Here is a 60948-nt window from a genome sequence, read left to right on the forward strand (position 1 = left end):
GTCTAGATGTGGCACTTCAGGGCATGCTCTAGTGACAGAGATTGCAGGTTGTTTGGTTGGACTTGATGATCTTAAGGGTCCTTTCCAACCATGAAGATTCTGTGATTCTGTGAAAGACTTTATGTTCTACAACTGTGAAAAGTGATAAATAGGTTTGCTATTATCTGCCTCCTTTAGCAGCTCTTTTTTTACAATTTCTATTTAATTTAACAGTCTTAACAGTTTTCAGTGTATGTTAAACCCCAACAATACAGGCGGTCTGCGATGATGCTATTAATATAACCGTTCTTATTAGTACACTTTTACCACAGGAAACAAGATGTTACTGTTTCTAATCTGTAATGTATTGGATAATATTTTCAATAAGACAATTCCAAACACGTTTCCTCTTGTAGCTGCTTTATTACATTTCCTGCAGATAATGCTTATAAAATTATCATCTCACTTATTGTTATTATTATAGCCTCTGGTTCAGAAGCCAAACTCTAATAAAAAGAAAAATTCTGTTTTACATTTCTTAGTCCTAACAGGGATAAAACCTTCCTGTGTTTAGCCTCTATTATCAAAGCTCACAGAGGAAAGTGACCATAAATCCATAAATTAGTCCAACTTCTAAAAAAATCCCCAAACCTCCAAGCATCAATCACCCCTAGCCTATCAAAGGGGACAAAATACCTTCAGCATTGCTTCTAAAGAAGTTATAATTATTCTGTTTCATGTGTTTGAAAGATTAGGAGGCTCGAGCCATATTTTAGGGAAAAAAGGAAAAATAAATTGAATAATCACTTGTTAATGACAGGCTTTCACACCAAGATAGGAAACCCAATGTTTCTGCACTATGGTGCATCTGAAGCTATGGATTGATAAGGGAAAAAAGGGAACTAACGTAAGCTGTTCTGTTTATGGTACTCACCAAAAAGAAAATTTAATCCTGTTTTCTAGATGAAAAAGCTTTTCTTTTTAGCTTTGCACAAGAATAGCTGGTCAAGCAAGCAGTTCTAGGAGATAGCAACTGACTGTAAGAAAATACAAATTTCCCAGAAAACCATTTGGTAGTCTTCTGTATGGTAACTGGAGAGTTAAAAATGAGTACCTATTATTCTTTCATTAAGACTGTCATCTGATAAGCACTCATTTCTCAAGAGACCAAGAATGCTGGTTAGGAACCAAGGCTTCATGTTTTGACAGACAGACTGCTGTATTTACTCAGCTTGGATAAAATCTTAATGGTGATTAATTTGACATAGATCAAGTAAAGTTTTCAGCGAGCTCAGATTTTCATTAACATATATATCACTAACAATAGCCAATAGCTATTGAAGAACACCATCCTGATTTTCTTCTATCTGCATAGATTCAGATCCTAAAAAAATATTCCCCAAAAAAACCCAACAGGGTAAGTTCTGTTCTTTTATTTGATAAAGTTGGAGAATTTTTCTACCTGTTTTCTCAGAGTCTTTCTAATTTCCATCTGAATCATTGGGAAATTTGCCTTCATGTCTGCAGAAACCAAATAAGATCTTGAATTGCTGAGAGCCTTGAATACCTTGCACAGCACATACTTCAGGCTCTAAGAGAGCTGGGAAATGTCTCTTACTAGTGGATGGGCCAAGAAGAATGCTACTGCCTTCACTGCTTGTTTAATTTAGACTGAAAACAGACCTGAAAAGAGATACCTCAGTTGTAGCTCCTTATTTGTCTTCCTCATGCCCTAAATGCTTTTTATTTGAACAAAGATACTCACTTCTCTCCTTGGAGAATTCCTGCTCTGTTCTGATGTACGATTTTGTTACCCACTGGGGCACCTTTTTCTCATTAAATAGTATGTCTGAATGACTTATTTTAATCACTTTTCTTCGTGTTGGGAAGCTGTCAGAGCTAAAATCAAAACGAGTGAACACATCAGCAATAGCTAATTACTATATATCCAAGCATTGCTGAGATTTGATAGCCCTGTTTCATGCACAGAGTATTGTTGGGTCTACCCTGCTCCTACTCGGGTAACAAACGAAACTGTTCTTGACTTTAATAGGAATCATTCCAACTTGGCATTAGCCTTACTGGAGTGCTGAATTAAGATTGCTGGCCTATTACGACAGAGCTCAGAGATAAAGGAGAAAGATACTGTGCCACCCAGCCTGCCCATGCCCCTCCTGTCCTCCGTGAGGATCACACTCGGTGGCTTTTCCTCCTGTGTCCCTCCCGTGCTCTTGCAGGACAGAGGGCAGGGAGAAGGCGGAAATAGGCTTCATGCCCTTGCTCTTTTCAGTGTGTATCTTGGCTTTTTCGGTTCATACAGCTTCACCATCAACATACTGTTGGATCATAAAGCCGCTTGCTCACCAGTACGTAATTCTCTTCATGTCCAGGATCACATTTTCATCTGCTTCAGTGACATCTCCTCCTTGGCCTTTCATTCTCCTCTCAATTGCAGCATCCAGAGCAGGAGCTCTTAATTTTTCTTCCTGTCTTCTCTACAAAGCCCTCATCATTTTGATAATAGAGTCATCTTCCCTTACGCTTTAGCCCACAGCTTGAGATTTATTTATTCTTTGTCCAATGAATAACAAGTAGTTGAGAAATTACCTCTCCTCAAGTAACCACAGTCCTGCTGTTCTTCCTCGGGCTGTTGTAAAAAGGATAATGCGTTTCCAATGGGCCTAAAGCTTTGACTAGCTTTATTTTCCTGTCTTTCACGAGCAACACAACTAAAGCCATTGATAGCCTTTACAGTTTACTATAGAAACATTTCCGTTCATATGAATTGGTACAACAATTTTTGTTTATGCCTTGTGGAAGCTGCTTTACATGAAACTGCCATGCTACTTCATTAAGACAAATTCCTTCGGGGTTGAAGATGCCTATTGTCATAAGGACGTATAAGAACAATTGGTCTCTATTGATTCTAACTGATAATCCTTGTCTCTTCCTGGGAAATGTTAGACAGTCATTTCGGAGACATTTTCCTTCTATTCAGAGATGCTTTTTCTCAGGTGTTGGTTAGCTTTTTTCTGTTATTTTATCCCTCCATGTTCATCAGCTACCTTTTGGCAATACCTGACATGCCTATAAAGCCTGCGTGGCAGAACCTCTGTCCATATTACAACCTTTGAGTGGTCTCCAATTCAGAGATCTGCTGCAATACACCCTGTAGCAGGCGAGCTTTGACAAGGCACTGAAAGAGTCAATAAAGAAGAAAAATATTGTCCCCTAAGCTTTATTTTTAACCACAGATGTGGCGTTTTAATATTTAATGAAAACTGGCCACATGGACATCACTTCTTGTTCCATCAAATAGCATGAATATCAGAACATGCTTGAAATGCAGAATTACTGCACCATTACAGAATCATAGAATAATTTAGGTTGGAAGGCATGTCTGAAGGTTGTGCAGTGCAACTCTGTCCGTAGCTGGGCAGCTTGGATCCTGAAGACTGAAGTGGCAGATGACAGGTGGAATCTTGACCTCCCTGAAATGAGTAGCAAAGCTCCTGTGTGCTTTTGTTCAGCAGGGCACTTCACCAAAATGAATCTTATCACAGGACCTCAGTATTTGTGGCGTGGTTTCGCTCGTGATACAGAGTGAGAAAATAACATGCGATTCCTAGTGATGACTTTTTTGCGTGTCACCAACCCAAGCTGTCATTTTGCATGCAGACTAGTGATGCCAAGTGGCCCACGCTCTCAGGCAACCGAGAGAAAAACAGCCACCTGCAACTGGTGCAGGGGCACGACATCTCTGCGAGAATAACCATGTCTTTCACCCGCTGAAATCTGTAACTTTCCTTCCACAGCTGAAACATTTCTTCCCCCAACTCCCAGATTGTCCCATTGTCTGTTGTTCTAAGAGATTCAGAGAGCACTCATAAAATAAATTTACACTTCTTTTTTCCATCTCTTCTGAAAAATGTTACATGTACAAAAGGAAAAATGATGCACTGAGTGAATGACACCTCTTTAAAATGCAAATCAATAATCACGTCTGACATCAAAACACTGGAGTTCTGCCAAATCTCTTATAAAGGTGTGAATTGCTAATCTAACTTAGTACAGGACTAGATGTTTTGACAATGATGTTAACAAAACCAGAAGTTGTATAAAGCAGAGAGACAAATGAGTTTTGCTAAAACATATGGTAATCACAAGCTAAAAGACCACAAAATCATTTATTTAGTCTCATGAACTTTTTTTTTTTTCCTTTAGGATGGGGCGTGGGTGGAGGAACAGACACCACGTTGTGTCCATGGCATTGAGTCCCTGTCACAAAAGTTGTGATGCAGGAGCCTTCCAGACTGTATTTTCAAAAGCAGAACATACACCTGCAGGCTTTTGCCTACAGTAAAATATGTAAATATAGGACCAAATTAGCAGTGAAGTTAATTTATATTTTCTTATTGGTGAATATACCATATATATTTGGGGCTGAATTCCCTTCAGGTACAATACCATCATTTATAAAGGAAATAGTTTTAATTACATTAAATTAGGCCCAGCAGTGCTTCTGATTGCTGTCTGGTATTTTCCATAGCGGCAGAGAAACGACCAGTCAATGGAGTCAAATACTTTACTGATACTCAGACATTCAAGAATCTGGCTTCTACTAACATGATGATACATCTGCATGAGATTTATGTTAGTCTTCTAGGTGCTTTGCTGTTGAGGAAGTCCGCATTAATACTGCATAATCTATCTAGATGTATTTTTGTGAATAAAAGCAGACTGATTTATTTTTCATAGAATCTTCATGGTTGGAAAGGACCTTTGAGATCATCGAGTCCAACCATACACACACAAAAATAACCCCTACAATCTCTGTCACTAGAGCATGCCCTCAAGTGCCAAATCTAGACGTTTCTTAAACACCTCTAGGGATGGTGACTCAACCACCTCCCTGGGCAGGCTGTTCCAGTGCCTGACCACTCCTTCAGTAAAGTCATTCTTCCTAATATCTAATCTAAACCTCCCCTGCTGCAGCTTCAGACCATTTCCTCTGGTCCTGTCATTATTCACCTGGGAGAAGAGGCCAACACCCACCTCTCCACAACCTCCTTTCAGGTAGTTGTAGAGGGCAATGAGGTCTCCCCTCAGCCTCCTCTTCTCCAAGTTAACATGATTATTGTAGTAGTGATTTATCTAAACTCAAGCTTATTCAAGTATAAGCTCAAAGATATGCCATCAATATTTTCATACCCGGATTAAGAGCTTTGAGGAAAATGTTCTCTATGACAATTCCGGAGAACTAGTTCATACTGGTTTTAAGAATACCTAATTGTTGCTTGGTTGAACACGGCCTAGAGCCTTTGTTACAGGAGCTCAAGCGATTGTATAACTTGATACAGAATGGTGGGAATATTCATGATAATTAATTGCCATTTAGTTTGATTATCATCGTAAGTAGAATATCACCCTCTTTTATAGTACCAAAATGTGTCATACTTTCTGTGGAATTATATTTGGTTGAACCATCATAAACTATTTGTACTTCTTGTTTTTTCTAAAAAGTAATGGGAAAAGGTCCTGGGTTTGTCTATTTATAAAGGCAGGGCCTTGACTTCATATCATATACTTTTATAATCACAATGCACCTCTTCTGTAGTCAAAATTAGACCATTCTAATGGGTTACTGAAACTAATTTTTACATGGACATTTATTTATTCACCCAAGTGTTCTGATTTAAAATTTTCTGAACACTAAGATGACTATCCTTCTAAAGTTATGACCTTAATTTTTCTGTTGTTTTGTAAAGATAGATTTGCCTAACTTGCCATTAAAAGGTAGTTTAAAAGTTTTGAATAAATTTCCATTCCTTGTTTGATACTCCCTTTTTTTTGAGATTGAACTAGAGGGGATGTTCCTTTAGCAGCCTCCCATTTAATATCGTGATGATTTTGCTGAAAACCTCAATTGATTTGGTTCAGCTTCATTATTGAAGTGGAGTTTTTTAAAGAGTAAAGAGTAGAGTACAGCACCGAAATCCTTCCTGGAGAATAAGAACATTTAGTTGACTTTTCATTATAATCCAAGAGAGCACAACCTCACTCTCCACTTTCAGTACATACAATTTTCTTTGAAAGTCTGTGAAAATGAAAAAGAACTCTAAGCTGAAAGGGACAGGACCATTAAAGTAGAATAAGTATAGTCTAGCTAAAGGGGTCATAGGGAACTTCAGGATTCAACGCGTGCACTGCGTAAGTGTTTCATAGTCTCCTGAGTGGATGAAAGTAATAGAAGAACAATCTAGATCATTGTATGCAAGACACTTCTCAAAATTAAAACATCTTTAGCAATAACAAAAAATAATCCTTTATAAGTGTTTAAATTTACTACTAACAAAAATAATAACAAAAGGCATTATATGTTCTTAGTGTTTAACTAGGTTCAAATATGGTTCCTGGGTTTATGTGAAATGTTAATAGTCCTAACATAGTCAGTATTTAAGGAGCTAATATCATGTCTTCTTTCAAAATTACAGTGAAATGTATAAGCTATCTAAAAGCATGATTAATGTATGGCATACATCAGTATTCTGAAGACAAATTTGTATCATCTCCTTTTCCATCCTAGAAGACAAATTGTCTTTGGGGGTCCTCTTGTGGTAAGATTTAATAATTGCACTTAAAATCTTTCTGGTGTCCAGGCAATCTTTAAACTGATCTGTCTTCAAACATTATTTTCTGCGGTTTGTGAAGCTACAGAAAATGCAAGTTAATATTAAGTGATTTTTGAAACCCACAGGAAAAAAAAAAGAAGTATAGCTATGCCAAATATGTCCAGGATATAAACCTATAAATGGTATGTCAAAGACTTTTTCAGACTAGCAAAGGATAAAACGTTAGCTATTGAAAGAAAAATGTCAGCTGTTAGCTGAAAAAAAAAAGGAAACCAGAAAGCAGGACTAAAAGAAAAAATTTCAGGATGATTTCTTTCTTTGCTTTTTGTTTTTTTCGCACTATTCACCCGTTGCCACAGTATAAGATTACAGCATTGTTTTCTATAACAATTTAGTGGCAAATATAAATCTTTTCAGTTCTATATGCTTGTAATAGGAAGTTAAATATCACAGTCTGTCAGGATTGTGACATTTTACATAGTACTTCCACAGCACTCCCCATCAGGGTCAATACAAATAATGTTAAAGCCATATAAATGTACTAGCATATATAGCCTTTGAAATATAGACCTATTGCTGCCCAACATCACTGGGAATTCTGCTATGGATTGGGAAGAATCATGTGATATTCTCAGATTAACCTCAGCAAAACCTGCCGTATGTTCAAACGAGGCAGTAATCAACCTCCGTAAGTCTCTGTACTGGCTCCAGTGTTGCAGCATCCTGCTCATACGCACACCAAAACGAACGCACTGCTAAAATCACTGCCTGGCGACTGCTCAGTTGAGTTACCATGGGGGCTAGAAAAACATGCTTGCATTCTGTGTTAGAGAATTAGATGTGAAATATTCTAGAAATTTCTTATTTATTGTACAAATAACTTTATGTTCCAGATTGAGTGGAGAAGCACACCTTATAAGCTCATGAGTTCTACCTTTGGCATTGATGCTGATGAATACTGCCCAATATGCAGGAACTGGCTGAAACCTCAATAAAAGCTCATAATGTGGAATTCATCTAAGTGTAGATGTCTACAGTGTCTTCATCTGAATTGTTATCTAAAGTTCTGCTGGCCACTGGAATGTAGGGCTGTACTTGCCCCACTCTCAAGATGGTCAAGTGAATCACAGCCATTTTGACGCCAGTAACTTTTGGATGTGATTCTTAATCCTATGAACAAAAGCCACCCCTGGAGAGTTAACTCCTAATGCACCAATCTTTTCTTTTCTAAATGTCAACATTAATGCCCGTACTCATGAAGATCATGGAATATCAAGGTTTACATCTTCTGTAGATATAAACTATTATTTAAGAAGTGCTCTACGTTCATACTAAAACTCACTCACCTGAAATGAGGACGACTGTATGGATTACCACACAGTATTCATACACAGCCACCCAGCATGCACACTGTAGGGGAGCATCTCTATGTTTATGGTTACGAATGCTGCCCGACCACATGAAAAGAATAGAGCATTTCTCTCTGGTTGCATTCTAAACAGTTGTACTCCAAGTTTTCTGTAGCTTTTTTCTGTTTGAATTCATTCATTTTCAAGACTCACATAATTCAGGGAAATTTTTCACTTTGCACAAATGCAATTTGGTTAATGATTAATAAAAAAAATTAGCTAAATAAACTAATGTGCAGTTTTACACATGAATGCAAGTGTCACCTGTTACATGCACTGTTTACAATACCAATATACTTCTGCAGACGAAACAACACATGCAGGCTTAATATACTAATAAATGCATTTCTGGGGTTACAAGAGAAATGGATAAAAACTCATGAGTGGGAGATGAAACTGAATAATTAAGCAGCAAAACACTACATGGTGTGTTTTCAAATTCACTACTGATATTCAAAAAGAAAAAAGGCAACGTGTTAGTGAGAGTTGTAGACCAACAACAACAGGATATACGGATATTGCTCTAGAGGAATGCAGAAATTACTATTAATTTTAAATGAGAACCATTATTCCAACAAATAACATAACATGGAGCAAATAAGAAAGAGATCACCCACAAAGACATTTATTTCACAGGTGAGTTGAATGACAACAACAGTTTTTGGATGACCAAACTGAGCTAGAGCTTGATAGTTAGCAGACAGTATTTTAAAAATACATATTTTTAGAAGACTGTATTTTTGTAAGTTATATAGTTTAATAACCTTCTGAAGTTTAGATTCCAGTGTTTACTTCTTTGGCTCTTCTCTGTGAAACTGCGAAGCTTCTGTACTGCAGGCGCAAAGTAGACTTAAGTCCCTCAGGCCTCCTTCCATATTCAGGTCAGGAAGATACAGTATACTGTAGAAACTGAAAACCACGAGTGAAAACATATATCTGCACTAAAGTATAATCTGTGGCAAAACGAACCGTGGATGCCTACCTATTCTGAACTTACTATACAGAAAACTATACATCCAGAGGAGGAGAAGGTGGAGTAATGACTTATAAAGGGAACAGAGAAACAGTCAAGTTAATCAAAGGTCATCTTAAGTAATTATGATAGAAAATCAATAGAGGTTAGTTGGCTGTTCTCACTAATATAGTTTTACAAGATCAAAGTAGATTACCCACCAGTCTAATACACGTAATGAAGGATTTTTGGTTTTAATCATTTTACAATATTTGGGTTTGTCTTTTTGTAATAGTTATACTTTCATTGCCTCTCCATGTGAACATTACCTTTTAGAATATTTTATTGGGACTCCCAGATAAAGTTCACATGAATGAACAGGGACAGCATAATGTGATTCCTTGTACGCACAGAGTAACACTTGCAAATCTTCCCTGGTTTAGTTCAGCTTCTCTTCCCAAGTTCTGGAAATAGCTGCTGGTCCACACCCTGATTCGGATATACGTCATTTCTGGGTATCACTTTAGTCAAGGACAAGCTAATAAAACTGCAATACTTTGGTTATACTCAACCTTCAGCTATTATTGATTAATCATAAAGCAACCTTGTCTAAGAAGTTTTTCATCTTTATATCTCTATTGATTGTAACTGCTTCTTCCCATTGCTGATCTGGTTATTATAACATCACCATTTCAGTTAGATCACTGAAAGGCACTTTATTGAGACTACATTGTAAACAAACAAGAAAAGAGCATCTGACCACCTTTAAACTAGTGTGATAGTCTCTTGCCCTCTGAATCTTTTGGCTACAGCTATAAACTGACAAGACAACAGTCTGAACTGTTCAGTGTAACTGAAATAACTCAAAATCCTATGCATCTCAGACGAACGCAAAGTCTTTTTTTTATCAGTATCAAATACAGTGTCATAAATAAGATACATATATTGCGACTACCAGGCTTAGATGGAAATACAGAGTCTAAATATCCCCTGCGTGGCATACTGAAAACCATAACTTAGCGGAAAAGAAGTCATCCAGGAGAGGCTCCTGTCTGAAGTGATGCACAAGGAAAACCAGCAGATAAAAATTTGAACAGTTGAATTAAACTCTCCATGAACCTCAGCAAGACTAAGCTGAAGCCCAAAATGGATGTGTAAATAAGAACTGTATAAAATTCCATTAAGAGACTTTGGCAGTTAATCGGATTACCATCTTTTAAACAGAATGTTTCATGAGTAACTCTTCTTTGTAGTCCCTAACCAAGCCTTAAGGTAAATAGCACAAGGTGGGAAAAATACTCAGTTGTTCCTGTCACTCTTATCCCAGTGTCTATACGAAGGGTCTCTCACAAATCAATTAATGAGCAATTCATGATGCTGGGAAAGTCTCCGATTGTTTGATTGTTGCTATTTTTCTGAAACGCTGGTGTTGATGGCTACATTTTAAATGCCTAACTCCTCCAATGTACTGAATCAAAGCCAGCATTTTGTGGTGAAGATCAATAGACAAAGAACTGTAACACCTAAAACACACATCCAAGGGATCATTAGCTAAACTGGTACCAATGCTCAAGGATCCAGGATTCTGATATGCCCTGCGGAGTGCCATTTACCATAGCTTTCTGTCCTTCAGCTTTCCTAAGGAAGACAAGATGGGAGGAGATCTTTTTCTTATATCCTCTACAAACATTCAAGAAAGCATTTGAGTAAATCTGCTAGTGAATAAAAGTCGAAGTTGTTTGTCTTTTAAATTATTTTGAAGATGAAAAGAGGTATTCCAAATGCAGAGTGCCTGAAATACCTTCCAGTTAGCAGATCAGCCTGCAAACACCAAATAATGTAGATCTGAGTAAGAAACAGATGCACTGAGCATCCATAGGACTAAACCCAAGACTCAGAACAGGTGAGTTGAGATTGTTGGGGAATATGAAAGAATTCAGGGGGAGTTGAGGGGTGGGGAATTGTGGTTGAATTATAATCCCACAGCCACTGCATAGTGTAACCGAACACTGGGATTATATATAAGTGAAGCCTAACATTTGAATGAAGCAATATTTTACCTTTAATATTAAAAGACTTTAATGGAATTTCTGAGATCTATTTTTATAGTGTCACTGCATTCAAAATATAGATATATTTAAAATTATCTAAGTCTACATAAGAACTAGTTACTTAATTAGTGAATACATTTCAGAATGGATAGACAGTTCAGTCTGAAGATAGTTCAAAGTAAAATAGAAAAAACAATATGTAATTTGGAAAATAAGAGGAAAGGTTATGAGTCAATCAGCAGAAAAACTAGAGTGCACTCTAGAAATATATAAATTCTCTCATTAAGTAGGCAAGGATTAGAACATTCACTAGTCGGGACAAAATAAAAAGTGTTGAATTTAAGCAATGGCAAGGAAAAATTAAGTTAAGCATTAGGGAAGATTATACAGTACAGCAGCTTTTAGCTTTGGGGAAGTGGTGAAATCATCACTGGAACTGAGAGCTAAATTACACACCTTTATATTCTGTCTGCTCAGACATAATCTGGCTGCGTGACACTAGCCTGTCTTATTAACAAGTGAATAATAAACAATGAATAAAAAAAAAAAACAACCCAACCCTTCATCTAACTTTGTTTTAGAGCTGGCCATCATCTCTCCTGGCAGACTGTTGACATTTTGAGTTGAACCATTTGTATGGTTTCTAGTTTTTAAAAACGTATTTCTAACATGAACAAATCACAAGAGAGGTCTATTTTACCTAGATTTCTTTATGGAGACTTTGTAGGATATAATCTCTGGTGTGTTTTTATTCACACACAACTCTTGTGTCATTGCTCCTCGTCTTTAAATTTTTCCTCTTTCAGTGCTCTTGGACCCTCTGCCACCCCCAAGCAAGTCAGTCCGTGACTGCCTGTTTGAGGAGCACAGCAGGCTGTTTAACTGAATCACTAAATTGAATTGACCCTTCACCGTACTCAAGAATTTGCTGAAAAGAGTATCCAAATATGATGAAAAGAGAATCAAACACCTTCCCTTCAAGGTACATTGCATAGCAATCATACTATCAAATTTTACTTCAACGCTGTGAATGCGTACCATAAACACCACAATAAACAGGTGAACAGACAGTATACAGGGATTGCTACAGGCAACTCTCAGTGCCCCGCGTTAAAAAAATAAACAGAGAGGAAAAGTTTTGGGGGCTAACAAGAAATACCATGCACCCTTTCACAGCTTAAATGGTAAATGCTGTATACTGCAAAACACTTAATTTGCAAGGTTTGAAACACAATAATGTTTAAAAAAAAAAAAAGAGGAAAGATAAAATCATAGTTGAAGAGTTTGAAAATTCATCCGTAGATGCAGAATTTCAACCCATGACCTATGTAAGGAGAGCATCACACACTCAAGAGAAATCACAGCCATGGTAATGCATTATAAGTGTGATTTTTGAGGGTAACAGAACTATTTTATTTCTTCTCTTATTCTTTGTAGTTAGTAGCAAAAAAAAACCCACATGGGAAGATCATGTTAATGTTTGTGCAGGTCAAACGAAAGGCTGAACAAGCAGCTTTTGTGCCAGCATTATTTTCAGTTGCAAATGCTCCATCAGGCACACAACAGCTTTTAAAATATTCACCACCAGGTTCTATGGTGAACTGTATGCAGCGTTACACTTTGCTGACAGAAAAACTGAGTTGAAATGTCCGTGAGTATTTAAACTCAGCTAAAACAACAGTATGTGTTACGCGGTGGACTTGTTAGTTTGCTGAATGAAGCTTAACTGTCCCATGTTAGAGGGAACAGCACCTCAACCTTCCAGGCCGACAGGTCTGTTCATGCTAAAGCGTTTAGGTCTCTGGCATAACAACAGCCAGGCCGCTCGCGAGTGCACAGCGCGGTAAAACCTGCCACAATTCACGTTTTATCCTTCACTCTTGACCATAACAGTGGTGGTGGGGGCAGAGCCCACTACCATAATTGGGCCCGCTCCCCCCCGGGGCAGCAGCCATCTCTGTCAGCGTCCCCGCAGGCCCGGGCCTCCCCCTCCCGCCCCTCCCCATCCCCGAAGACCCCGCGATGGCTCGGCGCCATCACTCCCGCCACCCCTCCCGGGGCCCCTGCGACATCACAGCTCCCGACAGCCGTGACCAGCCCTGTTTAACCCCCTCCCCTCAGCCCGGTGAGGCCGCCATAAGGACATGAAAACCCCCGCGGCCCCCCCGAGCAGACCGCGCGCCCCGAGCTCCGCCCCCCCCGCGCAGGTCACACCGCGCGGCGCGCAATCTGATTGGCCAGCGGGGCAGTCAGTCAAGGCGCGCGCCGGAGGAAGCGGGGAGGAGGTGAGGCGGGACCTCGGTCTCAACTGCCGGGTTCCGTTGCCCGGCTGCGGCCTCGCGCACGCGCGCGCGCACCCCGGCCGGTAGGCGGAGGTGCGAGCGAGCGAGCGGCGCGCGTGCCGGCCGCGGCCCGTCACGTGACCGCGGGCTTAGCGTTTACATTCGAAACGGGCGCGCGCCCTCCCCCCCCCGCTTCTTGTTCCGCGCGTGCGCCGCCCGGCGGTGACCGTTTCGCTTTCATTTCCGGGAGGGCCGAGCGCGCGGAGCGAAGCCTCACGCGCAGCGCCCCCCCCCACGCGCCGCGTCCCGCCCCTCCGCCCCCGGCGCCGCCCCACCCCCGCGGGCTCGGCCTGAACCGAGATCCCCCTTCCCCTCCCCCGCCCCGGCACACACACACAGACACACACACCCTCCTCCGCCACCGCCGCTTCCCCCGCCTGCGCCGAGAGAGAGAAAGGGAAGGGAGGAGGCGCCGGGCCTGGGTCTCCCGCACCGAGCCGCCGCCGCACAACATGGAGGAGCTGGTGGTGGAGGTGCGGGGCTCCAACGGGGCCTTCTACAAGGTACCGGGTGCTGGCGGCTGGGTCGGGCTGGGCCTCAGGGGAGGGAGTGGGGTCTGGGACGGGAGGAGGAGGAGGCGGCGGCGGTGGCGGCTCCTCCTCCCCGCGCTGAGGGAAAGCGGAGGCCCCGGGGCAGGAAGGAGAGGAGGAGGAGGGAGAGCGGGGCAGGGTGGGAAGCCTCGGCGGGTGCCCCTCGGTGTGTGGGGAGAGGGAGCCGGGCCCTCGGGGTAAGGGGAGCCGCTCCGGGGCTGAATGGACTGCAGGCCTGTGGAGGAGGGCGAGAGGGAAGACGAGAGAGGGCCCCGGCGCCCGAGGAGGCCTTGGGCCTTCCCCCTATTGTGGGAAGGGGAGGCCCTCGGCGTGCGGGAGGCGGCGGGGAGAGCCCCGGGCCGCCGTCTCCCGGGCGCTGAGGCGAGGATCAGGGCTGGGGATGGGGCATTAATTGCTAAATCCTCAGCTTTTGTCGCTACTTAAGGAAAGTCTTTCTCGCTCTCTAGGTTTCCAGGAGAGCTGCACTGCTAGTGCACGGCGTTCAAGGCGGGGGAGGAGGAGGGGGGGAGCTCGTTAAATACACGGTCATGATAAAATGCTGTCGTGGATTCCTGCTCTTAATGCCATGGCAGGAGGCACTGCCTGCTGATATTAAGGAGAGCATTGCTTGACCAAATATATATATGCTGAGTTGCTAAATACGTTTAATTATCAAATGTATGTCTTACTGAAACTACTTAATGGCATTCCATGTTTGTTTCTAAGCCCTTGTGCTGGTGCTGAATAAAGCCATCACTGAGCCTTGAACATATATGCTGAGTACTTAATATTTTTATTAGTACTGTGTAGTATTGCTTTGGCTTTACGAGAGTTAGGCAGTATTAATCAGCATATTAATAGGGTGTAATTTGTGGGTTTACTCTATTCCCAGAAAAATAAAATTTGGACACAGTGGGTTTGGGCCTACTATCATTGATGTGTTATCAGCATACCGGAAACAGTGATGGATCAGTTTCTGCAAGTCTACCATCATTTAAATGTTCCTAGTACTTTAAAAATTGGGCCTAGTTATTGTGCGACATCCAATATTTATGTTAGCAATGAAGGAACAGGTAGAATTTCACACTCTGATGGTAGTGTGGTAGGGCAGGTTGATATCCAAATGATACAGTTCCAACAGCTCTGAGTGTTTCTAAGAAAAAAAGACCTCTTAAAAGCTTATTTTTAAAATACATGTGGTAGTATCTTATTCTGAAAATAATACCTTTTTTTAAAAAAAGTATGTATGAAACAAGTCTGTAAATGTGGTAAGTAAGCATCCTGTGGGTTTGTAGTGTTGCAGCCAAAGTCCTAGATCTTTATATTGCTTCCTGGAATTAAATTATTTGGCACTTCCAAAAATCAGTTTTACATTTTTTAAAGATACATTATTCCCTCAGAAAGAAACAGAAGGCATAAACATTTTGCATAAGAGAACTTTTAAAGAGGTTTTCATTAAATTATATGAGAGTATTTACACAATCATGCAAAACAGATGATGATAAAAATGACATTGTGTGTTCTTTAGTGACAAATATTATCAAGAAATCTGGGAGAATCGAAAGCTTCTGTAACTTTTTTTTTTCAATTTTGACATGATGTCCTGTTCCTCTTCTGTCCATAACATAACGACATTGGTGGTTGTAGTTTAGGTGAAAATTTCATTTGAGCATATGTTCATGGGAGCTCATTCGTGAAGCATGATTTAGTCTACCTGAGTTACAGCACAGACATTGCCTCCAAGTTGCATATTATTTTTGCCTTTTAAGTTTTAGAAATTTAACGTAGAAAATTTTTTCTCTTCTTAATCTCTTATCAAGAGGACTTGGTTAAATTTTCTAAGGGAACAAATGGGGCACACAGATTATTGGTCTTCACTTGTATTACCTGTCTAGATGGAGCATCACACTTAAGATAAATGCAACAACTTCTTTTAACTAAAAAGAAACCACAACCCCCATGCAATAATGTTCACTAAATCAGCAGTTTTCCTCTACCCTGAATTACTTGAATTATAGGTACCATTTTTTATTTAATCGTGAAGTCTGAGTATCACTCAGTTATTAAGTAATTTATCTAAATGTTTCCTTGTGAGTTTTATGCCCGTTTTGCAGATGGGGAATTTGCTTATAAAATGAATTGGTTGACCCAGCATAACAAGAAGTGTGTGATGATGTCAAGTGCAGATTTAATTGCAAGGTGATTTTATTTTTTTCATTCAAAAAGTTTCTTTAAGCAGCCTCCTGAGAGATATTTTACAACAGTAACACTGCAAACAAATCAAAAGCAAAACAATTCTTTTATTCAATCTCACGGTTTACTGATAACTTGTGATCATTTCTTTGGCTTTGAATTGTTCTGAAGATCTTCATCAGAATATGTAAATGTTTTGGAAAAATACACCTGTATCTTGATATTAAGACATAGAGGAGAGGAATATGAGGCTGCTAGAGCATGAAGGCACTAAGTGGCACAAGTAGGCGCCTTATTGCCACTTCGGGTTTTCATAGACTCCTTGTAGCAGTCTTTGAACACCTTATGTGTTCAACTATGTGTGAAACTAAGTCCTGAAGCACTTAGTTTCATTTCTGAGTGTACCCAGCAGCATCTTGATCTTGACAGTACAAAACTGGTGCCTAATTGTCACCTAAGCCCTACTGAGAGTAACGAACCAGTTTCTCTGCTTGTATTACCTATGAGAGACTTGATCCAGAACGCATTCTGAGATACATCTGGAGGGATCATGTTCCGCACAAAACATGGGAGGTGGTTTGAGGAGGCATTCATACTCAAATGGAAGATTTGAATTAAAATTTCATACTGGTCAGGTGCACTACGTTTCACAGAGTGCTGGAGTGTGTTGATGTGATCGCTGTAGTGGAGGCTAGTTCTGTCTGAATGAAATTAAAATACCACTTGGTGAATGCTTCATACTTTCATGATTTTTTTTCTCCTTGGTTAAGATGAATTATTCCATGGAAAGTGCAGTGCAATCAATGAGCATGATTCAGGGATAATTGACAACCTAGTACGTAGAAGATGCTTAGTCATGACTTGGTATGTTGCTGGGCCCAGAATCCTTGGAAAGAAAATATTAGATTCACTGATTTATTTTAAGAAGACTGGTCCAACAAACCACCAGGACTGTGAATTCTAAGAGGAGGGAACTGCCTTTTTGCAGCTCACAGCTAAGTAACTAAATCTTGAAGATGTATGCTATTAGGGCATATCTTTTCATGTCCTTTCATGTATAGGTGTAGTAAACTGGGTTTTGAAGTTCTTACCTCATTCTCAGAGGACTACTAGACAGTCCTTTGTCTAATTTTTCTGGGACTAGCTTTACGTATTATTTCCTTCTAAAAGAGGATGTGCTGGATGCCGTTTCAGCATGGGATTGATTTTTCTTTTCTAGTTGGGGGAGTGATTCTGTCTTGTATCATCTGCTAAAGATGGAAAGCATCCTGTTTACAAGGCAGATAGTTTTGGAATGATGTTTGCTGTTAACATCTATATGTTGCCTGTAACCTATTTTTGCCACTTCTTGCTCTAAAGCCTTGTTAAAAATCTTCCACTTTTTATCCCAGTACTTTCAGCACTTTGCCATTGTTTCCTTGGCTTTATAGATATTTCACGTTTTTTTGTTGAAGCTACAATTGACAAAATCATGCGTCTCTTTTTAGTTCTTTATTATTTCAGGTCTCATTATTAACAACTGTTTCTTTGGCCTCCTATTGCATTCTGTATCAAATTTTTTTTTCTTTCAGTGTCCCATACAGACATACCCTCAGCAGATATCTCCAATCTCTTTGTCTAATTTGTTCACAAGCCTGTATACTCAGTCCTTCTGAGGATGATAGCCCATACCCTTTTCCCTTGTTCGCTTACCATTTCTGTGACTTCTTCTTTCCCTATTCTGTTTCTTTGTATGGCCTGCATTTCTCAGACTTGATTAGTCACGTGAGTTCCCTTTTGACTTTCTCCTTCCAACAGGTATGAAATGTTACAGAACTGTTAGGCAGACAATAGATGCACATTTGTATCAACATAGCATTTTTTTTAATCTTAAAAAGCGTATTTTCCCTACTTTAACTCTTTACAGTTAATTATCCTCATTTATTAAAATGGTTGACAATGCCAACTTCTGATGATGTGAGCAGACTTTTAAAAAAAGCAACAAAACTTCATGGCAGCTAGAGCCTCTGTTTGTTCCTTTGAAGTGTCTGTCATACCATTTAGCACAAAAATAACAAATACATTGATGTTTCAAATAATTCTTATTTTGTATCAAATAATTTGTAAGATTTAGACCATATCTTCAGCATATCACCCTTCTTAGAATGTGAACGGTCATGAGTTTGAGAAATGCCATGACATGTCAATGTTGGATTGTAAACTTTTACTTAATTATGTCTGAAACGTGGAGAGAAATGTTAATGGTTTATGTGACTGAAAGTCAAATTTGGTGTAGAAAACTTACAGTTGATTTTTTTTTTTCCCCATATTAGGGAAGAATAATTAACCTTAGCTGTTGTAAAATGTGCTTCTGTTCACAGAAGTGAAAGTAAACCTTTTTCACCAATTCTGGTTTCTTTTCATGTACTCTTATTTGGTATCACTGCTATTAGTGATAGTGATATCCCAGATACTGTACTCTTTCACTGTCCTCTTCCCTCATTTCCATCTAGTTTCACTATATTTTTAATGCTTTTCATTTATGTGTTCACATTCATAGTAGCCAATGTTCTGTCCCATCTTGGGTGTGCATTTCAAACTCATGTATATGCACCTTTATGTTTGAATTTCCATGCCTGACTTACAGTCTTTATTTGAAAAAAGACTGATGAATGCTTATTGTACTTTCATGATACTTTGTGTGAAATCAGTACCTCTTCTCTGCCTTTACTCACATCTGGGGCTGACTTGTCTTGTATCTGTGAACTTGGCTTTTGATGTTAAAGGTCTTGTTTCTCTTTAGCATTGTATATAATTTTACACGTATCTCAGAATAAAGAAAACCAATCAGTTCTGATAAGCTTTAACTTTGGTTTTCCAAAGGTGTTAATGGTTAAGTATTAATTATTTTTAGGGAAACTTAGAAATGTTTCAAAACATTTCTATTTGTACTTAGAAGTGTACAAATATATAGTGCTGTAGCATCCAAATACATTTTACTTAGTACATATATGTTTAAATATTTATATCAGAGGGAAATTGTCATAATGCTATGATACAGACTATGAAAAACAGGTGTGATAAGTAGATTTGGTATTTTTCTGTGTCACAAGAAACTCAAGAACAAGGAAAACCACCTTCCTATGGGTAGCTGGGATTAAACAACCAAATATTTAAGCTATTAATATATTTTTGTCTGGTTAATTGTTTGGGGTTTTTTTAAGCATAAATCTCACATGGAGGTAGGCAGAAGTGTACATATTGCATATTTGAAAACAGAGGTTTGGCAAGGCATCATTCACTTTGTAATTAATTAAAAATTCATTACAATTAATTTTTGTAATGTTGCAAGGCTGGAAATTAAAAGGCAAACTATTATGACATCAACTTTTTTGACCATGCTGGAGTGAAAACTATGTATTCCATATGTTTCTGTGGTTGAGTCTTCTGAAATTGGTATAAACTAAAGACATTCTCAATTTTATAATTTTCAATAGCAATGTCTGTGTTCATGCTACCTGTGTATGGTCAACAGTTATCCTCAGTGTTCCTGGTTTGTGACCAAAGCAATGTTGAAGACCTGTTTAAGGAGAGCTTAAACAGGAGAGCATATTCTAATACTCTAGAATGATGTAGGTGACTAGGGTTCTACTCAAGATGACTTGGATGTTATAAGCTATCAGATCTGAATATGAGATGTAGTCTTGCTCTTTACTGCTCTGCTTGGGTATTTTTCTGTCATTTCCTGTAATTTTACAGAGTGCTATTTAGAGCATATTTTGGTGTTTTCATCACTAGAGAGATGAGTTCTCCAAAAGTGTCTTTCATAGCAGGAGAAGTGATTTTCTGCTGTTTTATGAATTTAAGAAAATAAAATATCAACAAATCCTTTCTGAGGGCATTGACTTGTGTTATTCTTACCTGTTTTCCCCAAGGCTATTAAGTGTTCTTGGTGTCATTTCTGCTGGATTTGCTTTATAAAATCTCTGCTGTTGCATACTCAAGTGTTACTAATAATACTAAGTCCTATCCTTTTCCAGTCTGTGATGTGTAGGAGTCATACCAAATACTTGGTAGGGATTACAGTATTTTTCAGGTATTAAAGGCACCCATTTCTCCTGTGTCTATAAGAATAGGTGCTTCAGAGCTGCACGTGACAAACATTGGAAGAAATGTGGGTGGAGCCTTTAAAGGTGATGCATGTAATGTTGTGGAATGAGTCAGGACTACCATAGTATTTGTCGAATACGTACCCAGTTCTGGAATTTTCTTAGAGAAGAAACAGCAATAAGAAACATCAGATCAATGTTCAGTATCCATAATGATCAACAGGGAGTTCTGTTGCCTCTTTATGTAAATAGCACTTCTGTACTACTGTCAACGTGATACTGAGATGTGGTCTTAAATCTGTTTTGTATCATGTCATTAAAATGTATCAGCTATGCTTGTAATCCCGTTGGAAGGAAAATCTTGGAATTCTGAGATATGCAATTATGTAAATACTATTAGAGACTCTTTTAAATCTCCTTTGGTTGCCAGCAATAATAAACTTTTTCTGGTAACCTTATTCTTATAGTATTGAGACGTGAGCAAAGTATAAAACCATATTTTGCTATTGTCATTGTGGCTTTGCTTTGACTTCTATTCAAGGTGGCATTAGTTATTTTCAGATTATTAACTAGCATTGCACTTCTTTCTTGCACAGAATGTCTCTGAGTAATGACACTTGCGCGCATCTACTGCTTAATTTTAATCGATTTTTGGAGCTATGTATCAATCAGATATTGCTGTTCTTTGATACTGAGGTACTGCTGCAACTCATGAAATAATTTGGAATACTTTGTAAAGGAAAAATATCAGAAGAATTTTTTTAAACCATTTAGATTCCATATGAGAAAGAAACTCTTACCTTCTCATAAGAGATATGAGATGTTCTTGTCTTGGAAACTTAAAATGCAAGGAGAATGAAAAGTTCCACAGTTCATTAACTAATTCTTCTTCAGAAGCGGTAGTTCCTGCTGAATTATTTTCAATTTACTGCAAATTTTTTGATCTACTAAGACGGATCTCAATTGGTAGAACAAACTCTTACATTCAGTCTTGCTCATGGGCTTTTAGGTATGTACCTTGCAAGGATATACTATATATGGATAAATGTTAGTGGAATGCTCAGCAGTTCACCAATGTTCATCTGTTTCAGAAGTTCTTAGAGATATTTTTGAAAGAAAGAAACAAAAAAACCCAAAACCCCAGTGTTTTCATCCCTGGTTTCCCTGTAACCTCCATCCATTATTTGAGGCTATGAAAAATATTTTCATTGGTAAATCCTGAAGTTCTTTGAGTATTGATCTTGCTGTTCTGTAGATGGGGGAGCATGTTTGGGCTTTAAGTTGAAAATTGATGAAAGGTCAGTCAGTTGATTAGCATAAGGCAGGAAAAGCCATCTCAGTGCGGAATCTTAGTTCTGTATCTGCTTGGTTGTTGCGTGGGAAACTTAGCAGAACTGCTCTCCATCCCTCAGAAGAAAACTGAAGGAAGGCTGCAGGGCATTTATCTTAAGTTTGTGCGCTACATAAATTAAGTGTGATGAAGTGAATAAGAGAAAAACTGCTGAAATGGATATAGATGAGTTTTGCTAGTGCAATAGTCAAACTTAGCTTGAGGTAAAAGAGAAGAGACAAGATTTATATCTTTTTTTAAGGTGTATTGACATGATTTCATTTCTATACCTGTCAAAATACACAATATGTGATTCTAAAATCAAGCAATTCAAACTTTATTTATAAAACTGTTCCTAATGATCTTCTGATTTGTTAATAACCTCTCCCATTACTTATAAAAAGTAGGAAGAGTCCATGTATAGCTCGGGCATTCTGTCTGTATCAGTATGCTAGCAGTCATGAACCCAAGGAGGTTATCAGCTTTCAGTATGCATTTTATATAAGTCTGTTGCAAAATTAAAAAGGCTGACTTGAAAGTATACTTAAATTTTGTGTTTCATCAATATCCGTGAAAGGAAGGTGTTGTACGGGCTTAAAATTATTTTTTAAAATATCCATAAGCAGTCCATAATCATACCTTTTTTTCCTACTCAGGCATTTGTAAAGGATGTGCATGAAGATTCTATAACAGTTGCGTTTGAAAACAAGTAAGTTTATTGCTGATGTTACAAATGACAGAGTATCAACCTTGCATTTGATTAACCTAAATATAACTTAAAAGATGCTACTCTATATTATTAGATATTTTTAAGCTTGCTGCTAGCATGTTTTACAATTGTTTGATATTTACTCTGTTGTGACATTTCTGTATAAACACTTTTAATTGTTTAAATATTTTTAAGTACAAAACTGTAGTAATATGGGTTTTGTTGGGAAGATAAACATGTTGTTACTGAATTTATGTGATGACAGCCCATTTTTGAATAAGACAGCAGTGGTACCATGACTGCTTCTTTCTCAGGTGAATGGCTTATTTTAGATTTAGCAGGTTACGTTACTACAAAATTTGTTTTATAGATAAGTGATAAATACCAGTTTTCTAAGCTAGAAATGAAACGATGTTTGTTTCCCATCATTTAAGGGCATAAAAAGTGAAACTTCCATTATGCCATTTAATTTATGTTCCGTTTCTTTCCGGAAAGAAATAACACTGCTGTATGCTTTTTCCTGTGAATCTTTGTTATGGCATCATTTGTTGTATTTTGGAAATTGTTTTCTAGTTTCTTTAAAAATAATCTCTTCTTGTCATGCTCATTTCATCCAGTCTGTGTTAAAGAAACTGAAAATTAAAACTGTATGTAGACTGAATCCTGATCAAGTTTTCATAATGAATAGCAGAACCAAAGAAAAAGAAGAAACAGGCTTATTTTGAAGCAAGTGTCCGAACATGTTATGAAACATTTTATAACCTCTGTTTTTAGTGTTGGAGTTAAAACATACAACTGTAGGTAGAGTAAAAACCTCTGCTGGAAGATTTCAAAACAGCACAGGTAGTATCAGGGATTCATTTAAGATGCCTGATGGCCATCTGGGTGTGTTTCTTATTACAGATTCATTGGATTACATTACCTTTAATACATATATGCACAAAAAAGCTTCACAAAACTTAAAAATGTAAAATTAATGGATTGAAAAAGTTTCTGACTTCTATTTACAAAGAAGATGAATATGTTTAGGCCATTCATTGTGTTTTTATTTGTAGCTGGCAACCAGAGAGACAAATACCATTCCACGATGTGAGGTTTCCACCACCCGCAGGCTATAATAAAGATATAAACGAAAGTGATGAAGTAGAGGTATGTATGCTCCATTAACAACATTTTGTTTTGAGAAGTGAGAGAACTCAGGGTGAAAAATGTCAGCCAAGCCAGTGGAAGGAACCTTTTTTGGTTCCAGGTACTATATAAAATGCAATGTCAAGCATGTCATCGAAAAGCTATTTTGACAGTTGTAAACCATACAGCTATTTTGGAATTCCATGTTCCATGACCTCCATGCTGATTTACCAACATCGTCAGTGTTTCTTTGATTATAGATCAGTTCTTTATCAGAACTGAATTAATCTAGAAATAGATAACTGGACTGTAGTTATTCAGCTGTAAGTTAATAATGTCTATATTACCAAAACTTGAAGATGAATGATATAATTTGCATTAATGTGTGCGTACATAAAATATGGAAAATATATATGCATCTGTAAATTCTTATGTATATGTATAGAGGCTGGCTTTAATATAGCACATTCCTAAAACTTCCTTATTTTATAAAATTGATTTGTATAATTACTTTTTAAAAAGAGACCTTTATTTTGCTTCTGTGCTATTTAAGTTTATTTTGATTTGAAAGATAAGAAAACAGCAAAACTTCTTTGGTGTGGATGTGGCTGATATCAGATATGTGCTAAAGAAGTGTAGATATGTGTACTCTCCTTTCCACCCACCACCTGGTAGGACCCCATCGACTTACACACAATTGGAAATATTGTTGACTAAGTATTAACAGATGTAGAAGGCTGAATTGTCTCTCTTTTGACTGTATGCAAGACTGAACAGCTAATGCCAGTAGATTGGGTACAATTTTATATATCTGTATGGTCTTACATACATAATTTTGTCCTACCTGTATTTGCAGTAGACGTTTCGGCAGTTACATGCTTGCTATGTAGTGCTTAGATTAGACGCTTGATGTACCAATGTATTTTGCTGGATTTTGTTCTTACAGCAGAGTTTCTGATCCTATTAGTTACTGTTAGCTTTTGTGATGTCTTTTAAGAATGCTACAGCTATGTAACGTATGTATTTTGTTTAGGTTTATTCCAGGGCAAATGAAAAAGAACCCTGCTGTTGGTGGTTGGCTAAAGTGAGAATGATAAAGGGTGAGGTAGGAATATGCATATATACATATATATTTTTTAAATATTTATTTATACTTTATTTTTCTTATGTTGTTTTTTTATATTGATGTGGACATTGTTTTTAACCTCTCCCTCTTCATTTTCCAAGAATTCCTTGATTAGGGCTGTTGCAATTACTGTTAACCTCAATCTGAAAAGTTCAAATGTGACTTGAACAGTTAATAAAAGTGCCTTTCACTTAATAGTGTAATGCTCACTCTTGTCATAAAATGTGTGGCTTGGATGATTTTATTATTTTTATATCAGTTCTACGTAATAGAATATGCAGCCTGTGATGCTACATACAACGAAATTGTCACAATTGAGCGTTTGAGATCTGTGAACCCCAATAAACCCGCAACAAAAGATACGTTTCATAAAATCAAACTGGCAGTTCCAGAAGATTTAAGGCAAATGTAAGTACAAGTGTTGCTTTATATCTTGTTTCAAAATGTGGGTGACTTCTTGAGCCTGACACAAGGAATAAAGATGCTTCTTCTACTCTGATTTTTAAAATTTTCATGTAAGAATGTAGAAAATCCAGATGTGGACATGCTCATACTTAAGAAATACAAAAAACTATTTTTGAAACGCAGTTTAGTCCCGCAGGAGAAAATACTTTCTTCAGGGTTTTAAGGTTTGTGTGCAGTATACATTTAAGATTTTTATTCTTACAGCTGTTCAGTTATGTGCAGAAATTAATCTGAATCCATTCTTTGTCAATTTTATTGATCACTTTCTAGGGGTCACTCCTTCATTGGTAGGGTATCTGGCAATCTATGCAAGTTGGTATTTCATGACAAAAGAAAACTGTGCCTTACCTTGAAGGGCATAAGGTTTTTTGATGATGGCTGTGGGAATATTTGTGCGATAATCAAGCCTCCCATAATATGATACAGAAACAGCTATTTTTCACCTAGAACACGGACATGTCATTCTCATGTAAATATAGCTCTCAAACTCAGATGAATACTGACTCCCCTTTTCTAGCTTCAGATTACTTTCTGCTTTTTTGAGGTGCATGTTGTTGCCCTGGTGTGGAATAAATTATAAATTCAGGTTAAACTAAGAATTTCTGAAGTTAGTGTTAAAGTACACAAGTTCACCAAGTAGGAAGCGGACAGAAGAAGCCCGGAGAAGCAAAATACAGTGTGAGATGAGTATAAGTCATTAGAATGTTGCAGTGGTTTCAGTGAAGTCGCACATCATACTGATTCATGGTGTGTTTGAAAGTTGAACTTGCTGATTGTAACAATGATAGCTTTTTAATGTACTTTTGCTTAACTGGTTTGCCATTTCGTAAATGTAGATACAGAAAATTTCTGAAATATTTCTAATCCTAGTTATGTGAAAACAAATGAAAGAAAAATGAGTATAATAAAGGATGATAACAGAATAAAATAACACCTGTATTAAAAGGGAGGAGTTGGATGCATTTATTTAGATTCTTTGTATTAAGAAATTAATCTTTTTGGTTGTGAACCATAAATGCAGCAGTTATTATTTTTGACTTTGTAGTGTTTGTATTCCTAGGTGTGCCAAAGAATCTGCACATAAGGACTTCAAAAAAGCAGTTGGAGCTTTTTCTGTAACATATGATTCTGAAAACCACCAGCTTATTATTTTGGTAAGTACAAATGTCTAACCATACCATTGGCAGTGGCTTGTTTCAAAAGTTCATCTGTAAACCACTGTGTTTTCTTATTAATAGTCAATCAATGATGTAACAACAAAGCGGGCAAACATGCTGATTGATATGCACTTTCGAAGTCTTCGTACCAAGTTATCCCTGATACTGAGAAATGAAGAAGCTAGCAAACAGCTGGAGGTATGTTGTTTGTTTTCCCTGAGTAAAAAATACTTTTGCATTTCTTAACTGGTAGGACTTGCATTGGGGCAAAAGTAATTATTATGCACTGATACTATTCTGGTGTTAAGAAGAGGCAGATGGAGATGTAACCCAATAAAGTTAGTTTGTGGTTAAAGGGCCTGTTCTTGCAAAAACTCAATTTTATCCAATCCCATTTTATTCAGCAGGATTTTGTGTGGGATTAAATACAAATATATATATATATGCACATATTTTTTTATAGTTTGAAGCATAAAATAACTTGCCATTGTTGCACAAATAGTGCCACATATTCGATAGCTTTGAATTACTGTTTTTAAAAATAGACGGGAGTTAATATGGCATGATGGTGAGATGGACTAGAATTGGATCTTGCAAAAAAACACAGTGAAAATGAGAGATGGAAGGGGTCAGACTGATGTTGGTAGGATGTACGAAGGGATGGGTTTGTAGATAAAATACTAGGAAATCATCTTAAAGCAGATAGAGCTTCTGATATTCTTGTGACTGGAGAGTGGGTGTTGACTGGCAAGAAGCTTGACTCATCCTTGTCCATGGGAAAAAGAAGAGAGAGTAGCCTAGGTAATAAGGGGATCTTTAGACAGTGGAATTAACATTTCTTCATGGTTTTTCTCCTATCTACAAATCAGAGAAAATAGCAACACTTCTGAAAACTTCTGTTTAGATGTCAGGAACTAGAAGTACCACTCGAATGACTGTAATTCAGTTTTACATAGGTGTGTACCAGCTCTGTTACTTTAGAGCCAGTTTCATACCCCTACCCCAAGGGTTACATAGATTTGGTTTTGGCTTGAAGTGGGCTGTGGTGTTAGTAGTTCAGGCCTCTCGTATCCAGTAGGTGTACTCACTGTCACAAGAAGTTCTTCTATTCTCTTTTTAGTCTTTTGATTTCTATATTTCAGAGCTGTAACCCAAGTTTGTTTGGGTCTTGATTTTTCCCAAGACCAAGAAAGGACAGGTTTCTTCTCATTGGTGTTCCTTCTTGAGCACCCCACTGTAGCTTTTCAGTAATCCATTCTTCTCTGTCTTCCTCCAGAACTGACAATTGTGTGGGCAGTTTACCTCTTGAAGTGCAAAGTATTATTTTGGAGGTGGGAAAAACAACAACCTCTTTAGAGCTAATTCTCTTTACATGCCCCCACAAATGCATGTAGCAGCAGCTGTTGTCATTGATTCCTTTGCCAATCTAAGTCTTGTATTCTTGCTGTCATTGTAAGGCTGAACCTTTTTGCTGCTGGGAAGGATTTAAGAATTGGTTCTCACTAGAAAACTGTTACTGGGCTTTAGTTTCTACCTGACCAGTACTGAAGTGAAGGTTTTGAGATAAATATATATGGTTATAATGTGCTTGACAAAAGTTGGCTCTTATTTTTCATGTTGGCATTTGTGTTTCCTGTACTTACAATACATATAAAATCAAGTTCAACCAAATGTGAAAAGAAAAGCTTCAGTTAGCAATAATGAGTATGATTTTTAGTTTTATTGTTGAGACGCTGACATACAAACAGACTGCACATGTCCATCTGCAGAAGAAATATTTAGTGAACACTTCGGGCTCTACTACATTATTATTAATAGTTCATTTTTTCCATCAAATAAACTCTTTTTTGTGTCTTACTTTCTGAACTCTAAATGTCTGCCACTTTTTTCTTCTACATGTTTTACCTTTATTGCTTTCTGAGCCATAATTAGGAGAGCAGCTTCTTTTTTGTTGCTGTGCTTTTCTTTCCGTTTGTTATATCTTGTGCCTTCTTTTCTGCATATTAGCTTCTTGACTTGCATGGCTCTACTTCTCAAATGTGGCTTTTAGAGCATCAATAAAATAACCAATTTTTTTTTGTTTGTGTTCTCTTTCCCAGTAGATGTGGCTTAGTTATTATTTTGACATACTAAAAAGCCTGAATTTACAAGTGTGTTTTTGCATTCTGGTTTGTATTTTATTCTAAGTGCAATTCAGTGATGGCCTTTTACGTAGGTATTAATACATTATTTGCATAGTTGTTTCTTACTCATTTATTGAAGGGAAGTAGCATACAGAATTCCCTATGTTTAAATAAAATACATCTTGTAATACATAATTTACATAAAAGCCAATGATATTTTAGTATGAGAAATGGCTGTCATAGCCAAGGTCCCCAGTGATGATGTAGCTTCATGTTTCCTGCATAGCATAGATGGCTGTGTTAACAGCCGTTGATCATTGACTTGATCATGCTGTTCTCTACTCTCATGTGGCAGTCTATAACAATGCCAACTAGTAAATCAGCATTTGGATTATCTGTTAGAATGTAAATCTATGAGTATTTAAAAGAATGTTTGCTTCCTGAGTTGTCTGTAATCTAGTTAATAAAGTACTTGATAGAGGTCCCTGAGTATATGAAGTATTTAATGACACTTGGACGCTTACCCCACTATCTACAGCCAATTCTCTGTGACAGTGATTTAGCACAGGATATTTATCAACAGCTTTAAGCAGGAGTGGGTCAGATAGATAACAGTAGCAGTTTAGCTGGGATGAAGTAGGGCTTACAATGGACACTTTCTTGATGTTTTCTCAACCTCTGTAGGGTCTCATGTTGCTGAGGTTAAACTGCTAATTTAAAATGTGCTTGTATATGTCTTCACAGTAGTTACAGCTTTGATTGCAATGCAGAAACACGTATAGGGTTATATATCTTGGCTCTGAAAAGATAATATATAGCTTTATCTTTTCTTTTCCTTGCAAATACTCTTTCCATTTCACTTCATAGATTATCACAGTTGGAAATTCTCTGTCTTCCCTTAATGTATTAAACTATTGTTGCTTTCCTGTGTTCTGTTATGCTCAGACTCTTGTGGATAGCATCCACATTTTTATGTACGAATTTTACTTACTATGGTAGATGACTTTTTTACACATTCTGTGTCTGCTCTTCTATGTGGATTTAAGTACTATAACTTCCTTTAAATGTACGACAACTTCATTGTCATTAAACAATATATATTTTGTTCTGTATGTTTATACCTTACTAATTTCTCTCCGTATGTTTCTTTTAGTTCTCAGGGTGACCAAACTTAGTGATATTCCTGTTTCATATATAGCACAAGCATCCTATAAGAAAACTATCTGTTTTTTGAAAGTATGAAGAGGCTGTGTAGGAGAAACTTACCAGTCATTGTTTTAGTCTTTTTAAATGTGTGTTTGAAAAAAAGCAGCTAGTTATCTTTAACAGTTTCCCCACTTGCTTGACAGGTTGTGGACTGCATGCAATTCAGCATTTCCCAGGTGTTTGTCCTTGCACTCATGAGGCCTGTTCATGCTAATAATCTGAGCCACCTGGGATTGGCTGTTCATACTAATACAGGATTGTATGGTTGTTGACAAAGTCTAGGTTTTCTGCATGTTTGAGTATTTTCAGCACCATCGAACTCCACAGCGTACTACAAGATACTTTCAAAATCTTCCTTCTGTTCCCAGCTCTCTTCTGCATGCTTGTGGTGTAGTGGAAGCTTTATACAACTAAGAAAATACTGAAATTGTATTTTACGTATGGGCATGTGTGTGTATACTTGTGGATCAAATCAGAGCTCGCTAACGCAGTACTCTTGGAAGCTCAGGACTGCTTTAGGAAATTTACTTTGGTCATTGGGGTTATAGTTTGTTTGGGGTTTTTGTCCCTGTTCTGTGTATTTTTTGCAAGTTTTATGCAGGTTTTCAGTGCTACTTTTTCAGTTACTTTGAAAATCCTCTTCCAGATCCAAAAGTTGGTTAGGGTTTTTTTGTTTTTCTTTTTATTCTTGGTATTTTATTTCATATAGAATATCCTCATTAAGATTCTGTAAGCCATTTTGTATTGTTTGGTTGCACCATAGAAGTTGCATGCGAAGGTGATGAGTTGCAAAACAGTCACCAGGTGTTCAATTTGAGAGTAACTGCGCCTTAAACATGTGATTGAAAGTTGTTTTAATAGTATAGTCTTTAGTCATTGTTATTTCTATGTAACTTTTGTGTCCGGTGCTTGAGTTGGTGCTGTTTCCCAGTACCTGTTGATTGGGTGCAGTTTTTTTCTCGGAGATCCATAGGGTTTGCTTTAATAATCAACACAGCTCATATTTTACTAACCTACATGAATGCCATCTTACTTAGTAACGCTTGATATTCTGTGGTAATCCAAAATACAAAGATGTCAGCACAGCTAGAGGCTAGCCTAAATATGCTAATATTTAACAGGTGATATTAGGACTTCTGAAGAAGACTTCTCATTGGTTTTGAAGTGAAAATAAGTGCATTAAAAGGATTGATTAAAATAAAAAGTAGGCTAAGTACTCAGTTAAAGAATTGGCTCTAAATTTATGTTGATTTCTCTCTCTGGTGTACTAAAAATCAAAGTATGCTAATGTTATATTTTTCTTCAGAGTTCTAGACAACTTGCATCACGATTTCATGAACAGTTTGTTGTACGTGAAGACCTAATGGGTTTGGCCATTGGCACTCATGGTGCTAATATTCAGCAAGCCAGAAAAGTCCCTGGCGTGACTGCTATTGATCTTGATGAAGATACTTGCACATTCCATATTTATGGAGAGGTAAGTTTCCTTCTTTAGCCTTTCAAAAAAAAAAAAACTTGGGGAAAATGGATGTCATTTCTCATACATCTTATCTATTTTAGGATCAAGATGCAGTGAAAAAGGCAAGAAGTTACCTTGAATTTGCTGAAGATGTCATACAAGTCCCAAGAAATTTAGTAGGTACGTCAATTCTGGAGGCTAACTGTGTGATAATAAGGAAAAATGCCTTGTGAGAACTGTATTTTACTTTTAGAAGGGTGACAGGGTAAAAATTTGAAGAAGTTCCCTTTGCGAAAGGGTTCTAGTTGGTACAGAGTTTGGGTGTTTGGGGATTTTTTGTTTTGTTTTCCAGCTCAATGCAGAATTTTTATGGACACATTTACCTTCAGTATATGGTAAGAAATTACCTCCTTGTTCGCAGTTTAGGGATATCTTAAACTGGAAGGAATGTTTTGATGCCTAAATACAAAGTAGAGTAGCTTCTGGATTCAGCCAAAGGATTCAGTTGCTTCCTCCAAAAACGTCCAGAGATTAGTTCAGCTATACAACAGTTGAATCTGCAGTCTCATATTTTCCCAGTATATTTTGAATCATTCCTTTGACTTGTATTTGTGTTTTCCTACCCTTTTACATTTGAAATACAGTTTGTTTAGAAGCAGCCCTGTGGGATGAACTGAATGCCTAGTTAAGGTACCCAATGATCAAGAAAGTAATCCAAAGACAATCTAATAGATTTTCATTATCAAACACTCGAAAAACAAAAAGTCCTCAAGAATGCACGCAGCCCTTGTGTGTGTGGGGAAATCTTTTAATGAGCTTTTGATGTTACAAAGCAACATAAAAATACATGGCTTAATTCAGTAGACAAGAAAAGAACAGGGAAAATACTATACAATATAACATACCACTAAAAGCAAATATTTTAATAGGTTGTCAAGCAGTATATGAAAGCGGGTGTTGAAGCAGCATGAAATTCTGCAATGGGACAAGTACTTACAAATGTGGCACCGCAGCTCTAGAACTGAATTAAATACAGTAGTTTTCCCTTCCCCACTCCTCCTAATTCTACTGGTGATTAGTAAAAATGATAAGCTGCTATCATTATTTTAACATGATGTTTTAATTTCTTTATTTCTGTCTGCTGTTTAGAATTGCAGTTATTTCGATTTTGGCAGTTTTTAATTTCTACTTTGCTTCTTGGCCTGGATCGTTTAGAATATAAAATTGTCTGAACCATATGTTGTATCCAAAATAAGCCATGTTTGGTGATTTACTTTTTAAAATTTCTATTAATTTGCCAGAAAACTAAATAATTTCTTTTAAATAGGCAGAAGGCTTCTTTCCTTTTACTACATTATTAATATGTTGATTTTTTTTTTATCTAAAGAAAATGCAAACATCTAGCTTTTTTTACTTAGTTATCCTTTAAAAAATTTTAAACTGAACAAAACCAAAAAAAACACTCAAGGTGTTGCTTTTTTTAAAGGCTGTATGGAAATTTATAACCTGAAACATAGGATAAAAATATATGCATCTAGTCCTTAATTATTCTTAAAGATTTTTATGTATGTAGCTGAATTAAAACTAAAACCAAATATTTAAAAAGATTTATTTCTTCCATTGGGACAACCAGTGTAAGAGTCTTTCTTTTTCTTCTTTCTCGTTTTTCTTTTTTCCTCTTCTTTTTTTGTTTTTGTTTGGCATACTTGCCTTTTTTAAATCACTACCAAGGCTTTTTTACATTTATTAGTAAGCTGCTGTTAGATTTGCCAGTGATGTATAATGCAATAAAGTACTTGGAAGAAGCTTTTGACTCTCAGGGCAGCCTTTGTCGTTAAGGAAGAACTTACCAGCCATCTTCTGTTGTGTTTTCTGCAAGTATGTAGGATTTAGAAATTCATTTGTAGAAAAATTGAAACACAAAACGAAAAATTATTTAGCTTTGAACAATAGGAACAATGTCCCATGTGATTAAAAGTGGGGTTTAATTTGCTCTTCATGGATTAATTGTATTGGCAAAACAAAAGCTGTCGTGCACTCAGTATTTTTTGCCTTTATGTCAGTGATGTGCATGTGAAAAAGGTTACGTGGCAAGTTTTGCAGCAGTTTTGTTAAAAAAAAAAATAAAAAAAAACCAAAACAACTTTTATTTCTGTTACATGCAGAAAGCATCTTTTACATTACTCTAAGCTTTTCTTCAATGCTGTGATTGAAGGATATGGCCTTTCAGTATTATCTTCCAAGCAGCTCAGTTTTCCTTTCCAGTTTTGGACAGCAAGTTATTTTGCTTAGGTTGGAGAGAACTAAAGTTTTCATTTTCATTGTCTCAAATTAGAATGTCTGGTTCCAAAGATAAATGTATGCATTGCTGGCATTGGAGTATAATTTATTTGCATTTTTATCTTTGACTTTTTAATGAATTATAAACTATTTTTAAATATCTCTGGAAAAGCTCTGTTTCAGAGAAGAGAATTTTATGTCTTGTTCAAACAGTATCTTTGGTAGTATCAAAAAACTTTGTCAACTAAAATTTTTGTGAACTAAGAGTTTTTCTTTGTTCTCTACCCAAAAGGTAGTTCAGAAAATATTAGGGCATTGTAAAAGGGTTTTTTGGTTTTGTTTGTTGGTGTGGTGTTGTTTTTTTTTAAATGCAACCAGCAATATTTATTTGTAAACCACGGAAGTTATTTTAAATCTACCAAAGCAAAGCCAAATTAGTGTGCAAGATACCAAATATCTCTGTAAATCAAGATGTGTAATTTCAAATAATTTTATGCAAAGGTAAGGCATTTGTGTTTTGAATTTCCTTTGTTTTCTTATAGGAGCTTTGAAAAAGAAGGGAACTATGCTCAGCAACAAACTTTCATAATAAAGTACCTCGCTTCCTGTATGCTGCAGTGGTTGCTTTGGAACATTACCAAAGTTAAAGCCCCAAGCTTACTTAGACATTTTAGTTCATGGCTTGTTAACCAAATCTTTGTTGTGGAGTATTAAGTCATTTTTGACAAGTTCATACACTGACATTAAATACCCTTGTTTCATTACAGTACAGTAATACTGTCAGGTTTGGGGAAAATCCCTTAAGGTGAAATGTTCTGTGTGTTCTTTCTGTAGGAAAAGTAATAGGAAAAAATGGAAAACTGATTCAGGAGATAGTGGACAAATCTGGTGTTGTAAGAGTAAGAATTGAGGCTGAAAATGATAAAAATATTCCACAAGAGGAGGTATGTTTTCAGTTAATATTATTTCTGTATGTGTTAAATGATGGTTATATTCTACCCAGCGATAAAATAAATTCTTCATTGTATCTTTGTAGTGGTAAGATAAAGTTTTGATTAATGTGTGTTTTCGTAATGGAATCTATATTTCCCTATTAATGCTGAGGGGCATTTTTATATAACTTTGGCTTGTTATCTGTGTTTGAAAAATGTTTTGTGAAATTCTTTGGTGATGCACCTTCTTAGAGATGTAACTTTATTCCTGTGACACTGTTTCTCAGTACTTGCTAAGCTGTAAATTGGTATATGTGAAGCTTACTGTTTTCATTCATTAATTTGCTTTGAGTCCAGCCTCTTAGGGTTTTACCTGGTTTAAATTTTTATAAGTAGTTTCTTGTATTGTAATGAAAAGCTTGTGTTTTATGTATAAACCTCTCTTTTTTTTTTTTTTTTAAATGTTACCTAAATTCACAAGAGTCTGTGATTGTAACCTAAAGAAAAAACAAGCATGACCAATGTGATACTCAAGGTTTGCAGAGTAAGGCTATCAGCCTCATAAAGGGCCTTAATGAAGTCTTGAACGATGTAATTTGAGGTGGTTTTATGTGGGGCTGTGTTGAGGGGAAAGGTTGCAGGTTTGCAGGGGAAGTTTCAGGCATGAAGCTTTTAACATCTAAATGCAAAAAGATTCCGTGCAATTTCAAATATGAAATGTGCTTACAGAAAACTGAACTGTCTTTCATTTACCTGGAAATCTAAGTATCTACCAGGTAAGGAACCTTTGCTACTTTAAATAAGATAGGAAACACGTCTCTGTAACTCTTACATTCTTGCTTGAGTAGTTACTTCATTTTTTGAATCATCGCTTTAAAACTGTTACTGAAAACCCACAATCCAATTTCCATCTTTCTGTAAATGGTGGCTAAGCAGTTAAGGTTTTTTTTACTGCTTTACTAGTTTTACATCTATCTGAAAAGGTAAAATAGTCAGTGTTTAGATTTAAAGAATTCACTGCGATGTCATATTTAATTTCTAATGATGAATTCTTGCAGCATAAAATTCTTAAACTAGCTTAATAAGCAAGAGGGTGCTATTATTGCTGCAGGCTAAAATTTTGAACGTTTTTAATGTGTCAGTGTCCAGAGTAATAGAAGGGTAAAAGAGCAGGTAGTCATGCCTGCAATTAGTATGTCAGGTTTTCTTTTTTTCTGGCTTGAAAAAGCTTATTTGTTGATATTCTTCAATCGAAAATGCAGCTTCTAAAGATTAACTTTAAAGCTTTTTTTTACCAGCCAAGCTGTGCTTCGTACTTCTCTGTTTTACCTGTCAATGACATTGCTAACACTGGCACTGCTTACGCTGCTTCACGTGTTAGTTGTGTCATACCAGGAGCAACAGAGAAACCTGAGATCGAATCTTGGCATGTAGGAATTAGTTCTTGTAAGTTTATTTGTATTTTATATTTGAAATAAATATACATTAATCTTCCCATATGTGAACTTGGATATTGCAGCCCTTCTTTTTGTAAAGTACAGTAGTTCAGTGTTAAATTTTAATACAGCATTGGATTCTTTTTCTGTGACTGAGATGTTAGAATGCTGCCCATAAACTTCAGGTGTAATTTCATAGCTCCCATAACTTTATAACAGGATCTTCAGGCTTTTCATCTGCTTAAAATGAGATAGGTACTGTTTGTCATAGTAGTATATATTATTTTGATCTCTAAATTTCTTAAGCGCATAAGGTCTGCTCAGTATTCAGCACTGAAACTAAGTTGAAGATTGGTGCTTTTGCTTTGAAGACAGAAATAAGGTTCTTAGCACTTTGATGCTAAATAGCTTGGCATGGCTAAAATTGCTTGACATTGTTACCAGCTCATATCCTGGATAGTTGGCATTGCTATACCTAAAATCCACTGTTAAAAGCAATAACAAGCCGTTTCCTTAAATGCCTTTTTTAAGTCAGTTGTTTTGCGATCTTTTAATAATTGATACTATGTGCTAGTTAATGCCAATTTAGTAGAAATTTCATTACTCTTTATCAAGTTGTATTAAATATTTATGAAACTTAAAATACCCCAGATAATAAAACATTTCAGTGAACGATGCCTGTGGCTAAAGGATTGCTAATGCTCATGGAAGTTAGTGTTAAGGTTTCTTAGGGTTAGAGGATTGTGTAATTTATTTTTTTTTTCCTTGTTATTTAATGCAAATGTGTAAGATCTAACCAAAGTTGTTTGTATGTAAAATAAAATTCAAAAAAAAGCAAACAAACCAAAAACCCAAAAAGCAGAGACAAACTATAAACTTGACACTTTTAGGGAAGCTCAGTGTACTGTGTGTGTATTATTTTTTAACACATTTGTGACTCAAATCACTTCACTTTTGAAAAAAAAAAAAAAAAAAAAAGAACCTCCTTTGGATTGCAGTCCTGTAAAGGGTATGCGTACAGTGAAAATTAAAGGGGTCTGCAATGGCACAGGTTTCATCAGCTGAGTGTTTGAGACTTCCAGGTTGACTTCTGCAGTACACAGTGAAGCTTATGCTGCAGCTGGTACGGAGTCAAGTCGTTTAAAGCTCATTGGGTCTGTGTGGGCTGCAGTTGCACCTCTGAAATGCTGCATAGACCTATTTTAGTGTCAGGAGTTTTGGTGTGGAAATTATGCTTGTAGCTGCTAAAGTTTAGTTGTTTTCAGCACTTGGGGGCCGTTTTAGATAGATTTTTTTTTTTTTTTTTTTTTTTAGCCTGCTTTGGCCACTTAAATCTTTAGATATTTTATCTCTAAGTGTCATAATCTCAGGCACTAGAATTTCCAGCTTTACATTTTTCTGGTATTTATTGAATTGCTTAATTAAAATGCTTGAAAGATAAAAGAAATGTAAGTTAGCAATCGTTACCTGAAGTGCTAATTCTTATTTCTAGAATATTTTTTGTTTGCCTTTTACATATTGAGAGATCCTCAAGAAGGATCAAGTTTAGTTTTATGACATGGTATTAATTTGATTTACTTCTTTAAAAGATGAAAGGTTTCTTTACTGACATGTGGCCTAAAAGAACCTGGTGTGAGAGAGCAGATGTGATCAGCAAAGGTGGTATTAATTTTGAAGGGAGGCAACCTGAAGTGTTTTGAATTGACTCTTTTTTTTACTTCTTCAGAAAAATAAATGTCATTGTGATGCATACAATCTAAACTTTCTTATTAAAAAAATATCTTTGCATAAAGGAAATTGGTCTACATGATCCAGTCAACATCAAAATTTATATATTCTCATTTATTTTTTGATTCATGCTTATCCATGTTGTAAAAATTGTTTTCAAGTTTGAGTAATATGTTTGGTTCTCTTCAGTATTTGATGCCTAATCAATGACCATAGCAGTACTGTTACTGTGTTTTAGGGAATGGTACCATTTGTGTTTGTGGGAACCAAGGATAGCATCACTAATGCAACTGTTCTTCTGGATTATCATCTGAATTATTTAAAGGTGAGGAAAACGATGCTGCTTTACCACTGAAATTTTTCTGTCAATACTTAAGATGGTAACAATAATATGATGATCAAAATCTGTTTGGGCCCCGAACGCTGCTGAAAAATTGGTGTTGTAACAGGTTTTCAGTCTAAACAAGCTTCTCATAAAAAAAAGTTTTATTAAAAGAATCACTTATCTGAAGGAGAGGGTGAAAAACAATTTTTTTCAGAATGCAAAATACAAAGGAATAAAAAAAAAATCTATCTCGAACAATGCTGACAACTTTGTATACAAGGAATAGTCAGTCCCTCATGCAACTGCAAGGCAAGCAGGGTTCTACGCAGGGATTTTATCTACAGTGGGCATTTCATTCTAAAACCCTAAACTTCTTTTTCTGTAGTTAAATGACATTTCATACTTGAGGATGTTTTGTAGGCAATTCAGTTTTATATGTTGTGTTTGCCTCTTGGCTCCGTAACTTCTCCGGTAGTCAGCTGACTTTTGTACAGGGAGCAAAAAATATCCCATGTTATTGATTATGTTTACTTCTGCTTATAGCTATTATGGCCAGATGCTCCATCTTTGATGGCAGGGCCAGATGCTAACGGTAGAGACTGCTCTGAGTTCAATTAATAAATATATTCTTGCATCTCTTTTGAAACCTGAAGACCATCCATAACTTGATACGTGTCCAGTCTGTGCAGTAGCTATCATTGAATATTCTAGAATGCTAAAACTTCTGTACGTAGCTGAAAGAAACTTCTCAGTACAAGTATCAGAGAAGTTAGAAAAGTGACTTTCGTTCATTTACTTACCTAATCAATAACTGTACCTTTTAATCCTGCTTGTGGAGCACTTGGATTTATCAGTGTTTTGGAGCAGAGCTACAGCAGCTCTGCAGCTATCAGGTAATAGAGGCAGAGAGGGACCACATGAAAACTAGTACTAAAAATCAAGCTCCTTTCTTGCATGCTCACTGTTTCAGAATATAAAGACACAGTCTGAGTGTGCAGGGATGAGTTTGGGAAAGCCAAAGTCCACCTGGAGTTGAGTATGGCAAGGGATGTGAAGGGCAACAGGAAGGGCTTCTACAGGTATATTGGCAGCAAAAGGAATACTACAGAAAATGGAGGCCTGCTGCTGAACGGAGTGGGGAGGGAACTTGGTCACAAAAGAAAAGGATGAGGTACTGATTGTCACCTTCACTTCATTGTTTTTCTTTTTATTATTATTTTTATTGATAAGAATAGTCCTGAGAATTACCAGGCCCCTGAAAACAATGGGAGAGGCTGGAGCAATGAAGACCTACCCCTCCTAAAGGAAGATTGAGTTAGGGAGCATCTTAGGGGGGAAGGGATATACACAAGTCAGCAGGACCTGATGGGATGCATCCCTGAGTGCTGAGGCATCCTCTCGAAGTCCTAGCTGGACAAGGTGACCTCCAGGGGTCCCTTCTAATATCACACTGAAACTGTTACAAGTAACCTTCTCCTTGATATAACTCAAAAAAAAAAAGTGACTGCCACTTCTTGATGTTAGCTAGACAACATCTCAAACTGGCAAAAGTATTCTCTGAATATATGTTGCTGTAGATAATTATTGTGTTTATCTCTCTTAGTAGTTATGTGTGGTAAGAATTCTGTGTGCTGGCTGTCTTTCTATGCCTGAGTTACAGCGCTCTTCTGTCTACGCTTTTATGCTTCCTCACTTCCCTGGTATTATTCAATTATAATTAAGTAGAATTTAACAGCAGTGTAACCTTTAGCCCTTTTTATGAAACAACATTATTACATCATAATTGTTTGACAACTTTGATATTTGTTATGTGCAATGGTGTAAGAAGCTTGTGTTGGAATCTAAAACGTTTAAATTATACCATTGTTGGAAATCTATAAATGGATGATATTACTGTGTTCAAACACAAAGGAATGTTAATTTCTCTGTTTAAAAATGGTTAACTTCCTTAAGGGTAAAGATCTCATAAATTTAATACCAAGGTATAGTTAATTGTATCTCCTGAAAACAGTTGATCTGAGTGCTTTTTCTTGATACATCTTTTTTTAAACAAACCTAAACTTGCCAACTGTGCCACAGGGAGAATTGTATTGGTAACAGACAGACTTAAGCATTTGGAAGTGTTTTTTTGGTAAACAAATTATTCTCAAAGCTGAATTACTATTTATTAAATAGATTATTAGTCGCAATACTTAAGTATCTCTCTGAGAACTGCATGTCTGTAGATTCAGATGATTAAATAGTGGTTATATATGACTTGCTCTGCTTGTGTTTGTGTAGGAAGTAGACCAGCTGCGTTTGGAAAGATTGCAAATTGATGAGCAGCTTCGACAGATTGGAGCTACTTCTAGGCCACCACCAAATCGTACTGATAAGGAAAAAGGGTACATGACTGATGACGGTCCAGGACTTGGACGTGGTAGTCGACCTTACAGAAACAGAGGGCATAGCAGACGTGGTCCAGGCTATGCTTCAGGTAGGTAACTGAAACTACACTTACAGTTTTAGGAGTGGCCGATTGGTCTCTTCATTTCTTAAAAAAGATGGACTTGGAAACAGAGCTGATTACAAGAAAAAAAAAAAAAACAACAACAAAAAACCAACCAAACAAAAAAAACCCCAAACAATTCAATTAATATTTGAAAATTAGGAGACTTCATGCTGTAGAAAATATTCTGAAGTAAAATGTAATGCTTATATGTAATCTAAACTTATTTTTATGCAGTTCCTGTATCTTACAGTATGCTTATGTCTTCAACATTATGAACTCTTTAGGGCAACGATCATTATTTTATCTATATTGATCAATTTCTAATAAGAATAAAGCCTCAGTTTTCCATTTGAGCCTTTAAGAGGCTATCTTAATCTAAATATTTGTAAGTGAAAATAATTGTGTAGTTCAATTTGCAGAAAAGCTGTTTTCCTCATATTAAATTGAACTTATATGTTTTTACTAGAAGAGCATAGTCACCAAAATATAGTATTCCTCTTTAAAACCTTGTATAATTCATTAATGAATAGTTTTCAGGATTGTGGTGCTTCAGACCAATCTATCACTTCATTATCTGTAACGTAGGTCAGCTGGTGTTTGTCCTGACTGAAAGGACTATAGTTTGAGCTTGATAAGACAATCTTAGCTTATGTGCTACGTAATGCAAAATTAATGTTTTTGTGCTGAAGCCCTTTTAGTAATTTTAGAAGATTTGAGCTCACCTGGCTGACAATTACAGGATTATAGGGTTGAAAATACTGGGGAAAGAACCAGCTTTCATTAGTGATGGTGATCTGTTAACTGGGAAAATTTTAATGGCCAGTTATTTTGAATTTGATTTGTTTCTAGCATTCTGACTTTGTTCTCTGCTTTTGTAGTATGTGTTACAGGCAGTTTCATGATGAATTTTTTTTCTTTTCATAGTGGAGTTGCAGTGGTGAGGGGAGACAGGACAGGTTATATTCAGAACCTTCCATTTTAAACTATGAAAGAAAGTCTCGTCTATTAGACTCCTTGGTTTTTTTACTAATGTTTGCATAGAAGATTCGATAATGTATTGATAGACTGATAACACCAAGTAACTATAAATGTGTAGCACGCTTTTTTAACCTTAAACACACTTCTAACTTTTATTTATGTCTGTCTTGACTTTTTCAGGAAGTAATGTATATTATACACATTTCTGTATTGTGTTATAGAGGTTGGGAGGCAAAAAATCACAGAACTATTTATTTTTATAAAAAGAAATTTTTTTATATATATACTTTCTGATATAGTATTTTCATGCTAAGCTACACTGGCATGTTTGGATTTTTTTATCCTCTTGATAGGAACTAATTCTGAAGCATCAAATGCTTCCGAAACAGAATCTGACCACAGAGATGAACTTAGTGATTGGTCGGCAGCCCCAGCAGAAGAGGAGCGAGACAACTACCTTCGTAGAGGAGATGGACGAAGACGTGGAGGTGGTGCAAGAGGGCAAGGAGGGAGGGGTCGCGGAGGATTCAAAGGTAAATGTAGACTTAATTTTGAAGAGGAGGTCAGTGTTGGAATCCTTAAGCAAACTCACTTCTGTCAGCCTCTTGTTTTGTCATCTGCTCTAGCCTCCTAGCCATCTTGGTGGCCCTGTTCTGAATTCTTTCCACTTTGTCCGTCTCTTAAGTTGAGTATTTTATTTCACATGTGTTGAATGTTGAGCAGAGTGGAATAATCCCTTCTTTTGACCTGTTGGCCACACTCCTACTAACACAGCCCATTACTCAGTCAGTTGTCATTGTTGCAAGAGCACACTCATATCTTAACTCAAGTTGTTGTCCACCAGGACAGCTCCTTTTGTGTGGACCTGCTGCATACAGTCTGTCCACAGGGTGTGCTATTGCATGGGGTTATCCTGTTGAAGCTGTGGGACTTGGGATTCATCTTAAAATCTAATGAGTTATCTGTCAGCCCATTCCTTCAGCTTGTTGAGGTCCTTGTGTGATTAGCAGCCCTGAACTCCAGTGTATCAAACCACTTCCCACAATTTGGTGTCATTTGCAGAATTGCTGAGGAGGCATTCCATCGCAGTGTCCCTTCATACATTATATAAAGCCTTTCTTTCCTATCTAAATAAACTGGGATCGCATTCTAAATCATTTGTTTTCCAAATAGGCACCTTGACTCAAGTTTGTGGGCTGTGTAGAGGTCAAGGGATCAAGTTCTAATTTGTGAATGGTGTAGAAAATTCTTTTATAATGTCTTACTTATTCAGCTATTCATATTCCAGTCTTGTATTTGATTTTCATGCAACAGGATTATATAAGGTTATAATTTGTGTTCAGTGGAAAAGACCAGGCATAAGTAAGATGGCAGAACTTAAATAAGTTAAATACATATATTTTATAATGTGACATTTCATTATATTTGTTTAAATATTTTTGTCTACAACTGCTTATTTCTTTAAATGTTTTTTTAAAGTATGGGTACTGCTTAATTTAATAAAATTTTTTTTAAAAAAGATAATGTGGAATTTAGAAAGCTCATAAGCCATTAGAAAAAATGTGAACACATTAAACTGTACTAAAGTTTACTGTGTACTTCTCCTATGGTTAATCATTTTTGTGATACTTTTTCTTCAGTCAATAGACAGTCTCTTTTAAACTGTGGTGGTTTTAAGCACTGTGGTTTTGTCTACTTTAATTAACACCTGAGAACACTTTTTTTTTTAGTGATTGTTGGCCCATAGTTTAAGAACTGCTGTTATATGTTATTAAGAATATCTGCTTAATGTTTTTGATCATGAAAACTGAAGTAACTTCCTATTATGCTTGCATAAATTTTAAGCAAAAAGAGATTGTATGTCCTCATCAAACTACTTAGTTCATTAATTCTTCTTACAGGAAATGATGAACAGTCACGAACAGATAACCGTCAGCGTAACTCAAGAGATGCAAAAGGGAGAACAGCAGACGGATCTCTTGAGGTAATTTTTCTCTTATTGGAACTCTGCGCTGTTTAAAATTGCCTAAGTATCATATACAGACATTAGAATCTTCAAAGCTCCAAGTGACACAGTAGCCTTGTGGTTCCTTCCCTAATTCCCTAATCAGATCTACAAGAGTTCTGTGTCATTTTGTAACGTATATGCAGCAATCTTAATATATCAAGCTGTGTAAAGGTGCAACTTCATAATGTTAGTTTAGCTCTCCCTTTGTTTAGAACTCTGATCACGAGTCCCAAGGATTTACTAACCAGCTTGATTTCAGTCTCTGTTCTTAACTAGCTTTTTGTTTTTAGCTTTTCTTTCTTGCTGCGTTGTGTGTTGTTTGTCGGCTATATACCTGAGGGAGGAGAATCCTTAATGCTTTATGTAAAGAAAGTGTGTTGTAGCCAGAATCTTCAGAGTAAGAAAGATTAAACTTCAGAAACTACCTTCACTACTAAATGAAACATTTACAATTGAAAGCTATGCAATCTAGAAAGTAAGTTAAAAATGCACATCAAAAAAATGTCCAAGTCATATATTGAAATTTTTTTATAACCTTAAATATTTTGTAGCCTTTTATAAATTTCTGCAATTTTTTCAAATCTGTTTTTCTGTGTAAAGTTATTCAGGCTGATATTTTATGTATATATGTTGTTTCCCTACATGGAAACTGTTCTTGCTGCAAATGATAATGTGCAAACCTTCTACCATCTCTTACTGCATAGTATGAATTGCGATGGGAGGAAGAAATAGTGAGCGGCTGCAAGCTGCTGTCTTCTGTGTGGTGATACCAGGAGTCATGATTCTGATGGGAGGTTGAGATGACTCTTGGTTTGGTTTTAGAAAGCTTGTTTAAGAAAGGAGCAGGGGAAAAATGGGAGTGACCAAATGCTTAGTTTTCCAAGTAGGGCTGCTGAACTTGAAGGTGTAGCACCTGAATATGCATCTGAAATGCAAATAACTAACATGGCAAAAAAAAAATTTTAATGGTCACACAACTTTTTATATTTATCAGTAATTAACTTAAAATTTGAAGTAGACAGTGGAGAATTGTGATCCTGAAAAAGAAACTAAGGCACTAAGCAACGAGTCATGATTTTTTTTTTCTGTTGCTCTGAGATTTGGATGAGATTTCATTTTCTGTATGAAAATGAGTACTTGCATATCATTGAAACCTGACTGATCAAGTTGTAAAAAATTTTGTAGTATTTCAAGGAATGAGGGCTTACCTCTTTTACAAGCATAAAAATTTTGCTTTCAAAATGCTTTTTTGAAATTTTTTTATGACCACTTAATTAGGCTGCAGAAGTCTTTTTGGTGGATTAAATGAAACTTTTTTCAGATTCAAAAGGTGTCTGAGTAGATTTTCTTTTTTGATTGTTGGTATTATTTCATGGTAGCTTTTCCATGTTCTTTTCTTAAAAAAAAAAAAAAAGTTTGGGTACAACAAGTAGAAAGTTGAATTAATGAAACTGAAATGGTGTTTCAGAGTCCATCTGCTATTAGTTCTTCAACTTTCTCTTGCACAAGCATACTGGGGGGAAAAAAAAATTAGCTTCCAAGCTAGGTAGACAGGAGGTTTTTTTTATGTCACAAGTTTGTGGCATTTTTGAGTGCAAAAGAATTCACACACTCTCCATTTCAGCTGGATGCATTTAACAAAGCCACATGGGTGTGGTAGCGTTTGTGTCTTCTGACTATTTAGTAAATAGTGCTCCTCCCAGCCTGCTGAGGTAGCAAATGCGTAAGGGGTGGATGAAAGGAAGAGAATGCTTTATATAACTCTAACTTGTTCCAGATCAGAATTGACTGCAATAATGAAAGGAGTGTCCACACTAAAACATTACAGAATACCTCCAATGAAGGTAGTCGGCTGCGCACGGGTAAAGAACGTAATCAGAAGAAAGAGAAAGCGGACAGCGCAGATGGTCAACAGCCGCTGGTGAATGGAGTACCCTAAACTGCATAATTCTAAAGTCATATTTCCTATACTGTTTCAGTAATTCCTATTCCATGTTAGAGAAACTTGTTAGGCCAAAGACAAATAGTAGGCAAGATGGCGCAGGGCATGAAATGAACATATGTTCTCTGTTAGCCTTTTTTAACATCAACAGTATGCAGTTGTTTTCAGAATAAGAAGTTATTCAAATATTTGCATAAAAATATCTGGATTTCGGAAAATCGCTTTCAAGTACATATTGCAGTTCAAACAATGAAAGATTCTTTTTTTGTTTGTTTTAAAAATACTGAGCTGTGCATTGGTAAACTTTCTGTTCAGTTGTACCATTTTAACACATCGGGTCAAATTCACTGCTCAATTTCAATTTTCAGAATAAATAGTGTTTGCAGTAATCAAATTGGCTTCTGTTTTCAATCTAACTTACAAGTTCTTCATGAAATGCAATGTCGTTTTATGTCCTGTGTCAGTTCACATTCTGGTCCACCTTTTTCAATATTTTAGTGGACTCTGAAATACGTGTGATGTAACAATTGTCATTTTCATTAGCAAAAAAAGTTGTATGATCTGTGCCTTTTTTATATCTTGGCAGGTAGGAATATTATATTTGGATGCAGAAATCAGGGAAGATGAGTTGGTAACACTAAATGTAAAATATATGTAGCAATCCTTGTCAGACATTAGTACTTTATAGACAAGTGCATGCTTTCCATAATTTTTTCCTTACATAAACATTGAGTTAGGCAGTTATCAGAATAGGAAATTTATTTTGCACTGAAGATTTGGCAAATAGTGTTATTGAACAAGGGGTGTAATTTTTTTCTTTGTAGGCAGTACAGAAGCTTTTTTTTAAAAAAAAAAAATTAAAAAACCTTTCCATTGTGGAAAACTAAAAACTCATTGTTACTGAGGGAACAAGTGTAACGTGTTCACAAGCTAGTAATGTGTGCCTGCTATTTGGCCAGATGACCAGTCTAAAGCGCTGATGTTTCTCATCCTCCCCAAATTTTTTTTCGAATTGCTTATTTTAATTCGGGGACTATCTCGGGAGAGGTAGGAAGAAAATCGCCACGTGTAATGCCCTGGAAAGTACAGTTATAGTAGTCGGAGATATTGGAGGTAGAATAAAAATTCATCATATTTTGAGGTACAAGGTCTAAGTTACCAGCCAGTTTGAAGGTGTGACAGAATTTGATCCAAAGTGCAGTCCTACACCAGGGAAGGGTGGGAAGTAGTGGGAGCAGCTGTGCTTTCTTTTATTTCTGATCCCACATTAAACTTGCGGGGCAAAACTGTATAAGGATCTTCATCTTAATCCATTTTTATTCAGATTACTCCAGGAGAGCCACTGTTTATGTAGAGTTGTACAAACTTGACCTTGCCTCTGATGTATTTTGTGAGTTTTGTTTCTTTGCTTTTTCATTCTTTTTTTTCCTTGCATACAGGTGAGCATACTAAAAATGGCAACGAACTGCACATGATTTAACAAATATAAAAATGTCTTAAAAAGTATTGCCAAACATTAATGTTGATTTCTAGTTATTTATTTTGGGAATGTATAGTATTTGAAAACAGAAATTGGTACCTTGCACACATCATCTGTAAGCTGTTTGGTTTAAAATACTGTAGATAATTAACCAAGGTAGACTGACCTTGTAATGTAACTGCTCTTGGGCAATATTCTCTGTACATATTAGCTACAACAGATTGGATTTTATGTTGACATTTGTTTGGTTATAGTGCAATATATTTTGTATGCAAGCAGTTTCAATAAAGTTTGATCTTCCTCTGCTAACTGATGTTGATGCAATCCTTATAAATGATTGCTTTTAAGAATCTCAACTTAAAGTAGAGCGAAAATATTTCTTTGTTTAGACTTTAACTGTAGCCATTGTTTATTTACACCTTTTAGAAGACTTCTGAAATACTACCAATTTTGAAAAATATGGCACATAAAGCTCAAGAGAACGCAGTCTAATTATGAAATGGTACAGTACCTGTTGAGTTGTCACACTACATGCACTATATTTCTCACATTCAGTGGTTGAGTTCACTAAGGTGCTAACTAGGTTAAATGTGAAATTACTAAACTACAGTCTAATTAGCTGCATTCCATTTTCAAGTGCATTTTGAGGTAATGACCTTTTTCAGTATTTGTGTGCTTAACATGTATCCCTTTCAATTCAAATTCCAATGTTTTTAAATGTTATTAAATTTCAACAAATTAAACTGTGAATCTAAATGTACAATTTTATTTTGAAAAGTCATGTTGTTACAGAACTTAAAAGTGCAACAAATGTCTGATGCTTGAGTCCAGGTCCGTCCTATTGGTAACTTATAAAGTATGGTCTAATGAATTAAAATTATTTTTAAAATAAAGTTCTTTAAAAAGAGTGAGAGGTATTTGTGAATGATGCCAAAGTCTAAATTCAGTAGGGTTAAGCTCAAAGCCTATGAATTAACAAATGCTGATGAAAATACAAAGTTTGCTTCCTTTCTTTACTAAATGCGCTTTTGTTAATGATGGTGGGAAGGTAAGATTTTCAGAGTTGCTGTAAAACCTTATTAAGGGAAAAATATTTTTATACAGCTTTTTTGAAACATCGACAAAAATCACTCTTCTTTGAGCATTCATGAGTTCAAGAAGCAAATAGGTGTAGTTCCTTGAATACAGAAATTATTTAAATAGTTACAGATGAGCTTTTTCAGCCCTTTGTGTCTCTAATATCAAATATTGTGTACCGTGCTTGCTTTCAACAAGCCAGAAACAATATTAAGAACTGCGAGTATGATATTGAGTGTAGACTCTGTGTTTTTCGTAGGAGCAACATGAAATATAACTAATTTTCCTGAACTGCAGTATGTTTATCTACAAAACCCTTCAGTATTGAATATTAAAAGGGAATAGATCAATTAGCTTCCAGTGAGTATTCCTCAGTCACTTCAGGAACCCTGCTGTATGGTCCTGGTAAGCGGCATTCTGTATTAATCTGCAAGAGGAAAGGTGGGTCTCAAATTTTTTGGCCTCTGTATTGTTAAAGATTTTGTGTATTTCCAGAAACAGTAAGACTTGTAGTGGGATACCTGTATTAAGGGGTGGGGGAAGATGTTGATACTGTTTCTGGTGGCTACTTTAAAGAATTTTATAAAAAGTAGCAAGGCATGGCTTGATGTCATTTCTTCAGTGGTGTGTAATAAGCTTGTTCTTTTTCCATTTGAACTTAACGGTACTCAAGTTTTCATCCTAAAAGACACTAGTGAAAGAGTCTTTTCTAGCCATACTCTCATCCATGAAAATCAGGATGACCATAAGAACTTTTAATACCTTAAACGGTGTAAGACAGCTCTATATATGTTATGAAAAGTGAGGTTAGTTCTTCTGAGTTAGGTGTTCAGAATAAATTCCAGTTTGACCTGCGAGATTCTCCTTGTTAGAGTTTCAGTAGGCTTAAGTGCAGTGTAGCTATCGCATTTTTATGCTGTTTTCACCATTGAAAGGGTTAGATTTACTACAACGGCTCTTTACTCTTCAGCAGTATGAGTCTTTCACAGCAGCCTGTGGATCTTCTGCCTGCGTCAAGGAATTAATCTTTTTTCTACTAGCAAATTTTTAGATTTATCCTGCATCTGTCACTCTTGCTTTCACGGTTAAAAAAATCTATCGTGAGCAATTCGTGGTGGAGATAAATAATTGCTACTAAACCATGAATATCAATTAGTTGCCGCTATTACTTTTTATGTTGTTTAAAAATTTCTTTACAATAGGCTTCAAAGCAGTAATTTTTGTGTGCTTTGAGTACTGTATACAAGTGGATAATAAAAAAGAGCAACAATGATAGATGATTATTTTGTGTTTATGCTGAGGGTTCAATAGGACAAGACCTTTCCATACAGTTTTGCACTGAATATAAGAAACTGATTTCCAATAAAAGCAGTTAATTTAAAAAGCAAAATAAACAAAAAAACCACCAGCCAAAGCCATGGATGTGGTCTGTGTACGTGACTAAGACCTTGAGCATTGCAGAAATGGTATAACACAGAATTGTTTGGGACGTTGGATGTGCTTTGTTTGGTTCGTGGACTCAGGTTGAGCCTTAGGTGTAGACTGCAGTTACAGCAAGGAAAGTCAATGGGGGGGAGGCTGATTTTTTTTCAATCTGCATGTGCAGCATTTTTCTGGGCACTCTGAAGCATTTATCACATCTGTATGTTCATTCTGAGGTGCATCGTAGGAACCAGGAGCCCATTGTGATGAGCTTCAATTCCACGTCGTCGTGCGTAACAAGCTTGTAGCTGCTGTGCTCTGGATAGCTGTGGTCTTCCAACAGTAGCAGAGAAGATAGCAAAAGTAGCACGTAATGAGGAAAATTGAAATTACCTCTACTTCCCTTGTTTTCTTTCTCCCAGGAAGTGTTTTCCTCTTCCTGATTTCTCCTGGATAGCATTAGATTTTAATAGATGTGTAGGAAAACATGATTCGTATCCTCTTAAGAAATTATTTCACATTTAACTACCAAGGTTTCTCTGTGGGACCCAATGTGTTTGTATATTACTCTACAGAACAGGTTCATTCCAATGGCAGGAAAGCTTTCCTTATTTAGCAGCAGGAGTGCGGAGAGAACAGACCCTTCAAAGGCCAATACCTGTGTAAAATGCAATCTTTCTTTTCCCTGTACAGCACTTCGGAAAATGGGGTTCTCCTCCCTTACCAATACTAATAAAATAACCTCTAGGTTTAAGCTGTTTTAACAACTAAATACATGTTGTAATAATTGAAAAAGACTTTTTTAGGGTAACAACAGGAGCAGCAGGTGAAGTGCAGTAGAGCATCTGGCAAAGCAATCCTCAGGGGTTGGTTGGAGGTAAAAAACCCAGCTTAAACCTGCTGTTAGATCACTATGCATGGCTGGGGATTTCTAAAAGTATTTTTATCCATGATATAATTTCAGACCACCTTTCAAAAATGTTCTTATCCAAAGCATCTTATACGCTCTGAAGAATTCAACAAGCTAAACTAGAATTCGATTGTAAACTTCCAACAATTTTTATTTCTTCAGTCCTGATCCTGTTCATTACACCCAGATTAAAATTTTTAGATAGAAGTGATCTTTTTAAGGTGTTGGTTGTCCAGCTCTGAGATGATTCAGAGAGATCATTTTTTGGCTAGTCTCTGTTAACAAGATTGCCTCCTTTTGTGATCTCTTTAAATGAGTAATTTCTTTAAAATCACTTCTTGCAAAAAAAAAAAAATTACTGGGTTTGGCCTCCTTATTGCAAATAAGGCAGTCCTGCTCTGTGCAACAATCTGCTGTCATGTTTCTTCTAATCCATAAATACGAAGTTAATATGAATATATATATATTTTTTTTTAATACATAACCACATACCTACTATTACTGTTGGGTTCATTGCAGTAATGCTGCTAACTGGCACCCATCTAGCGTGGAACTGTGTGGTACTCGTGTTGCTTTATAGCATCAATTCAAGTGAGTATTGCAAGGAGAAAAGCATTTTCATAGAAGCAGCAAGTATTTTTACAAGCAAGAAATTAAGTTTACAATTCTGTTGTCTTGGTAGTGATTGAAAAATACTGAAACGTGTTACAGTTAATTACTCTGGATAGGATTGATCAGTCCTGACACTTAAATACAGCAGTGTTTTGTGTTTTGTTTTGCTTTTTTTTCCCCAAACTAAAGTTGCCGTTTCCCTCATTGTACGACAATGCTGGTTGTTTCATCCCTGGTAGTCTAGCTTCCTTTTATTTTAACTTTGATTATAGATACTCCTATTGCCTGCCCCCCACTCCTTTTTTTTTTTTTTTCTTTTTTTTCCCCTCCAGCATACAGTTGAGGGGATTTCTATAATCTGTTGAGATTTGATGTATTTTTGCTTACTACAGAAGGTGGCTTAAAATAGTTAGCAGACATTTTTGGCTGATAACTTGCACTCACACCAGAAGTTAAATATGGTCATCTGACGTGGGTGGAAAGGATCAGCCCACACATTAAACTTGCATTTGATCCTTTATGCATTGAGAAACCAGAATTCAGAGACTGCCTTTTCAGATCTTGGTGAAAGGCTGTCAGTTGCTGCAAGTATCATTGTAAAATGCTTCTGCAATATCTGTATGAAGTTGTCATTCTGGTTTAAAAAAAAAAATAAAATTTCTGGGGTGTGTATGTGTGAGCTCTAACATAGATATAAATGTGATTCATAAGTATGCGATGCAGCTTGTATTGATCAGCAGTGCCCATTAAACCTTTGTATATGGCTTGGCTCTTTAAACATGGTCATATATTCAGCTGATTCTTACCAAACTGATTGTCAGATACTTCAGCTGATGAACTCCCTGTGAAATCACTGCAAAATCTTTAAATTTTTCTGCTCTTCTGTCTTGATTACTGGTGGGCAGGGGGACCATGACATAACTGTTTGTGTGAACTTTGCTGGTCACATTTTTGCTATACGTTTGTTTCAGATTCTCTATTTTGACATAGGTTCCATTCTCTCTACTCTGATGCTTCTTTTTCCCAAGGGAGTTCTGTACGGCACACAAGAGGCAAGTTGTGCCCTAGGGCAAATAGAGAATTTATACACTTGGGGCTCCTGGTGCTGCTAGCTGAAGAATCGTCCAAAAGACTGAAGTTGTTCAATACTGTAGTTTTTGGTTGGGCCATGATCTCAGTTCTGGTCACAAGGAGCTATAAAACCATGAAATGGCTTTCAATAAACTCCATCCCTGAAAGCCATTAAAGTTGTGAATGTGTAAGTTTCTTGTATTGAGAGAGAAAAAAGGCAAGAAAATAGGAATACAGGGTCTGGGTTTCTTTCTGCATTGTAGGGTCCCACTGTGACTTGCACTTTTGGTTTCATGAAAAAGATGTTGTGAGGCAACAAGGTTTACTGATGCCACATTTTTCAGAGTAGCGTAAATGAAAGGCGATCACAAGTCCTAGAGCCACGAATCACTAGGGTTTGGGAAAATACTCCAGTACCTCTATATTCAGAGATGTTTTGCTCTTTTCTACACAACTGCTGCAGGTCACTGTCTGAAATAAGATGTTGGGGTAGATGCATGTTTGGTTGTATCTGATAAAGCTGCCTGTCACCACATTTCTGTATTTGAGTTGCGGTCTGATCTTTATCTGAAACAAACGCCAAAAGTTCTGCTTGCATACATAAGGGAAATACATCCATGGATATAACACAGAGCTTTCATCTAGCCTGCACCTTATAGGTGAACAGTAGGGCTTCTTATCTTGGCAATTTCCACCTGAATGGATTCTTTAATTTAAATTTCACAGCTTTAGTTCTGTACTCATTGTGGTTCATGAAGCAATTTGAAGTAGTATAATTGAATACAACAGAAAGACATCTACGCCTAACCTTGCTAGCCATCAGTAGTCACAATTCATAATGACTATAAATGTCTTCATAATGAAAGATAATCAGTATGAAAATGTCATTGCATTTAATTAATTATGGATATTTTGCTGGTAATGAGCTAATCATTATGAGCTTTCAGGTTTTGCATCACCAACTGAGCATGTTTTAGAAAAAAGTGAAGTGGCACCCAGCAACTTTAGCATGAATCTGAAAGATGTGTATGAAGCTCTCTTAAGCTTCTTCAGGCCAGTGAGTAAGTGTCACCTCATCCCTGTAGTGTTGTTTCTCTTCCCTTTCCCCTTCTTCTGCCTCACTTCCAGGCCACCCTCCCACTCCTACCTGTCAGCTTTTAGTGTATTTAAAACCCTTAGTCTGATACCGTAAAACTCACTAGATCTCTTCAATATGATATTGTTAACTGCCACTTTGGAACAATCATAAATTTGCTTCCACTGTGTGACTACCCTCCTACAAAACCCTTCATCATCAGTCATGTGATTGAGCTAGAAATTAGAAATGCTGGACAGTTTGGCATAGGATCCACCTTGCTTTGTGGTGTTGTATCTGATCTGAACTAGGTTTCTAGTCTTCCCCTATACGCATAGGAAGAAAAGAGCAATTTGGTGGCACATCCTGAGTAAGAGAAGGATTTTGACCTACAAAATCTCCCACTTCTACTGGTGAAGGAAGGCTCCAGGGCCAGTAGCTTACGCTGAACCACTCGCCTTTTGGACTGCTCAAGTTAAATGACAAGAACTACATTATGTCATAAAATTAGTGAGAAGGAAATTGCAATGTTAATTTGCTAATATCAATAAGAAAGATAATATCTGTGAACACAGAAAGGGCTTGGCAAGTACAAAAATTGCAAGCCTGGTTCCCTAATTGGATCACAAAGAGAAAGGAGAAGCAGAAATACCACTTCTCACTTACTACGTTTCTGCTTTACCTTAATATCGGAGTACCTGCACTGCTATTCCTACCACCTAGCCCTAAGTAAAGGGGTCTTGTGAAGTGCCTGATACCCCACTTAATAAACTGAATTTGGCTACCATTAGTGTCTATGGTAAACATGAGACTGACAACGCGGCCAGTCTTGGCACTGGTGTTGGAACCAAATGATGCTTTGCAGCTGCTGTGAAAGTGTCATCTAAGGGATGTGATACCAAGTTTTACAGTAATTAAATAGACATGTACTATTTTTTATCATCTTAAATGTTTAAGCTCTTCGCACAGATGACCTCATGTTTTTCAGTACTCTGTTATTAAATAGCAAATTTTAAAAATTGCTTAAATATTTGTTCAGTAACTGGATTGGATGTCTTGGAGTTTTGTCCCTATCAGCTGGCTTTCAGGTGCTTGCAGAAACATGCCATTAGTGCCAAACAGATGGTTAGTTGCAATATGTTCTATGCTGGACCCTTAAAAAAAAAAAAATTGTCTTGAATTTGTGTTTCCTTTTTTTAATTAGAAAGAGTCCAGTCAGAAAATTTAGTTTGTCTTTCCCACTTACTTTACAAATCTAAGTACAAAAAAGTGGCACAATGGTGTTAAGATTTACTTTCATAAATGTTTCTCATCATTGAAACAAAGCAAATTACTTAAGATTTTCTATGACATGACTTTAGCTTTTCTGTTAATTTTAATATAAAGACTGATTAGTGTTAGGGAAAAAACATACGCGAAAGTCAATGATACTTCTTTCTGGCAGGATTACTCTATCAAAACATTCCAGAGACAACAAAATGATAACTCCCTTTTGAGCGTTGTTCCTAAAATAGAGATCTTACATATTATTTCTTTTTTTTTTAAAGCATGCCATCACAAAGATGAACAAACCTTAATTCCTTGTCACGTAGGAGAGAGCCTTAACATAACTGAATGCTTGAAAAATAAATGTTGTCCTTCAAAAGCCAGCCATGAACTGCCATGTTACATGCCATTTGAAGACAGTAAGTACGCTTCTGTAGATTACTGCCTCATAGCCAAATGCTGCTTCTGGTCAGACAATACAATTGTCATTTCTGTTTCTTCCTTTAGTTTTTCAGGTCACCACGTTTCAAAATAAGTGTAACCTTGCATTTATTTCTGCATGTGTATTAATACAGAAAACAATTAATTGACAAAGAGTTGTCTGGATATCTTGTCAACCCAAGCACAAGCAAAGAACAAGTGATGTGATACAAACGTAGTCACACATGTTAGTACAAAGAACGGAGTGAAGGCTTTATTTGTGGAAAGGGAGTTTAATCCAAAGTAGTAGTGGCTCTGAAAGTGCTATGAAGAAAAGGTGAAGGAACTGGATGTATTTAATCAGTTAAAGAGGAGGCTGATTGATTGGTTATTTAATAGCTACTGAGGGCTGTTTAGAAGGGCAGTTACTAAGGTGAGGGAGCCACAAATTCGTGGTAGAACCAGATGATATAACAAGTGGGAATTGCCACTAATTGATGCTTGAGAAATTTACCTTGGACATTAGGGGAAAGAGTTCATTATGAAGTAGTGCAACTCTAGAACAAATCATCAGAAAGGTGGTGGAGTCACCATCCTTGGAGGTTTTCAAGACTTGGCTGGACAAAGACACAGCTTACTTGATCTCATGGTGGTTGCCTTCCTTCAGGAAGAAGGTTGGTCTACGTGAGGTGCAGAAGTCTCTTACAACCGATGTTTTGTGGTTCTGGGTTCTCAAATTCTAGCCTTAATGTAATATTTTACCTTTTACTTTTCTTTGAGCATAGACTTAGTGTGCATGATTATTTTTCTGTCTCATAGGAAAGAATGCAACAAACTATTTTTGTGTGTCCTACCTTTGCACATAACTCTGTGGTAATCTCTGCTTTACTGAAAGGATTGAATCAAATCTTAATTTTTGTCATAACTTTTTTTCCTGTTTGTACAGCTTTGTAGAAACAGTTCTTGCTTTTCACAGTGAAGTTGCTTCAACAATCTGAAAAATGCAAAAACATTAGAGTCTTTTTATTAGACACAGAATTACTGGGTTTGGAAGGGACGTCTCAAGAACACGTAGTCCAATCCTCCCTGCTCAAGCAGGGTCAGCTACAACAGGTTTCCCAGGGCTGTGTTCAGTCAAGTTTTGAATATATCCTAGGACAGAGACTCCACAACCTCTCCAGGCAACCTGTTCCTGTTATTTGAACCTTCACAGAAGAAGAAGAAAAAAAATATGTTCAGATGGAATTTTGTGTCTTAATTTGTGTCCTTTGTCTCATGCGCTGACACTAGACTCATATCTCATAATTTTCTGTCAGGAACAATGTGAAGATGTTAGAGTGATATTTGGAGATTCATCATAGACTTAAATAGGAACAAAGCTAAATATGACAATATTTTTTCTAACACAGCAATCCCTGTTATGTTGTATCCTTTTTTTCCACCAACAATTAAGCAGGAAGACAATCTTGCCAAACGTGGATGTTAAATTAGTAAAAAGAAACCATAATCTAGAACTTAATGGTTTAGGGCTTCCTGATATAATTTGGCATACCTCCACTGATTTCAGAGATGATATCCAGTTTTCAGGAAGTGTTGACTTAATGTAGATGTGAAATCCCAAGGGAATACTTGTAAGCTAACATGAAGTCTCTTTCTGCTTGTCTAGGCTCACTCAGAAGGCAGTGAGTGCAGAAGGCAGTGTCTTTATGTATAAAAGACACTTCACTATAGCGAGAAGAAAAGCTGTACAGTGGAAATTGTAGCTCTTCTGCTCATTTTTAGGTCACACACTCAAGCAAATGTTAAAATTAAATATGCTTATTCAGCTGTGACTGCTTGATTCCTCATTCCAGTTAAGCTTTTATTGTTTGAACATAAATATCAAGGGCTGACTATTTTACAGAATTATTTGTTCATGGATTAATTAGCTCCTTGAATGCTCCTGGATGTACAACATATGTCCAAAGAAAATACAAACACTTACTGCCCTGGGAGCACATGCTGTTTGCCTTGTAGCAATCTGTTGACAAAAGAGAAGCGCTTAGCAGATATTAGACTCATGGCACTTGCATTTCTGTAAGGTGGTCACAGGCTGCATACTTCTTATGGGGGAGTTTTGTCTTGAATTTCACTACGAATAAGATGAGGCTTTGCGAAAATGCTGCAAAAGTTATTAACTGAAATAGATAAATAGCATTCATTTGCATGATTTTTGTCTCCATTCTTAAAGGAACTTCTAAAGGACTTGGATTTCTTCTTTATTTATTTATTTATTTATTTATTTATTTATTTATTTATTTATTTTCTGCCCCCATGCCCTTGGCTCGCTCAAACTCCAGTTGCTTCTGAGACCAACCAAATACTATTTGAGCTCAGGTCAAATTTGAGACTTGATCTTTCACATCTGAGCTCACTTCTAACACTTTTTTCCGTTGTGTTGCTGGCTGAGATACATACATACATACGTGTCTCTCTTACAGCCTAGTCTCTGTCAGCTATACCTCTACATTTATCTCAGAATGATTCATTACTAATGCAAACTTCTGCTGACTCTACAGGTATGCAACAGACATTTCGAGTGCTTGTGCTTGTGGCAGGAGGACTTTTGATTTTGGGGTGTCTACCATTGTGTTGCTGTGCCGGTTTGCAGAAAAGGTAAGCATTAGAGCATGACCAGACCAAACTTATGAGGTACCGCTTCTAAACATAGAAAATATGGACAACTGACATGTTTTAAGTTAGTGAGTGGAGAAAAGACTGTGAAAAAAGGCAAGAAACTAATGTGCAAACATAAAAAAGGAGTTCTTCCATTTTGAAGTTACATAAACCAGAGAGTCAATTTGGCTTAAGGAAGAAAAGTTTATTAACGCGACAGTATTCTCTCTAAAGACCCAGTTATAAAGGACTTGGACTTAATCTTACTTCTCGTGCTTGGGAAATTGCACGTAAAACATGAAGGCACGCTCCCTGCAGGTTAGAAAAGAAGTCTGTGTGTGAAGACTCGAATGGAGCTTGAGTGGTCGGGCCTTGAGTTCAGCTCCGTAGGGAGCGCATCCTCTGCTGGGCTGTTATGCTGACTTAGGGAAGACCAGACTGTTGCTCCCTTGACTCTCCAGTTATTGTCCTCCACTTTCTGCCCCTGCTTCTCAAAAAAGGAACTTGGTTTCCATTCTTCTCCACTTTGGCAGGAAGGCAACACCAACTGCCAGTTGTGGGCAAAAAAGATGGTGAATGAGACTTAAGAGCAAATCAAGCTGTCGGGCAGCCTGCAACGCTGCACACCGTCCATCCTGTTCATCCCAGAATAGGTTTTGAGGACACAGTGTCCTGAGTGCAAAGAAAAAGTAAAGTTTGAGGAAAAGTTAATTTCACTTTGTTAACATGAGTTTAAACAAAAACAAGTGAGAAAATTTCCTGCTGCTTGCCTTGGCTCTCAAAAATCACAGGGAGAAAGAAGGGAGACAAAAATGGTTCTTTTACCACTGCCTTTGAAGGGACTTCTACAAAAGAGTGACGTTGCCTACTTGCCTATGGTAAACAGTTGGCTGCTGCACAGGAAATGACGTGTGCAAGCAGGAATGAATTGTCTGAAAGATAATAGGGAAGAAATAAATGAGAAAAAGTAGTTTGTCAAGAGGAACAAGTAGAAATGTGTCTGTGTGGGATAGACCTAGAGTTATGCAGTAAGACACAGAAGGAAAGAATGAAGTAGTAGGCCTGAACAGAGTAAGAAAGATGAACTGGGAGCATACTTGAGAGAAAAATGAATTAATTCTCTGTAATGCTGATGACATGCAGTGTGCAAATTTTTAGTGTATAAGGCATATTACAGCCTGTGAGTGCTGTGCGAGTAGTTTAGCGTTTGATACTGTGAAGAGTTTTGGCATGTGTGTATGTTCTTGTGATAATGGGAAGACATAAGCTCCACAACATCAAAATCATTAAACTAAGATGGATGTATTAACATAACTGCGCTTTATTTTTCTGAGTTGGTAGTTGATATTGAATGGCTAATGCTTGGTTAATATGACAGAATTGTCTTTTTTGTGAAGATTTTTTTTTCCCCCCTCTAAGTGTTAAACTTTTGCTTTACAAAGATATTAGTAGTCTGTGTGGGATCATATGCATGCACGTACACACACACAGAGACTTTACTAATGCGGCTGCTTAGCAGATGGCTATTTGCTATGGAGTTCCACATTTAGACAAAACCTGCTGTGAAAATCTCCACATTACATCTTACGCTGTGCTCAACAGCTGATGTTCAGCATACAGATAGCTGCACTGAGTCATCGGTGACTCTGAAAACAGGAGGCAAAGAATTAACATGAAATTATCATAAATTTTCTGGAAAATGAATTAATATGTGTACATTTTGAGAGAATTCACATTAATGTTTAAATGATCGTTTTGGTGTTTTTTTATAGACAGTGAAACTAGGAATATTGCTGTTCTGCTATGACTTGTTTTTTGCTTTGTTTTTTAATGCAGTGATTAACCAGATGCTAAATGGTTTTAATTTTCAACATCATATATTTGAGTTCTAGGAAAGCAGCAATCCTATAACGTTGTAACTTTGTGTTTTACCAGTTTTAGAGACAGTTTATAGAGCATATGGCTTTGAAAAGCATTCCTTCAATGACCCTAAAACCTTCTCTCTGGCTTGAAATTCTTTTGTTTTCGATATTGTATGGTCATTGTTGAGAGTGTCCTGCATATAATGCCAAAACTGTTCTGCAGTGGGCGTGCACAAAAGTGAAAATTGTTCTCTAGAGTTATCAAAAAAGAGGGCTTTTGCTGATGAAATTTGGGATAATTGATTAGTTCCATTGTGCTCTTCTAGAGCAAATTCTAAGGTTTCCCATAGGAGTCTGTATTTACATTTAAAAAAAAAAAAAAAAAAAGAGAGAGAGACAGACCAAACTAGCCCTGGAAAGCATTTGCAGGCACTTGTGCTATGTAGCCTGGAGTGGCTGTTTGTCAAGAGATGCCCAGGACTAGGACAGCAGAGGTAATTCTATAACATGGCCAGACTGAACACATAGAAGCATGGAATTCCTGTAAAATGGATAGAGGGAGCTGAGTACTCCTCCCGTTGCCACATTTGATCAGCACTAGTAACTTCCCGAGTCAGTGAGGCTTTGTTACTTGCATAAATACTGTGTATTTGTCTCCTTCCAATGGTATTTTTCATGCAGGAAGCAGAATCTACATCTGCTCCTTCCCTGGTAATTGACAGTTTCTCTTGTGTGCTATCAGCATAATATTTCTTTTCTTGAACTGTGTTCTCTGATGCTTTTGCTATGTCCGTAATCGTGCTATCATATCTTATTTCTCTGTTTTGTTAGTCTTTGTTAACAACCACATGCAGTGATGGGTAGATTAAGATGCTAAAGGTTAGGAAAATGCAGAGCCCTTAACTAGTGCTATATGTGAATAATTGTGTGTAGATTTTAAAAATAGCGTAAGAATTAGAAAAGTCTTCATTTCCTTCTGCTGAATTCCTAGTACAGCTGTGGGAGGCAGTCCATAGATTTTGGTTAACCAGTTACTAGAGAAATTTCTGGTCACGGTTGCATTATATGAGTCAGAAGCTGAGCTGAAATTCATGAAGAAAATGTAAAAGATGGGAAAAGCTTATTGAAATGCTTTTCCTAGCCTTAATCTGTCTATGTTCTAGTGATTAAATCCTGTGATGGCCCCTGAAATTAGCTGTAGCTTTGCAGTTTTTTTCACTGGAGCTAGGATTTCACAGCTAAAGTCTAGGTGATGTTCTCTAAACTCCTTCTTTGGAAGTCAACTAATTTCAGCTGTTGTTTTAATACGTTGCAGTAAATGTCTCAATCCTTTACGAAGGGCAAACAAGGAACTCGAGCAAATTGTGCGGAAGAAAAAAGCACGTAGTGATGACACTTACGTCCCTTTGCTGGACTGACTTAAGAAAGACTCTAAGGACCAGAAGAACAAAAAAAAAGGTAAACTTATCTTGGAGTATTCTTTTGTTCTTTCCTTTTAGGATTCTTATATTATATCAATTCTGTGTAGAATACTAAACATATGCAGTACTGAATGCCTGTTGCTTCCCAGTCCAGTAGACTTTGTCAAAAGGCACTGAGAGTATTGATTTGGAAAAAATGTGAAGATGTCCCTAAATCTAGTCATACTGATGTTCAGTATTTTTTTTTCCTCCTTTGGCGTAGAGGAACATCCAGTTGATCTTGAAGACCTCAAGCAGACGGACACCAGGATTACTTGAATACGCACTAGAAAATGAGAAGTTTAGTTTTAGTATCAGAGTAATACAGTGTTGTCCACCCTTGATGATGCTATTGATTTTGCAATAGAAGGTCTTCATTTCTAGGTCTTCATGCTCATTCCGTATTTCCTGTACAAAAAAGCTGGTAACACTGAAAGGCAAAACTGCTTGTGGCAACTCCTGAATAGTAAAGCCAGTCTTCTCTTATTAATATAGCACCCTTTGGAGCCATATAAAGATAGCAGTTAAGTGTCTGTCTTGGCTGAGAGGTCAGTTTTAGACTATTACCTGGGTTAAGAAGAGTGTTGTCATCCATTAAACTTGTAGCAAGTGGCAAGCTTACGGTGTTTCAGTATTGGG

General features: G+C 36.9%; 3 protein-coding genes across 6 annotated transcripts in view; all 3 read left to right on the plus strand.

Moving 5' to 3' along the window:
* Positions 1–32, plus strand: part of LOC134520873 (uncharacterized) — a 1363-nt gene extending 1331 nt beyond the window's left edge. The window contains 1 exon segment of the mRNA XM_063346744.1: positions 1–32. This exon segment is cut by the window's left edge and continues 371 nt beyond it. Coding sequence (XP_063202814.1) covers positions 1–32 — 32 coding nt within the window.
* A 13540-nt stretch (positions 33–13572) lies between these two features.
* Positions 13573–47335, plus strand: FMR1 (fragile X messenger ribonucleoprotein 1). 4 transcript variants are annotated; one of them, XM_063346450.1, is made up of 15 exons: positions 13573–13868; positions 22163–22215; positions 23271–23364; positions 24377–24448; positions 24729–24877; positions 25995–26088; positions 26173–26289; positions 30727–30897; positions 30981–31059; positions 33994–34103; positions 37494–37580; positions 39861–40056; positions 41439–41582; positions 42951–43033; positions 44835–47335. In XM_063346450.1, the coding sequence occupies exons 1-15, from the start codon at positions 13818–13820 to the stop codon at positions 44994–44996; spliced, it is 1662 nt and encodes a 553-aa protein (XP_063202520.1). In that variant the 5' UTR covers positions 13573–13817; the 3' UTR covers positions 44997–47335. The 4 variants fall into 4 exon arrangements, with proteins under 4 accessions (XP_063202520.1, XP_063202521.1, XP_063202522.1 ...); XM_063346451.1 differs by having other exon boundaries at positions 13574–13868; positions 41403–41582; positions 44886–47335; XM_063346452.1 differs by having other exon boundaries at positions 13574–13868; positions 41403–41582; positions 44840–44978.
* A 5101-nt stretch (positions 47336–52436) lies between these two features.
* Positions 52437–60659, plus strand: FMR1NB (FMR1 neighbor). The gene is made up of 5 exons (XM_063345419.1): positions 52437–52632; positions 54194–54331; positions 56891–56987; positions 60165–60307; positions 60533–60659. The coding sequence occupies exons 1-4, from the start codon at positions 52581–52583 to the stop codon at positions 60265–60267; spliced, it is 390 nt and encodes a 129-aa protein (XP_063201489.1). The 5' UTR covers positions 52437–52580; the 3' UTR covers positions 60268–60307; positions 60533–60659.
* Positions 60660–60948: the final 289 nt, after the last annotated feature.

The sequence above is a fragment of the Chroicocephalus ridibundus genome, chromosome 9 (genome assembly GCF_963924245.1).
Source record: "Chroicocephalus ridibundus chromosome 9, bChrRid1.1, whole genome shotgun sequence".
In the NCBI taxonomy this organism is placed as follows: Eukaryota; Metazoa; Chordata; class Aves; order Charadriiformes; family Laridae; genus Chroicocephalus; species Chroicocephalus ridibundus.

Excerpts from the sequence above, each read along its gene's own strand:
- FMR1 (XM_063346449.1), top strand. The coding sequence starts at position 13,818 with ATGGAGGAGCTGGTGGTGGAGGTGCGGGGCTCCAACGGGGCCTTCTAC. Across the intron at positions 24,449-24,728 it reads TGAGAATGATAAAGGGTGAG|TTCTACGTAATAGAATATGC; the intron begins GTAGGAATATGC and ends TTTTTATATCAG. Across the intron at positions 26,290-30,726 it reads AAGCTAGCAAACAGCTGGAG|AGTTCTAGACAACTTGCATC; the intron begins GTATGTTGTTTG and ends ATTTTTCTTCAG.
- FMR1NB (XM_063345419.1), top strand. The coding sequence starts at position 52,581 with ATGAATCTGAAAGATGTGTATGAAGCTCTCTTAAGCTTCTTCAGGCCA. Across the intron at positions 52,633-54,193 it reads AAGCTTCTTCAGGCCAGTGA|CATGCCATCACAAAGATGAA; the intron begins GTAAGTGTCACC and ends TTTTTTTTAAAG. Across the intron at positions 56,988-60,164 it reads TGTGCCGGTTTGCAGAAAAG|TAAATGTCTCAATCCTTTAC; the intron begins GTAAGCATTAGA and ends AATACGTTGCAG.